Source organism: Molossus molossus, unplaced genomic scaffold (assembly GCF_014108415.1).
Source record: "Molossus molossus isolate mMolMol1 unplaced genomic scaffold, mMolMol1.p scaffold_m16_p_22, whole genome shotgun sequence".
Classification (NCBI taxonomy): Eukaryota; Metazoa; Chordata; class Mammalia; order Chiroptera; family Molossidae; genus Molossus; species Molossus molossus.
In genome coordinates this window covers 26,535,888-26,596,835 of record NW_023425358.1, presented here as the reverse complement: position 1 = coordinate 26,596,835, position 60,948 = coordinate 26,535,888, and the positions used below count along the sequence as shown (strand labels likewise).

At 49.8% G+C, this 60,948-nt stretch overlaps 2 protein-coding genes across 2 annotated transcripts; one reads left to right on the top strand and one right to left on the bottom strand.

The window, feature by feature from the left end:
- Window positions 1-200: 200 nt before the first annotated feature.
- On the bottom strand, window positions 201-16,262 carry LOC118640196 (trichoplein keratin filament binding). The gene is made up of 13 exons (XM_036277083.1): window positions 16,208-16,262; window positions 14,742-14,935; window positions 13,299-13,509; window positions 12,171-12,227; window positions 10,473-10,541; window positions 9,739-9,912; window positions 8,168-8,280; window positions 7,933-7,999; window positions 6,911-7,083; window positions 5,643-5,724; window positions 3,026-3,211; window positions 2,364-2,507; window positions 201-1,477 (listed from the first exon to the last, which is right to left on the bottom strand). Exons 2-13 carry the CDS (start codon window positions 14,933-14,935, stop codon window positions 1,445-1,447), a joined length of 1,503 nt encoding a protein of 500 aa, XP_036132976.1. The 5' UTR covers window positions 16,208-16,262; the 3' UTR covers window positions 201-1,444.
- Window positions 16,263-30,035: 13,773 nt separating this feature from the next.
- LOC118639996 (glycolipid transfer protein) lies at window positions 30,036-51,925 on the top strand. Its single transcript, XM_036276737.1, has 5 exons — window positions 30,036-30,183; window positions 46,248-46,306; window positions 47,299-47,432; window positions 48,937-49,087; window positions 50,579-51,925. The coding sequence occupies exons 1-5, from the start codon at window positions 30,081-30,083 to the stop codon at window positions 50,759-50,761; spliced, it is 630 nt and encodes a 209-aa protein (XP_036132630.1). The 5' UTR covers window positions 30,036-30,080; the 3' UTR covers window positions 50,762-51,925.
- Window positions 51,926-60,948: the final 9,023 nt, after the last annotated feature.

Below are 60,948 nucleotides of genomic sequence, written 5' to 3'. Positions count from 1 at the left end.
TCCAGTGGAAACGAGGGGAGACAACACGCCTTCTACAAGAAAAACGAATATAATCTAGGAAGTAACCAGTCCTACAGAACGTCCAAACCGACAGATGTGGGTTAAATACGTAAAAACCTATCCTTCTACACAACCCACTTTGCAGCAATTAGTAAAAGCAACAGTAACAAAGCCTGGAAGTGAGGCAGTCAAACCAGAACTTTATTTCACAATTACTGAGCGTCTGAAACGGAAATAAACATGAGCATGCACAATGAAAGTGGTGCTCAGGGAATCTTATGCAAAGAAATTCAAAACAAGGAAATGGAAAGCAGATTAAGGGTGCAGTCTGCAGCTTCGTCTGGTTCCCAGCACGGTGGGGGTGGAAGGCGATGCAGCCCCGAGACCCAGCATCTAGACCAACTCTGGTCTTTAATAAGCTGGAACTGTAACGAGCTGTCACTCACTGAGATATGTAGTCTTGAACACAGTATCATGAAAACTGAAACTTTACAGAAAGAATATGAAAACAAAATGTAAGTCATAAAAATATTGCTGCTGCAAGGAACTTCTTGTGGTTATTTGTAGAGATTAATCTAGAACTATGGCACATGGGTGTAACAGTGGGAAGAGAAATTTATGGCTGGTCTGCGGCTGAGTCTGATCTAGTTTCTTCAGGGTCACTGTCCCTTTTCCTGGGCACACAAATCCCAGAAGACTGCATATAGCTGAGACCTTCCCAAGACGCTGGATGTCCAAAGTGTCATACCAAAAGGTGAGCGTCCAAGAGACTTCTTGAGGCTCAGTAACATAGATGTTGGGATCACTACCCACCCCCAATGCTCTGGAAATTCTACCAAAATGCTTCCTAACGGAGGACACTCATTTCTTACCCTTTCCGGGAAGCATCCCTGGACCACGTCAGACTGTCTCAAGGGTTCATAATTGTTTTCTTCAGAAAACAAGATGTGATCCTTTTGGGACCATTAAATTACTAAACCCTGAAATAAACTTACACCAAGACCTACCCATGTTTGTCTTCAACAAAACAGTTACATTTAAATGGCAACTTTAAAACTTAAAACCTTCCCATGTCTCTGGCTGGAGGCTTCACTGGAGGCTGACAGTTCCGGGTGAGACAAGGGATCCTGTCCTGGGACACAGTCTGCAACTCCTAGCATGGATTTCGAGTCGTAACATTATTTATAAATATACTACAAGACTGTGACAGCACTGTCACCGGACTATAACAGCCCCTTTCTTGAATGAGAGAGGCAGGAAGGGGCTCCTACCGGGGGCTGCACACCCACAACACCTTCAGTGGCCAGACCCTCGAGCCATCTGCTCATGGGCTGAACGGGCTTCCGGTGACCCCAACACTAGAACAGAGCACTGCAGAACTGTCTGGCGGCTTCACACCCACGGCCTCAGCACCCTTGTTCTCTGGCTCGCAGTACCAAGGAGGTCAGTTCCAAGCAATTTTGGGATGTCCGTAAGGCTGAGGAGAGAAAGCAAACACGAGACTGATCAGATCAGCATTCTCAGGAGCACTGGGAAGTAATCCATTTTAAGTACGAGCTAAAAGCACAGTATAACTGGCTGTTTTCATTTGCTGCTGAAAAAGCTTTGACCCTAAGCCACAAATGAGGCACTTGATGATTTTTTTTTAAGTACTGGCCCTAAGGGTCATTTCCACATGAGCTCTGTGACACCCTAATCCTGAGACGCTCACTGATCCATGGTCGAGTAAGTTTAAAATGCTGTCCCCTGCACCTCGAGACCCAGCCAGTTACATTAACACTGCAGCAGGCGTAGGACCTGCTCTCCCCGAGCTGGCTACCTGCAGGGGCGCCACGGTCGACGCCTGTGTGGCCCTGCTGGAGGAGGAGCCGAGAGGACACGCCTGCTGGGCTCAGCCAGCCCCATCACGTCCCCCAGCACTGAAGTACTCTGAGGGGCAGGGCGAGACGGAAGGGGGGACAGGGTCAGACAGTGGGAGGGGCTTTGATGTCTGGACAGTTGGGGCCTGGAACCACGACCTGCACCTCTCGGCAGCTGTGGCCAACGCTCTTCTTGGATTGCTGTTTGTCCCCAGACACGGTCAACAGGCACACAGCCTAGCAGTCAGGACCTCAGCCCTTGGGTTGCAGCAACAGGAACCAAAGTGAAATCACCTCAAGGGCTGTATGAGGCCCCGCCAAACACCGAAACAGACCCTGGGTCAAGGCTCCCTACTAACAGAGAAAAGGACAAATACAAGAGAAGAGCAAGGAGTCCGAGCTGGCTGGGAAGCAGAGCTGGGGACAGGGTTGCACGCCGTCCCGGGAGGGCAGGGCCAGGCGGAGTGGCTGGCAGCAGTGGCCTGTCAACTGCAAGGTCCCTACCTTGGGCCGGTACCCCTGCCTGGCCATCATCTTGGCCTCCTGCTGCAGCAGGGCGCTGCTGAGCTGCTCCGCCCGCCTCGCCGCCTCCTCCTCCTCCGCCTCTTGCCGGTCCGCTTCCCAGGCCTGCAGCTGGTGCTCTGCAACCTGGGCACACAGAGGAAGTCACCTGAGACCAGCCACGGGGCAGAGCCCTGCCTCTGACCAGGAGGGCAGCCTGAGGGAAACCTAGTGGGAGAGTCGGGGGAAAGGACCAGTGACGGGAAGAGCCGCTAAGTGAGAAGGCATCTGGTACTGGCGAGGGTGTGGGTGGTAACGTGCACCTTACAAAGAGCTCTGGACGTGGCCACGGGTTTGGAGGGTTATTTTCCGTTACTATTAGGTACTGAATTGAATCAACAGAGTGTGGCCCAGTCAACGAAAGGTTTTCCCAAACAGACGGGAAGAGATGGTGAGCAGTGACGAGAGCCTGGCTCCCACGAGACCTGGAGCGGAGCCTGAACTACGATCAGGGTCAGGGTCTCGGGCGGAACGGAAGGGGGTGCACTGAGCTCTCGTGGGCTTCAGACAAGGTAAGTGGCGCCGGCCGAGGAAGTGAGCCCAGGCCCCACGGCTGCAGCTCCAGCCCCGTACTGAGCTGCCTCCTGCCAAGGACTTGGCCCCACCTGGGCTTCCAGCTCCTGTTTCCTGGCTGATTTCAGTTCTTCACTCTCCTCTTTCTTACGACGAGCCGACTCTCTCGCCTCCTCGAGGTTCTGAATAAGTTGCTCCCTGTGCCTTAGGGATTCCTCTTGCGCCCGCCGGTTTTGTTCAATCTTTTCTTGTATCTGCTGTTGTCTCCCTGTCAGGACCTAGCTCAGCAGAAAGGAAAGGGGAAGGTTTTAGTTGGACCCTACAGACACTTGTTCTGCCAGCTGCGGACCGGCTGCAGCTGCACCTCTACGGAGACCCAGCCTCATCCTCAGCCCGAGGCCTACATGCGCCAGACCAAGGCAGCCGACTGCAGAAGCGGTCCCAACAACGGCCCACGGCCTAGCCACGCCCTAACACACAAAACACCCACAGACTGTGTTTCTGAGACACAGTTGCACACCAAGGAGCTCAAGAGGCAGGATGGAACACCCTCCACAGGGCACAGAAACACAGCGACCAAGTGAATCTCACTCCCTACCAGAGGGTTCTAGGAAAAAGAAATAATGCCCAGCCAGCGTGGCTCAGTGGATTGAGCATCATCCCATGGACCAAGGGGTCCTGGTTTGATTCCCAGTCAGGGCTCTATCCCCAGTGGGGGACGTGCAGGAGGCAGCCCATGTTTCTCTCTCACATCAATGTTTCTATCTCTCTCTCCCTTCCTTTCTCTCTAAAAATCAATTAAAAACATATTGAAAAAAAACAAAAGAAGCCACAAGCCACACAAATGACCAGAGGTGGAGTCTGGGCCATCCCTCCCAAGCTTTTGGATTTAGATTTACTGCTCAAGAAACAGAAGCCTGCTGTGTTTGAGACCTGGCTACAGAGCAGGGTAACAGCCTACTGCCAGCCCAGACCATGGTCAGGAGTCAGGAACCAGAAAAGTCTAGAAGCCACTTGCCATACACAACAGTTAGGTCTCTGGAGGGGACACATAAAGTGGCTACAACGAGGAGGAACATTTTATTATTACTTTTAATCCTCACTCAAGGATATTTTTCCATTGATTTTCAGATAGAGTGGGAGGGAGGGAGGGGGAGCAGAAGACAGAAAACAGACAACATCAATTGGTTTCCTCCTGCACCACCCGACCAGGGCCAGGGATCAAACTGCAACCGAGGTGCGTGCCCTTGACTGGAATCGAACCTGCGACTCTCTGGTTCGCAGGCCGACGCTCTGACCGCTGAGCAAACTGGCCAGGGCATATAAGGAACGTTTTATTTTATTTTTTTACCTTTTTAAAAATATATAGAGATATTTTTTATTTATTTTTGTTACAAATGTGTTCTCCTTTTTCCCCCATTGACACCCTCCTCCTGACCCCCCCAACATTGTTGTCTTTGTCCATTGGTTACGCATACATGCATATAAGTTCTTTGGTTTATCTCTTCCCTCCCCCTTGCCCCCCTCTTCTGAGGTTTGTCCGTCTATACTCTACTTCTTTTTTCATTTTCTTTATTGATGTTAGAGAGAGAAAGCGTGAGGGAGAGAAAGACAGAAACATCGATGCCCGAGAACATCAGTTGTCCGCCTCCTGCGTGCCCTCCACTAGGGATCAGGCCCACAACCTGGGCATGTGCCCTGACTGGGAATTGAACCAGTGACCTCTTAGTGCGTGGGTCGAGGCTCAATCACTAAGCCACACCGGCCGGGCCTGTACCCTACTTCTATGTCTCTTGGTCTATTTTGTTCATCAGATTATTTTGTTCATTATATTCCACAAATAAGTGAGATCATGTGATATTTGTCTTTCTCTGGCTTATTTCACTTACCATAATATTCTCCAGGTCCCTCCATGTCATCTCAAGGGATAAGAGATCTTTCTTTCTTACAGCTGCATAGTGTTCCAAAGAGGAACATTTTAAATGAGGAAAATCAAAAGATGCTGGAGACTATCTGGTATTCACAGAAGTGAAATGGCACCAACTGGGATCCGATTTCCCATGGATTCCAAAATGCAGTGTACTGATGTGCACAGAGTATAATTTCCCTTTTAAACCACTTTAAGATAACTTTCAATACATAGAAATGAAGACATTTTTCCCAAAATATTTCCTCTTAGTTGGTGTATGTCTTATACACGTTACTTAATCACTGGCAAATAAAACACATTCTTTAGTCCACTTCTGGTTATGCCCCCCAAGAAAAAAACCCTAAGTATGGAAAAGCTTCATACTCCACGATGTTTACTGCAGTTTCCTATATTAGCTCAAAACTAAAAAAAGAATGGAATACTTGCCCAGGCCAGTTTGGCTCAGCGGTTAGAGCATCGGTCTGCAGTCCAGAGAGACCTGGGTTCGGTTCCTGCTAGGGGCGTGTGCCTTAGTTGCAGTTTGTCCCCTGCCCCAGTTGGGGTCGTGTGGGTGGCAGCCACTCAATGTGTCTCTCACATCCATGTTTCTCTCTCTCCCTCCCTCCCACTTTATCTGAACAAAAAATGGAAATAAAAAATGGGTGAGGATAAAAAAATAAAATAAAATAACCGGAGAAGACTCTGTTCCCAGAACATGTGGCAGGGTCAGTACAGGGTCACTAATTCCCAGACGCCCGCCCGGGGACCAGCCCGGCCTCGTCCATCACAGCGGGGATTACCTCGGTCATCAGTCTGTCTCGTGCACTCCTCTCTCGGGCCCACTCCGCCTCTCTCTTCTCCCACACCTCCTTGGCTTCCTCCCTAGGGAAACACAGACAGTGGCAGCAGGCTCACCACCACCAATGGCAGCCAGAAACTACAGGACCAACAGGGCTCCAAAGCACCAGGCGGCACACAAGCTTGTAACAGACGAAGGACAGTCCACAGCAAGTGTTTCTGCAGTGAGTACTTTCAGTGACCTTTAAGCACTCCACCTCCTCATGAAAAGCTCTCTGATGTCTCGCACCCGGGCCGTTAAACACGGAGGTGGACGAGCCGTCAGACTGGGGAGGAGCAGCACTGTCCGGGCCGAGCTGCCGCGCTCCTGGCTCCCTGCCAGCTCGCCCCTGCCTGGGTCAACCAGGACTTCCTCGCGTCTCCATGACCCGAGTACCTGCCACTTGGCTGGAGGATCTGGCATACAGAAAGTGCTTACTAAATATTACCTGTTTTTTATTTCAATCTACTAGGTTAATTTTTAGGATCCGGACCCATTTATATAGACCTAACAAGCATGCAACATCTCCACAACTTATACTACTTTCCTTTCAAATGTCTAAGGTTTTAGATGAACAGATCCTTACTCTAAACCCTAATGATTTCCTTCCTTCCATCCATTTATTTATTTATTTATTTTTATAGAGAGAGGTAGGGAAAGAGAGAACCATCAATGTGAGAGAGAAATACCGATGGGCTTCCTCTTGCACGCTCCCTATTGGGGATCGAGCCTGCAACCGGGGCATGTGCCCTGACCAGGAATCGAACTGGGCCCTTTTAGCTCATGGGATGACGCTCAATCCACGGAGCACCCAGCGGGCTGTGTCTTCATAATTCTCAACTTAAGGGAATTATTTCTCCACATTCTGCTGGAGACAGCTCTTGGGTCATCGGGAATGACAAGAGGAACAGTGAAGTCAAAGGGCTCAGCAGCATCACATCGGCTGCGCCCACAGGCCATTAGTAGTCACTTCGGATCCCATCCTCATCACCAAAAAGGTCCCACGGCTCCTTAGTCTGGTAAACCATGGCTGAGTTACTGATTTCCATCTTAACCTGAAGGAAACACCTCCACAAGTCAGGTCCTAACAGAGGTGTGCTCCTCATGAATGACAGATACGTAACCAGGGACAAGTGTTTCAGTGACAGACCCCCCCACAGAGACCTGTGGGGCCCCAGGTACCAGAGCAGAAGCCAGGAGTGTCCAGCTCACACAGTTGCCGCCTCTCACCTCAACAGCATCTGCAGCTCCGCCTCCCGCTCCCTCTCCAGCTGCAGCTGCTCCTCGAGGACCTGCTTCATCCACGCCACGTCGGCCAGGGCCTGCTCCCGGCGGGCCAAGTGCACGCGCTGGTTCTCCTCCTCTTTCTCCAGGAGCGCCTGCAGGATGCGCTTGTCTGCCTCCTAGAGGAAGGAAGAGGAAGCACAGTGGGCACAGGGCGGAGCGTTCGGCAGCCACGCCTCCACTCCTGCCAGCCCCTCTCCTCAGGCCCTGCACTGACAGCAGACACTGGTGATACTGCCAGATGTTCTGCACACAGAGATGGGAAGACGTGGGATGGCTTAAAATGACACCGCAGAGGCCCAGGAGCTGTTCTCTGCCTGAAGGGAGACGCCTCTGCCACCACATGCCTGCCCCTGCCTCAGACACATCTGGTAGCGCAGCTTTTTAGAACACAATTTGAAAGCAATTCCACTTCTAAGAACATAGACTACCGAGACATATGCACAAAATGCTCACTGCAGCTGTCATGTAAGAGGAAAACCCGGAACAACCCAAACACCCAATGGTAGGAAAGAGCTATTATGTACATCTAGCAGCAGAACACCGTAGAAGGAGGGAACTCTGCAGCCTTGAGATGGGAAAGATGTCCCCAGGGGAAAAGCCACGTGGCGCTGCCGCCCCAGGTCTAAACACTTGACATGAACACTAAGCAGCTAGTGAAGAACAAGCTCAGTCTAAGCAGACTGACCACAAAGTGTAAGATTTACTGTTTGGATATATGCTGAGGAGTACAACTTCAAGCACATTTTTTGAAAGCACCGCTTCCCTATGAGTGCACGTGTAAATATAGCTAGAAGGCTTCATGCCAAACGGACCCCTCTGGGGAGGGGCGGAGACTGCAGGGGCTGAGCCAGGGGAAATCTCACTTGGCGTTTTACTTCTTACCAGACGCAGTTGTTAATGAGCAACGGAAAACATGTTTTTCAGAAGAGGGTGAAAGAGATGCCAGGCTGTCTCTTCAGACTCACCAGTTCCTCTTGGATCTGCTGTGTGCGTCTATTGAGCTGCACGTTATACTGATGTCTCAAAAAGCGTCTAAAAATGAACAGAATATAGCTCGCCTTCAGTGTCTTGTAAAGAATTCAAGGGAGGCTAGACAGCTCCTTGCTACAGGGTGTACCCTGTCTGGCTCCGGAACACCAAGGCAAGCGTGAGAATGGGAGGCTTTGGGAGGGCGGGGCGGGGCAGCCCTTGTCCACGCACCCCAGTTCCGCCTTCTGCCGGAGGGCGGCCATCCGCTTCCTCTCTTCCTCCAGCCTCTCCAGTTCCCACCGCTGCTTCAACAGATTCTCCTGTTCCTTCTTCAGTTTGGTGGCCTGTGGTTAGAGTGACAGTAACCCCCACTCAGATCACGAGAATCAGAGCTTCCTGCATTCCCCATCCCCAGTTTCTGCAGACCTATGCAATAAGGGCTGGCCTGGCCACTTGGTCATCACATCTCCTCCCACCTCTGGGCTCTGAACCCCTTGCGCCAGCTTAACTCACTCATTCATCCCAACTCAGATGAGCCGTTTCTTAAATATGTATGGGGTTTTTTTTTGTCTTTTTTTTTTTTAATCCTCACCCGAGGACATTTCTGCATTTATCTTCAGATAAAGCAGGAGGGAGAGAGAGGGGAGGAGGGAGAGAGAGGGGAAGAGAGAGAGAGAAACATTGACATGAGAGAGACACATCGACAGGCTGCTACCCACACAACCCCAACAGGGGCCGGGGACAAACTGCAACCGAGGTACGTGGCCCTTAGCGGGAACCGAACCTGGGACTCTCTGGTCTGCAGGCTGACACTCCAACCACTGAGCCAAACCGGCCAGGGCTGTTTGGGTTTTTTTTAATTGATTTTTTTTTTTTTTTTTTTTTTGAGAGACGGAGGAAGGGGGAGAGAGAGAGAAATATCGATGTGAGCAACATCGATGGGCCGCCTCCTGCATGCCCCCCACTGGGGATCGAGTCTGCACCCCAGGCATGTGCCCTGACCGGAACTGAACCGAGACCTCTCAGTCCACAGGATGATGCTCAATCCACTGAGCCACACCGGCTGGGCCAGATGAGCCATTCTTGCAAGAGCCTTTCCCAATACTGTGGACAAGGACGGGCCCCAGGCTCCTTGCTCCCATAGGACCCTGCACTGTCCACGCCTTACTGTGACTCACCATCTGCCTCCGCTACCTGGGTCACACAGGATTCTGACACTGCTTTCGCCGCGAGGGCCAGGTCTGTGGGCCTTGCTCACGGCTGCATCTCTCGCACCCAGCCCAGAGCTTAGCACCTAGCTAAGTAGTGGGCACTAAGATCTAGTTTTTGAATCTTTCACGCCTGGGGAAGGGGGTAGTTCCCTCCTCTGAATGGGAAGATCCCACCCCCTCAGGGAACTGCACCATATTCTCAAGATAGCCTGTTGGACCAAAGACCCTCACGGTTTGTGCCTTGAGACCCAAAACCTGCTAGCCAGGGACAGCTGTGTGCTAGAACATCAGACTCAGTCAAGACTACTCAGTGCTGAAAATTCCAAGTTCTAAGGAGGCTCTCAGACAGCAGGTCCCAAATCACATCTGAGAGAACAGGCATTATCTCCTTATGGCTACCATTCTAGAATGTGGGCACACAATACAACCTGGGAGCATGGGAAAACCACAGATGGCTACAAATGTCAGAAGGGAGAACCCAGCATCACTGCATTTCTTACTCACCTCCCCAGTATCTCTTTAGAGCAGCGTCTGAAATGCCCATTTTGTACCAAGCAGCAGAGAGGCCATGTGGCCGTGGTGTGCCCTCACCTCCATCTCCTTCACCTTCAGCTCCTCCATCTGCTGGAGCAGCGCCTCAGCCTGGAGTTTATCCTCCAGCTGCCTCCTCTCCTCTTCTGCTTTCATCCGCTCTAGCGCTTCCCTTCGGGCTGTTTCATACTCATTTTCATACCGTTTCTTCTCTTTCTCCTCCGTGGCTTCTTGCTACAGGGGCCGAATGAATCGAGATCAGTGTCTGTAACACGCAGCCAGCAAAGCCCCGGCTGGTGCGGCGCTCAGCTGGCCGCAGGCCTGGTCCCCACCCGACTTGTCTACACGCGAGCAGGCCTCCTCTCAACCGTGTGACCCAGGGCTCAGTGCTCTGTGGGAGCGCCCCATGCGTCCAAGACGAAGCTGGGGAAGCACGCAGCACAGTGCATGGCCCTGAGGAGGGGCTCAATGAAATACTTGCTAAAATGAACCCAGACGCAAAGCAATGGGTTCGTGGAGGTGTGGACTTTTATCCCCAGAGGCGCAGCTGTAAGCAAGGTCATGCTGCACGTTCTATCCAGAGAGACTACCAGCAACAAAACGCCCTTCAGGATGCCCAGTCCCCACCACTGGCCAGCCCTGGTCACCTGGGAAGGGTCACACAGGATTCTAGCACGTTAGAGTCTATCCCTAGACTGGAGTCATGAACACCGAAAACAAGGAACAAACTCAAAGACACGGAGCCAGCCTCCCACTGCAGCACACAGGACTACTTCCAGGGCCAGACGCCACACCTGCTTTTTCTCTTCCTTCTGCGTTTCCCAGGCGTTTATCACATGCTTCTTGTGGAGGTCCGATTCAACCTGAGGATGAGAAGGAGCTCGTCCACTTCCGACCGGGTTCATCTACAGACCCGCTGGGAGCACAGTGCCATGCCCGAACCGTGCCGACTTCCCTCTAGGAGGACTCCGGGGGCGTGGCCCGGGGGCTGGTAAGGAAGCGCACCAAGACCCCAGTGCAAGCCAATTAGAAAACCAAAGGACCGGGATTCTGAACTAATCTCAGGAGTTGAAACAAAGTAACAGAAACTTTTCTCCCAGTCCCCGGACTTCAGCAGAAACAGGACACTTTCTGCATGCCAGGACGCAGGGCAGCAGGAGCTGGTGCGGGACAGACCCCACCCTCTGCTCGCTCCCTCCCCTTCCTCCGCAAAGCAGCGGCTGTGAAACATGTGGCATGCTCCAGCACAGGCAACACGTCTGGGTGGTTAATAAGAGATTTGGGTTTAAAGAATCTTTTGGATCAGAAAATGAATTATAGTGCTCTGTCCAAAAGTTTTATTTGGGAAATTATTTATAAAATTTTAAATTTTCTTTCTCAACTTACAAATACGGACATTTGCAACTAACTTAGTGTTCTGAATAAGCCTTTCTGAGTACATGAGTTTGGAGGACCCACTAAGTTGACAGCAGCCAGGGAGCAATGTCTTCCCACAGTTGGTGCTAACTGCGCATACTCCAAAGCCCCGAGATGCTCCATTGCTCTGTGACTGGCAATTTCTATATGTAATTATGAATACAGAAATTACCCCCCCAAAAAAAATTAACACCACCAAATGTACACACAAAATGCTGGTTGAGATAAGGTGAGATTAGTAATGAGACTATTTCCCTCTAGTCCGAACTCTGCTGAACAGATGCTCCCCTCTCCCTCCCCCAGAGCCTAGGTTGTCCTTTCTTGTCCCACGCCAGCTTAGGCCTTCGCCATCACTCACCTGGGCTGCTGGAGCAGCCCCCCAGTTGGCATCACCTCTTCCCACCCACCTCGACATTGCTGCCAGAGTTGCTACTCCCCAAAATGCAGCTGGGATCCCACTGCACCCCTGCTTATCACCCAGGCGGCCCCCACGCCTCCAGGAAAAGCACACAAGGCTGCCGAGGTCTGGCCCATCTGCCTTATCAGCCTCCGCTCTTGGGGCTCCCCCTCCCTGACAGCCCAGCCCCCCAGCCCCTTGTAGCTCCCTGGACTCGAGCTGTCTGACTCACGCCTCATCCTCAGACAGTTGCCTCAGTCTGCACGTCCTTTCTTCACCTCTCCACCATCCAGTCAACACTCTGTCATTCTGAACTCCTCCACCCTAGCAACTCCCCTGGGACGCCCGCCTGATCTCCACGGAGCGGGGGCACGGCCCTGAGGCCCACCTTCCAGTTCCTCCCAGCACCCGGCATCCTGCACTGTAACAAGCTGTACCCTGTTTCCCCAACTAGACTGGGAACTCCCTAGGAATGGGGGACCACCTCTAGTCTGCACGCCTGTACAGGTGGACATTACAACAGGTGTTCAGTACACAGTGGTTAAACAACCAAATGAACCAGACGGCTGGAGTGTGTCCTCCTGTCTCAACCCAGCACAACATGCAAGTCAAAAACAAGTCAGGAAACTTGATTTCATCTACTTAGACAAATCAACAGAAGGATCGCCTTGATTTTCACCTCTCGAAGTTTGGGGTCATTCTTTTTCCAGTGTTCATACAGAAGTTGTTCAGCAATCTGTCAAGAAAACACAAAGAGGGAAGCCTGATGTCGCGTTCCAAATCCACTCACGTTTCGGACAGCCACACCGGAAGCCAGCTGAGACCAGAGCGCCTCCACTGGCACGCTGTCACTGCACCGCCCTTCAAACCTCCTTGCCTTGCACCCAGGGCTCCGGGAGCCAGACACCTGAGTGGACCCAGAATCTGATGTTACATATGCTACCCATCTGCTTCAATATATACAGCAGGCTTGCCCTGGCTGGTTTGGCTCAGTGATTAGAGCACCGGCCTGTGGTCCGGAGAGACCTGGGTTCGGTTCCCGCTAAGGGCACGTACCTCGGTTGCAGTTTGTCCCCGGCCCTGGTTGGTCGTGCGGGTGGCAGCCACTCGATGTGTCCCTTTCACGTAGATGTTTCTCTCTCTCTCTCTCTCCCTCCCACTCTATCTAAACAAAAAAATGGAAAAATGTCCTCGGGTGAGGATAAAAAAAAAAACCACACACACACACACACAGAGCAGGCTTAAAAACACAAATTGGGCCTGGCCAGTATGGCTCAGCGGTTGGAGCATCAGCCTAAGGACCAAAGAGTCGTGGGTTCAGTTCCAGTCAAGGGCAAGTACCTTGGTTGCAGTTTAATCCCTAGCCCTGATTGGGGTTGTGCGGGAGGCAACTAATCAATGTGTGTCTCTCACATTGATGTTTCTCTCTCTCTCTGCCTCCCTCCCTCCCACTCTATCTGAAAATCAATAGAAAAATATCCTGCAGTGAGGATTAAAAAAAACAAAACACACAGATTGGGCTCCCCACTCCACACAACTACTTTGGAAGATAAAATACACCAGTCCCAGGCCTTCTGGGGCCACAGAACTGGACTTAAAAAAAGGGACTCAGATGTAATGATTTAAAGGACCAAGGAGAACAAAGATGACTCATGCAAAACACACAAGCAAGGAACAACTTAGAGTAAGCACTCTCCTGGCTGTCTCTGGAGTTACCTTCCACCCCATCAGACCACAGCGCCCAGGGGTGACCCACGTTAGCACCACTGACAGGCTGGGGATGCTCCTAAGGGCGGTGAGAATTTACCAGTTTCCTTTGCTCTTCCCGGGCTGACTTGAGATTCCCATGCTGCTCCCGGATTCTTTTTTCCCGCAAGTTCATGCTCAGCCTCAGCTCCTCCAGTTCCCTAGCCAGCAGGTCCTGCTCCTCTAGCAGAAGCTGCTGGAGTCTCTCCCGTCTGGCCTCCAGATGCCTCCTCTTCTCCTCCTTCATCTTCTCACGCTGGTAGGCATGCATGCTGGGTGAGGAGGAGCCCAACATAAATCAGTCGTGCTACAGCCACATGGGGCACTCTGCTATGGGTAAAGAGGCTGAAGTACGTATAACATGGTGACATGGGAAGGGGTCTTCCGGCCCAAGTTAACAGAGCAGGTCACAGAACACTATGCATAACAGAATCTTGTTTTTGCAATAAGAAAACATAATACGCTTATATATGCACATGATAATATTAATAGCAAATATTATTTGAGCAATTACCATGTACCAGGTAAAACCATGGATGGTTCATCTCGTAAATCCTACAGAGCAGGTCCTGTTTCAGCACTACATCAATGATGAAGAAACTGAGTCTCATTCAAGCAGTAAGCGACATAGTAAGGATTTCTATCTAGGTCTGTCTGACTCCAAAGTCTCTGATTTTAACCTCCATAATTTTACATGTATTTTTATAAAAATGGGTGGATGTGTGTGTATATATTCATACACAAAACACAAATAGGAAAACGTATAGGAGGATATGCAATCAGGCTGGGGACGCGAGTTTACAAGGAAATTTCCAGATTCTACATACATTTCTTATCATTTTTTTTTCTTTTTAAAAAATATGTTTTGCCCTGGCCGGTTTGGCTCAGCGGTTGGAGCGTCGGCCTGCGGTACAGAGAGACCCGGGTTCGGTTCCCGCTAAGGGCATGTACCTCGGTTGCAGTTTGTCCCCGGCCCTAGTTGGTCGTGCGGGTGGCAGCCACTCGATGTGTCCCTTTCACATCGATGTTTTTCTCTCCCTCTCTTCCTCTCTCTCCCTCCCGCTCTATCTGAACAAAAAAAATGGAAAAATGTCCTCGGGTGAGGATAAAAAAAATATGTATGTTTTTATTTATATTTTTAGAAAGAGAGGAATGGAGAGGAAGAGAGAGAACTATCGATTGGCTTCCACCTACACGCCCGGCACTGGGCACCTGACCAGGAATCGAACCAGCGACCTCTTGGTCCATGGGACAATGCTCAACCAACAGAGCCACACTGGCCAGAGCACATTTTGGATTTTTTTTTTTTCTAGTGCAAATGTATTACTTTGCTGATCTTTTTTTCAATTTTCAGTTGGAAAAACATCACCAGGCAATCAATGCTGTCCAGCAACTCCCTCAAGAAAACATGCTGTCAGGCCATAGTCTCCCAGGTCCTTAAAGGTACATCCCCTGACCAGCAAGTGGCCGCCCACCTCCATCCACTGTCCGTCACCGCAGTTACCTCCGCTGGTAGGAGGTCTTGGAACTCCACTCTGCCTGTTTGGAGCTGCAGATGTTAGACATCCTGAAGTAGCGGCTGTTCTCATCCCACTGCTGCCGAAGCCGGGCCTCCTGTTCTCGGTGTCGCTGTTGTGCTACCCGCTGATCCAGGAGCCTCCGGCTACACCAGTAGGAGGGCAGCGTGGGGAGTGCCATCTAAGGACAGCAGTGGTAGAAAAATGAGCTTGCTGCCGCCCTAGGAACCCTCTCAAGCTCGGCCTCATCCCTTTAGTGAGTGAGCCTCACCCCTTGGCTGCACACTGGAATCACACGATGGAGCCTAGGCCCCACTCCAGACCAATTAAACCCCAAAAGTGTGGGCTCCCAGCATCAGCATTTTTTAATGACTTGCCATCGGGGCTGCAAATTGTAGATTTACATAAGCCTGAACTGCACTCAGCCGTGGCAGACATCATCAAGAACACTGTAGTCAGAGACAGGGAAGCACAGTCCTAGCAATGCCCTGCATAAAGTGACGAATAATTTAAGGAACGTGTCTATGCTCTTGATATATGTGACCTTTTTCATTACTATCCCCCCATTATTTAGGAGGGGAAGAAACTTAAGTTCACAGAGGGAAAGCGACTTGCCCACGATCACAAAGCAAGGAAGAGGAAATAAAAGACTTGGGATCCTAATTTCTGTCCGTCTGAGACCAGGGCAAGAGGCTGCCTGCTGGGACCAACATACCCTGGCTTTGTCAGCCCCCAGGGAGGGGCCTGGCCCAGGTGTCACATGTGGAAGTGTTCTGGGGGACAGATCCCATCATCCTACAGATGGAGACACTGCGACCCAGAGACAGGGTCACAGAGCAGTCTGGGGACTCAAATGGAGACTTGAAAGCAGAGAGCAGTCTCACTCGGATACCTTTTCCCTTACCCAACAGCTGTCCCCATGTGCGCGTCTCAAGGTGCTTGGCTACCATAATACTTAAGGAAAGTCTGCTGAGCAAGCAAAAAGGCCTGAGTCCGCGCCAAGTCTCAAATGCAGACTCCTCTATACCCGAGGGGAATAATCTGCACCTAGGGGCCAAGTCTCGCCTGCGGCTGCCCATGTACAGCCTCCGTCTTGAGACTGGGCTGGACAGGTTTTCTCTCTGCCCTGGTATGCGGCCGATGGATAAATCTTGGCGCCAGGCAGGAAAGTTCCGGTTCCGGACCAGCCACCACCAAGCTGGGCTGCTTCCCTGAACCAGTCGCATCCCTCTCTCGGCCTCAACAGACACAGATGACGAAAGGGTCACAGAAGAAAGTGCTGGGGCCAATGCGCGGAGGGAGCAGAATGAGCGCGGGGAGCCGACCCCCGGGCGCCCTGCGCTCGCGTCCCGGACGCCGCCGTGGTGCCCGCCAGCGCGAGGCCACCGCAGCCGGACTCTGCGGGTCCAGACCCCCCACGCCGGCTCCCGGCCGAGCCCAAGCTCCGACTCACGTCTCTCTGCGCCCCGGAGTTTCCGAAGAGTCCCCAGGCCCGCGCTCCCGCCTGCCCCAACTAAACCCGCTAATCCCCAAGCCGGCCGTTTCCCCGCTCGTTGCCCGGGCGACGGACCGGCGACGGAGCGCCCCGAGGGCCAAGCGGCCTCCAGCACTGCAGACAGAGGAGGCTGTGTTTTTTCTCTGGCGCCGCCTCGTGGTGGGCGGGAGAGCAATCGCAAACGTCGCTAGTCCTGGAAACGAGGAAGGGTAAAAGAATCCTGAATTCACTGCCCCAAATTCAGGGTAGTTTCCTAGGGGGATAAAAGTGAGGGTTGGGGAAATCGGGAGGATACAATAGGGGAAGAGGACATAAGCCTGACTACACATGAAAATCACCTGGGGAGGTCTTAAAAATGCAGATGCCTTAAAAAACAAAAAACAAAAAAAACCCTAAAATAAACAACAACCCTGGGGCTGGTGTGGCTTAGTGGATTGAGGTAGTCCCATGGACTGAGAGGTCCGGTTCCATTCCAGGTCAGGGCACATGCCTGGGCTGCTGCGGCTCCATTCCCAGTAGGGGGCGTGCAGGAGGCAGTCAACGGATGTTTCTCTCGCTCCCTTCCCCTCTCTCTAAAAAAAATCAATAAAAACATTAAAAAATAAAATAAAATCCAGATGCCCAGACCAAGCTCCAGGCACGTCCCATCAGGTTCTTGGAGGGGATCAGTGGTTACCTAAGCTCCCAGGTGCATTAAATGTGCAACCAGCTGGGGGAACCACTGGTGTGAGTAGAGACAAGTTACTGGTAACTTTCTATTGTTTTAGATTGGTTCTAGGTTCAAAGGTGTTCATTCTACTAGTGTATTTTATAACTCACATGTGCTATAAGTATTATTTTATGTACCAACTATTTCATTTAAAAGATAATGAACCCTGGCTGGTGTGGTTCAGTGGTTAAAGTGTTGGCCCTCCCACTGAAGGGTCGCTGGTTCGATTCCCAGTCAAGGGCACGTACCTGGGTTGCAGGTTCAATCCCCAGCACAGTTGGGCATGTATGTATCTCTCTCACATCAATGTTTCTCTCTCTCTCTCTTCCTGTCTTTCCTTCCACTCTCTCTTAAAAAATCAATGGAAAAAGTATCCTTGGGTGAGGGATACCAAAAAAAAAAAGAAAGAGTTCAGCAATATTAAATATATTAGTGACAGGCTGATGACTGTTGCCCACAGGAAGCTGACGGAGAAACCCTGGCAGGAAACCGTCCAGGTGATGCTGCACACCCTGGGCCCTGGGCCAGTTATGAGGAGCTTGGCCTTGTGTCCTGCGGTGTCCTAGCATGGGAGAGAAAACAGGAATGGGGAGATGACACAGAAGCAGCTCCCCATTGGCTGAAATGTGACAGCGCTGGAGGCCGTGCCATGTCCTCACTTAATTAGCAGGTGGCATTGCCAAGGCACAGGTATGTATGCTGCGTTTTCAAGCATTTCAACATCAGCCGCTCCAACTCCTCACCTGGGCGGGGCTCGCCCACCCTTGAAGATAAAGGATGCAGAAGTAGACAGATGAGCTCAAAGACCCTGGGGCTATAGGGCTGCCTCTCAGAGCCCCAGTTTTGTGTTTTAATAATAACAACAACCGGAATAGTAATACTTTTAGGTATTCCATGAGAAAGAAAAAAGTGTGAAAGGGCAGTCACAAAAAAAACCGTGGGTTTCACTGGGGGATAGGATTAGGGGTGATTTTCATTTTTATTTCTCTTTGGGTTTTTTACAATGGTCACTGTTTTTTTTACACTGTTACCTGTGTAATTGAAAAACAACAACAACAACACAATGCCTTGGTTGATTAATCATAACAACCTGCATTTCCCTCATGCTTTATATTTTATGAGGTGCTTTCAATGCATGGGTGGCTCTCAACCCTGGCTTCAGGTCTGAATCACCTAGAGAATTTTGAAATCTTGATGCTTGATCCCTAAGACAGAACTTCTGATTTAAATAAATGGTTAGGGATGGGGCCTGGGCATCTGTATTTTTTTAAAAACTTTTAATTTCAGAATAGCCTGTAGTTGTACAGAAAATATTGCAAAGGTAGTACAGAGCGTTCCCTTATACTTTGTATCCAGTTTCCCATGTTTTAAAATACAGTGTACATTACATACTTCCCTAGGACAGAAGTCTCACTGGGGTCTCACCGGGTTGAGGTCAAGGTGTCAGCCGGGCTGCATTCCTTTCTAGAGGCCCTCAGGGAGAATAGGTTTCTTTGCCTTTTGGGCTTCTCAAGTCTGCCACATTCCTTGACTCCTTCCTCCATCTTCCAAGCCAGAAGCCCAGCATTCTCCTCCCGCTCTTCCCCAGTCCCATCTTCTTGGACCACCCCTGGGAAAGCTTCTTCACTTTTTTTTTTTTTTTTATCCTCACCCGAGGACATTTTTCCATTTTTTACTCAGATAGAGCGGGAAGGAGAGAGAGGAAGAGACAGAAACATCGATGTGAAAGGGACACATCGAGTGGCCGCCACCCACACGACCCAACCAGGGCCGGGGACAAACTGCAGCCAAGGTACATGCCCTTAGCGGGAACCGAACCCCGGTCTCTGTGGACCGCAGGCTGACGCTCTAACCGCTGAGCCAAACCGGCCAGGGCAAGCTTCTTCACTTTTAAGGAAGGATTCAGTACCCACCTGGATGATTCAGGATAGCCTCCCCATCTCAAGCTTTTTAACCTTAATCACATCTGCAAAATCCCTTTTGGCATGTAGGGTAACCAACATATTCACGGGGTCCTGTATTAGGACTTGGACCTGTTTGGAGGTCATTTTTCCACCTACCACAGGAGGAAAGGGGGACACGCCCTTCATCATCATTAACTTTGTTATTGTCATTCAATTTTATTTGTTGTTGTTTTTTTCACCTGGAGGCTGGGGCATCCTTCCAGGCACTCCTGGCCTGTGACATGCGCCTCATCCCTCCCAGCGTGGAGGTCACTGCCCTGAGTGACCTGTACAGGTAAGCCTGCCTTCTTCAGGTGTGTGTCCGGGACCTCCCACTACACCTCCATTGGTGCCTCTTCTGTAAACCAGGTGAGCTAACCCCAGACCTATTCCAACAGGCCTGCTCCTATGTGCAGAGGAAGCTGGAAAATGGAATTCTGTTCTAGAAACTTCCATTCAGAGCCCTCAGCTCATCCTACTTCCATCTGCTGGAATACATTTATTTGATGGAATGGCACTAATGCTTTTGGGAGTTCATGTTAGTTTTCACGGCCAGCCTGCTAGGAAGGAAGGAGCCTCCGTCTGGCTCCAAAATATTCACCTCTCGGAGCTTTTATTCTCTCATCTGTAAAATGGGGATCACAGTGCCCGTTTGTTTTTAACAGTTGCCTTAACCCAGCGCCGGGCGCATCATCCGGACCTGATCAGTGGTTAGTGCTGGTGTCATAATTGCCCTGAAACGCACGGTTTTCTGCATAGCACCCGCCTCAGTGAGGCTGCGCGCAGTCCCTGCCTCCTAAGGAAGGGGCTGGGAAATTCGGGCTGATTTGCACACTGCCCGCTGCTAAACTCATAGCCATTCCTCCCAACTCCTGTGCTCGGCCCCACCCTGACTGGAAGGGTATTGACCCTTTACGCGGCTCGGGGTTAAATCCGATTTGTCTACGCCTGCTGTGATGGACCCACACCCTTGACCGGGCTGGGAGTGTGCTCGAGGCCCAGTTTTGCCCAGTGCACTGCTGGGGAGATGGTTTTGAGGGTGTTGTCACATTTGCGGGAGACCCATGGTTCTGCAGCTGTCATCTCACCAGGAGAAAGCCACCTGGCGCCGCTTTCCGAGACCGTCACGGGCCAGGAGGAGAGAAGAGTTTGGTACATGGCGGTGATGACAATATGAGATCAACCCACCCTGTAGGCCCCCACCCCATAGCTTGGACTTCCTTTTTTCTCCTTTTGCCTTTTAAGATTAAAAAACAATTTTTTTCACCCCACACCACCACACACACAAAAAAATCTTCTAATGGAAAAAATTACATAACTTGAGGTCTACCCTTAACAAAATTTTAAGTGTCTGGTACAGAATTGTGAATAGATAAAGAAAACATGGTATATACATATGGTGGGATTCCATTTTAGAAGATAAAATAAAGGGTCTTATTGCTGAAGTAGTTTTCCAGTCACCAGGACACGTTCCCATTGATAAACTTTTCAGAGAGGGAAACAGGCTTAGCGGGGTCGGGCAGAGGACTCTTATGGCCTGGTAGTGAGTCAGGGCCCTATCCTACTGGGCTGTCAGATGTGGGTGTGGTCCACGAGACGGGCACGGAGCCAGCCCTGTGTTCCCCATGCCCTTCCTGGACGTGACACCCCTGGCTGTCCCTGGATGACAGAGCGCCTCCCCTTTCTAAATTCCCAAGTTCAAGGTGACTGACTGGTGGATTATGTCAAAGCAGGTCTCTTCTCTGCTTAACCTTGAGCCTCCTCAGCTCCCCATGTCCCTCTGCATGAAGCCCACTCCATGAACAAGCCTCTGGACCCCTGGTTGACCTCACCCACCACACTGGCTGGCCTTTTCATCATACTGTTTCCACTTCCCCCCTTCTAACTCCTATCCTTCAGGTCTTGGTGTAAATGCCTCTTCCTCTGAGAAGCCCTCCATGATGCCCTCTGAATAGGTTTGGTCTCCTGGCCTCAGGACACACTGTGTTTCTTCCATAGTATGCATTGATGTGTTAAAGGAATGGCTTTTAAAAATGAGAATCCTTGCCCTGGCCAGTTTGGCTCAGTGGTTGGAGTATCAGCCTGCGGTCCAGAGAGACCTGGGTTCGATTCCCGCTAAGGGCATGTACCTCGGTTGCAGTTTGTCCCTGGCCCTGGTTGGGTCATGCGGGTGGCAACCACTCTATGTATCACTTTCACGACTCTGTTTCTCTCTCTCTTTCTCTCTTTCTCTCTCTCTCTTCCTCTCTCTCCCTCCCACTCTATCTGAAAAAAAAAAAAGACAGAATCCTTGAGCATCCACCCACGCACCAAGAGGTTGCCAGTTCGATTCCCGGTCATGGCACATGCCCGGGTTGTGGGCCCAATCCCCAGTGTGGAGGCAGCCAATCAGTGTTCTCTCTCATCAATGTTTCTGTCTCTCTATCCCTCTCCTTTCCTCTCTCTAAAAAAAATCAATAAAGAAAAAAAAAAGTTTTTAAATAAACAATAGAAAGGAGCATCCTGCCCGGCCGTCCCTGCTGTGTGTCCAGCCTCTGTTGTACTGACTGGTATACAGCAGGTGCTTGATAAATGCATAGCATATGAGTGAGTGAAACTCTGGCTGGGGAGCATGAGTCTGAGCGCCTGCACAGTCGGTGGTGTGGGGACACGAGCTGGAGGACTGTGCCTCTGTGGGAGAGATTTGTCACACAACCTGGACAGTGTGCCAGGACCGGTTCCTGAAAATTAAATACGATCCTTGTTGAGCAAGCACCTTGAATGTTCCCAGACTCCTCTGTTGAATTTTAAGAGCATTTGTGGCTGAGAAAAGCTTCACCGCTCACCATGTCCCTGTAGGGATGTCTCCCATGTCTCCAACCCTCTCTCATCAGGACAGTGCTTATGTCGCTGGATGGGTCCTGGAGAAAGGCCAGAGGCTGGGGTGGCAGGAGTGAGGGACACACCCCAAAGCCACTCTTGGAATTAGAAGGTAGAATGGGTCCCTGAAATCATCATGCCAGACCCACTCACTTAACACACAGGGAAACTGAGGCTCAAAAAAGAAAATTGAGTTGTGAGACTAGTCACCGACAGTAAGGAGCAGGTCCTGGGTACCGTGGCGTGCGGGTGGAGAGCTGGGAGGCCATGACCGTAATCCCCACCTTCAGCATCCTCACGTGACTTACATTGAGTGTCACCCTGTGGCCCAGGTGGATCCTTATTCTCCTCAACACTTTGAAGAAGGGGCTACTAGGACCCCCATTTTACAGATGAGGAGACTGAGGCACAAAGAGAGGGTGTCTTTTGCAGTTTATTCCCGGCCCTGGTTGGGTCATGCAGGTGGCAGCCACTCAATGTGTCCCTTTCACGTCGATGTTTCTCTCTCTCTCTCTCTCTCTCTCTCCCTCCCTCCCACTCTATCTGTACAAAAAAATGGAAAAATATCCTCGGGTGAGGATAAAAAAATAAAATAAAATAAAATAAAATAAAAAAAAAGAAAACCATCTCTCGATTTTTATATTCTCCAATTTAATACAAAAGGTAGTTTGTGGAACATTGTCAGCGACACGGTTGGGGTGCCGAAGAGCGGTTTTCCCTCAAGGCTGCCCCTGTGGGTACAAGGATGAGGTGGCATTTCTCCCTCATCTCTGCTCTGCGCTGTTTAAATGCCCACGATACTATTTTCATCCAGTCACTGACAAAAAAAAAAAAAAGTTCAAATGTTTAGCCGTGGTGTGCTGCTCTGTTCTCCCGGGGTGGCAGCAAGTGGGCCTGCTGGCGGGTGTCGCCTTTGAGCTAATTAGGGAGAAGCAGCAGACGGGCCCTGAAACAGCGAGGCGGGTTGGCATGGTGGCGCTTCACACCCAGAGGAGTTGGCTCAACAAAGCCCATTTGGCACATTTCGTCCTGCTGAGAACCTGGCAGCTGAGAGGAGAGGTGACATCATTGGAATCAATTACCCCCGCAATTGCCAGGACTGGGTCGAAAGAACTCAAGAAATCGATTCACAATAACTGCACTATTCATCGAGAGCGGCCTGCCTGCCAGTGTGCCAACTGCGTGATTTACAGGGACCCACTGAAACCTCACCGCAGCCCCGAGAGCAGATGCCATTATTACTGCCCTCTTTTATTTGTATTTAATTAATTAATTAGTTTGTTTGTTAATCCTCACCGGAGGATATTTTCCCATTGATTCTTAGAGCGAGTGGAAGGGAGGAAGGGAGGGAGATAGCGATGTGAGAGGGACACATCGATTGGTTGCCTCCTGCACGACCCTCACTGGGGCAGGGGATCGAACCAGGTATGTGCCCTTGACTGGGAATTGAACCCTCGACCCTTCAATCTGTGGGCCAAGCTCTAGTGGCTGAGCCAAACCAACCAGGGCATTGCTGTCCTCTTTTTACAAACGAGACGACTGAGACTCCGAGAGGGGCAGTGTGGCAGGCCGAGTCTTGGCCCCCAAAGAGATCAGGTCCTGATCCCTGGAACCGCTCAGTGTAACCTTATTTGGAAAAGGGGTCTTTGCAGGTGTGATTAAGCAAAGGATCTTGAGATGGAGAGATTATCCTGTATTATCCAGGGCAGCCCTAAATACCGTCACAAGTGTCCTTATAACTCTGAGAGACAGTGCCTGGCTGTTGTGGTTCAGTGGTTGAGTGTCAACCCATGTACCAAGAGGTTGCCGGTTCAGTTCCCAGTCAGGGCACATGCCCAGGTTATGGACCTGATCCCCAGTGGGGGCATGCAGAAGGTGGCTGATGGATGTTCTCTCTCATTGGTGTTTCTGTCTCTCTCCCTTCCTCTCTCTAAAAATCAATATAGGTCAAAAAATTTTTTTAAAAGAGAGAAATACACACAGGGAGACGTCACACACAGATGAGAAGGCTGGAGACGGATGCAGAGACTGGAGTGATGCAGCCACAAGCCAGGAGCACCAGCAGCCTCCAGAAGCCAGAGAGCCATGAACAGATTTTCCTCTAAACTCTAGAGTCTAGAGCCTTCCAAAGGCGTGCGGTTCTGAGGACACTTTGATTTCGCGCCAGTGAGACAGATTCGGACTTCTGGCTTCCAGAACTGTGAGACAACGCATTCGAGTTGCTTTAACCCATCAAGCCTGTAGTCATTGTTATGGCAACCCCAGGAAACTCATATAGGAATGACTGGCCCATGGTGGCACAGCTAAAAAGTGGAGGCATTGGGCTTGAAACACAGTCAGTGCTCAATAAATGTTACCTGTTGTTATATTATTACTATGCTGCATCTGGGGAGGCTGAGCTATAGTACGAAATGTCCAAAGGATCATGAACCTGGGGGAGACACAGTCTGAGTAACCAGGATTTGATGATTCAGTTTGGGAAGAAGCTATTAACAGTGGGTGGAGCAGGCCCAGGGAAATGAGGCATCTTTGTGGGGTAAGCACCTCACCCTCACTGAGTCGGTTCCAACTAGAATGAACTCTCCTGGCCAAGCTGGTCCTGCGAATCTGAGAGGGGTTTGCAAGTGATGGAACATGTATGATGGCCCAACAAGTCCAAAAGATGAGATGGCTCCTCTGTGTCTGCCAGTATTCCCCCCACAACACTTCATCTCCAGTCTAATCCTTTGTCCTCTTTGGTCCCAAGGAAACACCCAATAAATATTAGTTAAATGTGTGAATGTCTGCCTCACTACAGTAAGCTGAAGGTAGGAACTGATGGCACATAGCTAAAGCCAGCTTGCCAAAAATGTGTTTCCCCTCCCCTCCCCTTCCCTCTCCTCCCCTCCCCTCTCCTCCCTTTCACTCCCATCCCTTTCTGTCTATTCTTGAACAATTGAAAAATTCAATGAAAAACCCAGTAGGTGGTCCCAGCAATGTAAGCATCAGCAATTTGGGGGAGTATGTGCTGGTCCACGGGGTGGGGGTGGTGGGGGTCACAGTCTAAATGGGGTAAGAAGAGTGTGATGAGGGTGACCTAGGTTGTGACCAGAACTCGTGTGAGTGAGGAAGGCATCCTCGTGGGAAAGCAGCCTGTAAGGGAGGGTCCGAGCCGGAGTGGGGTAAAGGCATTTTTGTCGGGGAGAGGGCAGCATCAGTAAAAGTCGCTACTTACTGGGGATTGGTCAAATAAGTGAACAGATTAAAATCAATGGGAGTACCAGGTTTCTCACGGTTGGAGAAGGGAGTTATTAATATGGGTAGGGAGAAACACTAGAATTAATCCTGTGACTTGGATCGAAATTGGATCTATCAGGGTGAACTCATGGTTTTCAATATAGATAGATGACTATGGAAACGAATACTATATATAGATATAAATGTGCATCTGTGTGTGCACACACGTGTGTAACGGTCCACCGAGAGGATCTAGAGCAGTGACACCCAGTAACAATGAGCACATGTAGATCTTGGTTTCTAGATTGCCTTCTTCACAAAAAGGAACCTGGGCTCTTTGGAGAAGGGGCTGATTTCAGGATGAGGGCAGGAAAAGTGCAAGGTGAGCCTGGGATATCTTGTGCCAGAGAGTAAGGAAGTGCTTTAAGAACGATGGTGACATGTCGAAAGGACACAGAAGCCAGCTTGAAGGGACTGTCACAGGCCAAATCTAGGATTATTTGGGCACCCCCAAAATAATAACAGGAATGGCTTATAACCCATGGAATCAAGAGTCTATAATAGATGGAAATAAATAAATGAAGAATTTGATGAGAGATGGGGTATTTACCTCAAAATAACTCCCTATGAAATATTTCTTTTTTTTTTAATCCATTATATTTTATTTATTTATTTATTTTTAATCCTCATCCGAGGACACTCTTCCATTTATCTTCAGATAGAGCGGGAAGGAAAGAGGGAGGAAGAGAGAGAGAGAAACATCAATATGAAAGAGACACATTAAGTGGCTGCCACCCACACGACCCCAACTGGGGCTGGGGACAAACTGCAACCAAGGTACATGCCCTTAGTGGGAACCGAACCTGGACTCTCTGGTCCGGGGGCTGACGCTCTAACTACTGAGCCAAACCCACCAGGGCTATATTTTATTTTTTAACTCATGTTCATTGTTGAATGTATTACAGATGTCCCCCCCTTTTTTCCCCATTGACCCCCTCCTTCCCATTTCTGCCCCCCTCCTGTCCTCCCCACACTATTGTTGTTGTCATTGGTATGCATATATGCATAGAAGTTCTTTGGTTGTTCTCATCCCTCCCTCCCTCCCCCCTTCCCTTTGAGGTTCATCAGTTTAACAACCAATTTGTACTTTTTAATTTCTTCATCTTTTTCACCCATCCCTCCAGCCCCCGCCCATCTGGCAAGCAACAAAAAGTTCTCTGTATCTATGAGTCTGTTTCCGTTCTGCTTGCTCATTTTGTTTGTAGGTTCAATTGTTGATAGATATGTATTAATTGCCATTTTATTGTTCATATTTTTGTTCTTCTCCTTCAAGAAGACCCTTCAACATTTCATATAATACTGGTTTGGTGGTGATGAACTCCTTTAGCTTTTTCTTGTCTGGGAAACTCTTGATATGTCCATTGATTCTAAATAATAGCTTTGCAGGATAGAGTAATCTTGGTTGTAGGTGGTTGCTTTTCATCACCTTGAATATCTCTTGTCACTCCTTTCTGGCCTGCAAAGTTTCTTTTGAGAAATTAGCTGACAGTCTTATGGGAGCTCCCTTGTAGGTAACTGACTGCTTTTCTCTTGCTGCTTTTAAGATTCTCTCTTTGTCTTTAACCTTCGGCATTTTGATGATGATGTGTCTTGGTGTGCTGGCTCTGGGGTAAGGTCAGCTTCCGCCTGTGTTCTACCCGGGGCCACCCAGCATAAGCTACAAAGTGATCTGCAGATGGTTGCTTCTTGTGTTGGGCTTGGAGGTGCCCAGGAAAAGCCAAGTTGTGAACCAAGGCTGGCTGCTTCTAGTGCCAGGCCTGGGGCCACTTAATGAGAGGTATGGGGCTCACTGAGACCAGGTGCTGCTTGTTTGAGATATTTTAGGAAACTTTGAAGCAGGATCCAAGGCAGGCTAATCCTATGGTAAAGCCATTGGAAACAGCTTGGGTAGGCCTGAAAGCTGGGTGAGGCAGGGCCTCAGGGAATCACCAGGGCAGGGAAAACAGTGTGAGCCAGGTTGCTGGAGTCTCAGATAGTTTGGCTGTGTTCAACCCGGGGCCACCCAGCATAAGCTACAAAATATCATCTGTTATGATGCAGTGAGGACAGAACATCACTTCTGGGATCTCTCACAATGCACAGAATCCACAAGCTTTTCCTAATCTAAGATGCATGACCTGAATGCATGACCTGATCCAGAGCAAACATCCGACAAACCTAAATTGAGGGACAGTCTCCAAAGTGTCTAGGTCATGAGAGTCAAAGAACAAGGAATGTTCCAGACCAAAGGGGACTCAAGCATCCGGACAACTACATGCAACATGAGATCTTGAATGGAACTCTTTTGCTAGAAAGGACACCATTTGGACAAATGGTGAAGCTCGAGGAGGTCTGAGTACTGTATTAGATGGCAACAATGTATCCATGTTAATTTCCTGCATTGGTGGATACATTGTGATTCTGCAGGGGAACAGCCTTGTTTGGAGGAAATACACAAACAAGTATTGGGGCATTGTGTCAGGAACTTATGCTCAAATGGTTCAGGAATAAAAAGTTATTTGAATTGTCCTTGTAATTTCTTTGTAACTTTGAGATTATGTCAAAGAAAGGAAATGTTTTGTGTGGCTTACTTAGTGTTCTTTTTATTTATTTATTTATTTTTCTTTATTTATTTTTAGAGAGAGGAAGGGAGAGGGAGAGAAAGATAGAAACATTGATGAGAGAACATCGATTGGCCGCCTCCTGCATGCCCCTCACTGGGGATTTGGCCCACAACCTGGGCATGTGCCCTGAACGGGAATCGAACTGGCAACCTCTTGGTGCATGGGTCAACGCTCAACCACTGAGCCACACCAGCCGAGCTACCTAGTGTTTTTTTTGAAAATTTGAATTAGTTGCCAACATCTAAAAATCAAGAGATTTTTTACCCTCAAATCTAGGTTTCTTATGTCTTCTGAGAAATCTGAAATGCTCACAACTCTGGACAATGAGTGGCCAGGTGAATAGCCATAGTGCCCTTTAGATGGGGCATGTGATCCCCCAGTATTGCACAGTTCCCACCACTTCTGACTAGATAATATCCAGCTCACAGCATCCATTTATACTACCAGCCTGCCCCCTGGTACCAGTCCAATCCCTACCATAAACTATGAGAAAGCAAGAATGGATGAATTGTAAAGACATTTCATTAACCCAGAGCAATGACCTAGCTCAGCATATCAAACTACATACTATGGCAAGAGAATTCTTCTGGACTTGAATTTCTTGTATCAGCCATGGTCTCTGGTGGTGTGGCTGGGGTGGCGCAAGTTGAGAAATCAGGGTGTCGTCTGATGCTGGAGGTCCCAACGTGGGTTGTGATCTCTTCAGAACTGACAGAGGTGTCTAAAAGGTGGGTGGAGTTCTAGCACTAGTCATGGTGCTGGGCGGGCTTGTGATGCTTCAAGAAGATGGTATCTTAGGATGCCTGAGGTGGTGAGGTTGGGTGTGGTGGGAAGAAACCAGAGTTGATGACTTGGGTGCCTATCAGTGGGAGAGCTGCTTGATGGGGCATGTCAGGGTTTGGGATATGAGCAAAAAGAGGTGATAACTTTGTTTCCCCCAGACCTTCTCACCTCCTGATTGTACTTGGGTCATGCCCTTGGTTTGGAACAACCTCTTCTCTCATCTGCCCCCTGAAAGATTACATTGAAAATATTTAATAAGGTTTGGCCATTACTTTTTCTGGCACTAGTGGTTTCTCATTGCCCTTAGGATAAAATCCAAACTCTATACCACCCCCTACTGAATCCAACACTCCTGCTCAACTCCTACCACTCCACTCCCTCCCCTACACTCCCTGGTTGCTTGCACACACCAAGCTCTTTTAACCTTAAGGTTTTTGCACAGGCTGCAGCCGCTCTGGCTGTCTCCTGCTTACGCAGGTCTCAGCTTAAATGCAGTCACCTCTTCAAAGGTGCTTACTGCCCCTGACCCCCTACATCCTATCTCTCAGTCTTGCCCTCAGTCATCCACTGTCACTTCACTGTTTTATTTTCTTCATTTATACTTATCGATGTCCGAACTTGTCTTATTAATTTGTGTATCGTATTGTGTCCCCAACTAGAATGCTGGCTCCCTGAGAGCAGGGATTCCCCTGCACTGTCATCACTTTATTGCCAGTGCCCAACACAATGCATGGCACCTGGTGGGGCACAATGGATATTTATTCGGGAATGAATACAAAGCTCTCCACGACCCTGACTGGCTGGATTTCTGGAGAAGGTGGGCATTGGGTTTTAGGACACAAGCATCTAGGTGGGTATGGCTGAGGTGAATTGTGCTCCATGTATCCTGGGGGGTGAGATTAGATTTGGGGAAACTTGCGCCCTGTCGGGTGGTGGTTGAGTTGAATTGTGAACTGGGCTGTTGAGGTCAGGCTGGACCCAAGGTTTCAGGAAACAGGAGTCCTAGTTAAGCATGGCTGAGTTGGCCTGTGACTTGAGCAATGAATGATCCTTGATGGAGAAGAATCAAGATTCCCCCCTGAGAACTGTGACCGGGTAAGCGTCCAGCAGGTCACTCGGGACTGTTGGGGGAAACAGGCGTCCTGGGAGGCTCTGGCTGGGTGGGGCTGTAACCTGGGCTGGTGTGTGGGTTGCGAGTTATGACCTGGGCAGCTCCACGCCACCATCAGGCGAGGACCCGGCCCAAGCCAGTCAGCCCGGCAGGAAGCACAGGTGGGTGCGGCTCACCTGGGCGCACCTGGAACCACCAGTTCGCGCGCTTTCGCTCTGGGACTGACCTGTCCCGCCCCCCGCCCAATGGAGGCGCGGAGATCTGCGGCGACGGACGCGGATTGGACAGAAGGACACCACGGCTGGCGAGGATTGGGCGCGGGCGGGCGGGGGCGGGGCGGCGCGGCGGGTTCCAAAGACTCTCGGCCGGCGGGCGGCGCTGAGCGCTCGGCTACGCGGGCGCAACGCGAGCGGAAGTGGCGACGCTGGCGTCCCCAGAGTCTGCTGCCGGCGGCAGTGACGGCCCCAGCGCTGACAGCGGCGGCCGGGGGGGCGGCGTGGACGCCCGCGGCGCCGGCTGGGGCATCACCGCCGGCCTCGACCCCGAAATGGCGCTGCTGGCCGAGCACCTGCTGAAGCCGCTGCCCGCGGACAAGCAGATTGAGACCGGGCCCTTCCTCGAGGCGGTGTCCCACCTGCCGCCCTTCTTCGGTGAGCCGGGGTGAAGGGGGGAGCCAGCCCGCAGCCCTGCCCCAGACGCACCCGAACCCTCCTCTTTCTTTGTATCCCCAAACCATCCCTGCCCTCGACACGCCAAATCCTATTTCCCCAGGCACCCAAGACCCATTTTCTCTCCATGCACCCCAAATTCTTCCTATTTCGAACCGTTCACAAATCCTCTCTCTTCAACATGTCACATATTCCATCTCTTCCCAGATATTCCCAAATCCTCCATCTCCCCCAGATACTCGAGTCTTCATCTCCAGACAACTCCAACCCTCCATATCCCGACACCTCACATTCCACCATACCCATCAGGTGACCCCCAATCCTCTGCTCCCCGGGGCGCCCCAATCGTTCATTTTCCCTAAACACTCCTTCCTCTTCCAAATCCCCAATTCTCCAATTCTCCATCTCTTGGAAAGCATCCCACTACTTCTGCCTCAAATTCCTTTCTCTCTCACCCCCCAATCATTCCCTCCCTTTTAGAATGGCTCTCAACTCCCTCCCCTTAAAATGAATCCTCCCATTTCATGAACCCTCTCTTTTTCTTAAATTCTTTCTGCCTCTCCCACATGGGACCTGTGAACCCTTCTTCCCTCAGAATGCCCCCATTCCAAACCAAAAACACGGACACATACACTCCAAGGGCAGGAAGCCTGGCAGGGTGACAAAGGGAGTTTTGAAAGTGAGTCATAAAACTTTAGGGCCCCTTTCTAGAGGGAACCACCTAAAGTTTTTTCTCCATTTAGAACAGAGGTCAGGACTGGGGATGGGGCTGCTCTGTGGGGTGACGTCAGACACAGAGTGCTTGGCATGGGCTGTAGAAGAAGACCCCTCCCTCATATGTCATATCCAGGAATGTCTTAGGAGCACTGGGAAAAGCAGTCCCTGTGCTAGTTCAGACCTTCCTTCTGCCCCTCCCTCAGCCCTGCCCAGGATGGAAAATGGGAAATAGAAGACAGTACCATGTGCCCCTGCCCTTTGCGTTTCGGGTCCTGGGTAAAGGATGCAACCTGAGCCTCTGCTTTCTTCTCTTCCATGTGGACTTGTCCTGTGCCCTGACCTGTGAGTTCACTTAGTGGCCTGGTACGAAGATACCAGTCCCCAGGCCAGAGTCCAACTGAAACCTACAAACGACAGAACCTTAACACTGACTGAGACTGAAGAGATTTAGCTCCCAGGGCGGTTACTCACTTTATCCCTAGTAGGTGATCAGGGCTTATTATGGGCAGTGGTTCCTACAGTGTCGTGGGGGGGAGGGGGGTTATGGTTACCTGGAGTCATATCCTCCACTTCTTGGGCCTCAGTGTCCCCATCTGTGAAATGGGGATGTTGATCTCCAGGACTAGCTAGGAGGAGTCAATGAAGTGGTGTATGTAAAGGCATGTGGCCTTTAGTGCCAAATAAATCTCATCTGGGTAGGTGGGGAGGTGTTATTATTTAAGTTCCTGGATCCAGTTTTGATTCCTTCATATAGTAGGTGATCAATCAATGTTAGAATGAGTGCAACTGCCTGGTTTGGATGATTCTCAGGCTTGCGTAAGCAACCTGAGAGTAGGATCTTGGTCGTTGTGTTCTATTGCTGTGTCCCCAGTACCAGAACAGTGCCTGGCACATAGTAGGTGCTCACTTGGTACTTGCTAAATGTACAAAACATTCTTATTGTCAGTATCACAGTGTTGCCATAACACTGAATCTCTAGGCAGGGCTTTGGGGGTGAACTAGTTTTAGCATTAAGTTAGTTTTTGTGATAGTTTTTCCCCATTCTTTGATTCTGTGAACATTTGTAGGACAGCCAACTTGCCCTAGACAAGGATTCAGAATCTAAGTTGGTGGTTCTCAACTGAGGGCAGGGGGTAAGGGTACAACAAGATGCTACTGGCATCTCGTGTGTAGAGGCCAGGGATGGAGCAAAACATCCTAGAGTGTGCCGGACAGCCCCCACCACAAAGAATTGATCCAGCCCCAAATGTTAGCAGTGCCAAGGTGGAGAAACCTTGAGTTAAGCTCTGTGGCCTTTTCCTCCCTTATCTCTGCAAGGTGGCCCATCAGTTCTGCATTTGGGAGTGCCTTCATTTAATGCAATTACCTGGCTCGTTTTGGAGGAAAAGGATGGTGGCAGCTGGAGCCAGCAGTGATCTGGTGTCATGGTTGAAGAGCATTCCCTCCTCCTTTCCCTGATCTCAAAGGACCCTTGTCTTTCCTTCGAGTCACATGCTGTGGCCCGTCACATCTGTTGACAGAAGCGCCATTTATACAGAAGCCTCAGTGGGTTTGCCCACAGAGGATAATTCTTAGCACTCAAGAAAAAAAAAAAAAAAGAGGTAATCCATTCTGAACCATTATGCTCTTCTGAGGGGAGAGTTTCTCCTGAGGGTTTAAGAGGATGCTTCTACCAATGGCTTTTCTCTGGGATTCAGGAGTCCAGGGAGATCTGCTGTCAGCTCTAACACAGGGGCTTTGTCTAGATCTTGGGAGTGTCTGGTCACCTGGATGATCTAGGTGGTGAGTCTCTTGAATGGAGGAGGTCTGGGATAATGGATGCAAGAAGTCTGAAAGCCATGGAAGTGACGGTTCCCTTCCACTCGGGGTTTCTGTACTGTGGCATTGCTGACATTTGGAGCTGGATCATTCTTTGTGATGGGGGCTGTCCGGTGCTTTGTGAGATGTTTAGCAGCATCCCTGGTCTCTGTCTACTTGATGCCAGTAGCACCTCTTCTGCCCAAGTTATGACAACCAAAAATTATCTGTAAGGAATCAAAATCACCCATGGGTGAGAACCACTGTTCTCAATATAAATATGGCAATGGGCCCTGGCCAGTTTGGCTCAGTGGTTTGAGTGTCAACCTGCAGACCGAAGGGTTGCGGGTTTGGTTCCCGGCCAAGGGCACATACCTAGGTTGCAGGTTTGATCCCCAGAGCTGGTCAGGTTCATGTGGGAGGCAGCCAGTAGATGTGTCTCACATCGATGTTTCTCTCTTTCTCCCTCCCTTCCACTGTATCTAAAAATCAGTGGAAAAATATCCTCAGGTGAGGATTAACTAACTAACTAAATAAATATGGCAATGGGCTGAAAGCTGTGTTTTTAAAAAATATTTAATTTTTCAAGGAAGATCTGTTTCTTGAAGGAAAATTGAGCAAAGAGAAATGATAAATAGAAATCTCTCTATCATTTATTGAGCACTTACTATATGCTAAGTATTTTAGGTGGAGTAGTTCACTTAATCTTCTCAGCCCTTTTGCGTTAAGGTTTTGTAAAGAGAAAATTTCTGCTGACATTTCAAAGTGTTTTCTTTCCAGACTCATTTTTATCACTCTCAGGGGAGAATGTATAAGCTGCTTTTTCCACCTAACGATACAGCATGACTGTCTTTCTACGTCAGTCATCTTTTTTCATAGCTGCTTAGAATTCCATTCTTTGTGGCCATAATTCATTGAACCAGCCCCCTGCTGTTCGACATTTCACATTACTCCTCATTTTTTGTGCTCTAGTAAACAACTGAACATCCTTGTATTTATTTATTTTTCCTACTTCTTTTGTTATTTCTAATATTTAGAAGTGACATCCCTAGAGCAGCCATATTTCTTAAAACTTCATCAGGTACAGTTTGTGATAGTGTTGGTTGGGCTGGATGAATGCTGGTTCTTTGGACGCAGGTCAGATGTGACTTAGAGCACCCACATCTTGGGCTAGCCCTTCCTCTATCGCTCCAGCCTGAATTGCTCGAGTTGTGCAGGTTTTTCTGTGTCCACTTAGAGGCCAGCCCTTTGTTCATCTCTCTCCACCTTGACCCCGTAATCGGATCTCTTCTCTGACTGATCAGCTTGCAGCTGACTTCTGTGAGGCTTGCTCTCTCATCTTTTAGGTCAGTTTTCCAGCTGTTCTAGAGCATTAACAATCAGAGGGCAGAGGGAGGGGGGAAGAGAGAGGGAGGGAGAGAGATCACTTAGTTTTGTCACTCCCTGCCTAGAAGCCTCAGTGGCTCCCTATTACCCCAACTTAAAATTGGTGTTGCAGCCTTTCTGAAGCCCCACAAATGGTACCAGGCCATCACTTGCCTCTGGAGCCTTACCCGTGTCAATCTGGTGCACCACGTGTCTCCAGCCCACTACCTTTCTTTAGCCTGGCTGGGTCCCCTTATCCTTAAGGAACCAGCGTAGCAATCACCTCATCCAGAAAGTCTTCCCGGACTCTCAGAGACTCCCTTAGAACCCGTCACGTTCTGAGACTTGGAGTTATTTCAGTGCCCGTTTTGCCAAGTGAATGCTTTTGGTTCCGTTCCCATTTTTTCTGGGTTCTTTCAAAAAGTGTTTTTGCTTTTCTCTTTCTTTCTAAATTATAATACATGATCAAATTACAATACATAATTCACATCCTGTACCCGTGGCAGACATAATTAATCAATCATGATACTGTTTCCCCTTTCAAGTCTAGATACAGCCTCAGTGTCTTTCTTAACATGACCACTCTGGGTCAGTTAGAGTTGATGCATGAGATGATACCTGTTAGCTCTCACTGTTTAGGGAGAAATCAAAGATGCAGGAGCTGAAGGTAATATTTTTCACCTCTCAGTTTTTTTTTTTTTTCCATTTAATTTTTAAATTTATTTTGGAGAAGATGGAGGAGAGAGAGAGAGAAAGAGACAGAGAGAAACATCAACCTGCTGTTCCACTTATTTATGCATTCATTGGTTGACTCTCATATGTGACTTGACTGGGGATTGAACCACAACCTTGATGTATTGGGATAATACTCTAATCAGCTGAGCTATCCAGCCAGGGCACCTCTCAGTTCTTGATTTTTCTTCTTTTAGGCTTCTTAGCTTAATTAAGTGGATGTCCATTGAATTGGGCCTTACAGGTATCTGGCACTCAATTAGTCCTAGAATAACCCCCAAAAGAGTGGTATTATGTCACTTTGGTTCAGAGCTTGCTCTTTTTTGGGGGACCAATAGCAGCCCAGAAGCACAGAATCACCTTCTGTTTTACAGCCAAGAAACAGAGGCTAGAGAAGTTAGGTGACTTTCCCAGGGTCACACAGCCAGTGAGTGAACATACAGCCAGACTAGACCTCAGACCTCTGGACTCCTTCTGAGGGCTTTCGCCCATGTGCCTGCCTGCTGCCCTGGCTTCATGTCTGGTAGAGGAGGAGACCCCTAGTGGAGCTGGCCCACTTGGCAACTGGACTTGTGCTGAGAGCACAGACCAGATATGCAGGTTTCCTCTGAGGTGTGTGCTTCATAATTGGCCTGCCAAGCCGGGCCTGTAACTCCTGCTTATTTGAATGCAATTGTGAATAACTGGGGTGTGGAAGTCATCCGTGGGCAGGCCCCAGACAGGTCAGCTTTTCCTTTAATTGGGACATTGCATTAGCCTCCTGGGAACCAGCCCCAGCAACACCCTTGGTCTGTGAGTAAGAGGTTCCCTTTGCTCAAGAGAAGTTGTTTTCCCCATTTCAACATGCGCCATCCGGGACGCGGGACCACCAGTTACATCTGTGCAATGTTTTTGTTTTTAAGTTTATACAAATACATGTTTATTTTTATTTTGTATAGGGTATCCTAAGAAAGAGAAACAAGAAACTGTATTAACCCTCTCTCTATAGTAGGTCAGTTATTGTTTTGGTTGGGTGTTTGTTGAGAGCTGGAGTCCGTAGACCCGGAGGGACACTTCTAGGAAGAAACAGTGTCCTGAGGGGCAAAGAAGCCCAATATACACTTTCTGCAATTGAAACCTCCTGCAGACTCCCGTCATCAGTTGGAGGTGCATTTGCAAGTAGTAAGTGAGGCATCATTAGCCTGTAGGAGCACCTGCTGTGTGCCTGGTGCCACGTGGTGCTTCATGTTCATGATCTCATGGGGCCTGTGCAAGATCTGAGTAACAGCTGATGAGAGGGCTGCTACCGGTCCCACTGTGTTAGCCTGTTCGTCTGCGTAACAGCCCACGAGTGGAATGTTTCGAGGTCTCAGTGGGGAGAAGTCACTTTGAACCTGGGTCTGTTGCCCGCTGCAGTCCATGCTTGGAACACTTAGTGTAGACAGACGAAAAAAGACATGGGTGTTGGAATAAAGCGGAGAGAGCCTGAGCTGGAGTCCTGGGTCTGTGGTGCTAAAGCTGTGTGTCCACACGCAAGTTCTGTCCTTCTCTGCGCCTTCTGCAAAACAGAGCCTCCCAGGAGAGCTGAGGGAGGTGATCTCCCAAAATGATTGTGGTGCTCAATGCCCAGAGTCACTCCATTTTTGCACAGGTAGGACAGATGGCCTCAGGCCTGTAGAAACTGCCCCTCTTGCCACACAGCCCTTGGGAAAGAAGGGTCTTCCAAGAAGTTGCCTCCTGGTCTTAGTGACCCACTGCCAGCTGAGCTCCCTGGCTGCTGAAGTCTGAGACCTGCCCCAGCACCCTTATTTATAATATCCATAGGCCAGTGCAAGAGTACAGACCGATGGCACCTGCCTCTTCAGACCCCCAAAGATGGTGATGAGATAGATCCCCTTGATCCTCCCTGTTGAGAAAAGTCTTGTCCTGAGGTCTGGCTTCTGCTTCTGGAGAGAATAGATGGAGAAGCAGGAGGGAAAAGACCCCAGCACCCGTTCTGTCACTTGCTGGCTCATCTAGCCTCTTGCCTCTATTCCTTTCCTGTGTGGTGTCCACTGCACATAGCTGCTCAGAGCAACAGTGCCCCATGTGAATCCCTTTGAGGCAGAAGTCGAGCCCTTTCAGGGCATAGCGGTGAGCCTGACAGGTGCCCAACCAGTGTCAAACTGAAAGAGAATGGAAAGAATGTATACCGAAGGGCTTTGTAAAATATAATGCGTGACCCCTATTGGAGCTTGCGTAATCCCTGGTTTGAGTGGTTCCCATGTATCAAGCATTGAACCAGCAGATATCAACTTTCTAATCGTTATAATGACCTTATGAATGAGAAGGAATTAGCACCATTCTATAGATGAAGAAACTGAGGTTCAGAGTGGTGAAGGGATTTGATCAGGTCATGCAGCTAGAAAGTGGCCCGTGGGCTTTGAAGCAGGCTGGCTCTGCAACCAGGGAGGCCAGCACACTCAAAGATGTTGGAATTCTTCTTCCCAGACAGAAAAGGCCTTTCCACGCTGTTTATGGGGGAGGAAAAAGGATGGGAAATTCCCATCTGTCACAGTGTGCTTATTTAAGTGGCTTATTAGAATGGAAATGTTAAGTTCTATCTAGTTTTGGGTTTCATTGTTTCACTTTTTTGTTGTTGTTAATCCTTCCCAAGGATATTTTTTCCACAGATTTTTAGAGAGAGTAGAAGGAGGGAGGGAGAAAGAGAAACATTGATGTGAGAGAGACACATCGGTTGGTTGCCCCCTACATGAGCCCAACCAGGGCCAAGGATTGAACCTGCAAACCAGGTACTTGCCTTTGACCAGAATTGAACCCACAACCCTTTGGTCCACAGGCCGACCCTCTAACCACTGAGCAAAACCAGCCAAGGTTGTTTCACTTTTAAAATAGCCTGAGTGGATGTTAACTTATTTTGTTACATTCTTCCAGTGTTACTTGTATCCAGGCCTCTTTTTTTTTTTTTTAAGTTGTTATAGTGTTAACAGTATCCGAGCTTTTAAAAGCCATTGATTGGAGTGGATCAGCCCTCTCCAGGGTCCTATAAAAACCTGCTTTCGACCTCTGCAGTTAGGCAGCCAACTCTTGCTTCCCCGTATCGAGAAATGATTCATTTTCTGCATTGCTGTTTCCCCAAGTTCCTTGTTTCACTCCTTCCTGAGATCTCTTTCCTGGTGCCTAGAATACACTTGAAGTCATCATCTTGTGACTGGAGAATTCCTGCTAATTTTATTCGTACCAATCAACCTATAGCTACCACTTCCTCTCCCTTCCACTCTTTTTTCCTTGATTTCTTGATCAGTGGGATCATTCTTTTCTAGATTCCCTCTCTAAAGAAAAGCTTTATCTGTTGAGAAAGATGAAAATGATGATATAGCCCTGGCCAGTTGGGCTCTCTCCCCTCCCCCCTCCCCCCTCTCCCTCCCTCCCTCCCTTCCATTCTATCTACAAATCAATGGAAAAATACCCTCGGGTGAGGATTAACAACAACAAAAACATGATGATGTAATTTATAATAATAGTAATAAGCATAAAGAATACCTTTTTTTTTTTTAATTGAGCACTTACTAGGTGCCAGAAACTGCTTAGCCCTTTATTTATAGAATCTCACTTAAGCCTCACAGCAACATTGTGAGGTGGGGTCCATGTTTAGCCTCTTTTTACATATGAGGACTGTGGGGCTCAGAGAGGTTAATTTCTCCCAGGCCACAACAAGAGAAATCATTTTCCCACTGCGTTCCCAATTCAAGGCTGGTCTTTGCCGAAGGGGGCAACTGTGGACAGAGAGAGTTTGCGTGTCACTGGGCGATTTAAAGCAACACTTTGGATTGTTTTGTGAACATTATTTTCTCTTTAGATAGTAGCATTTAGAGGACGAATTTATTTTAGGAAGGTGGGCATTCTCAGGGCTCTTACCCTTCAAAATAGGCCTTATTGCAAACTCAGCCATGATGTGTGCATGTGCGCGCGCGCACACACACACACACACACACAGCACTTCCATATACGCGCAGATAATAAATGATTCATCTCCATGAACTGTAATTTGAGTGCCTCCCATTATGATCCCTGTAACTCAGGACTTAAAGATAATCTGCCCCCATGTGTCTAACAATGTAACCTTATTATCCAGCTATATGAAAAAGAAAAATTGAATTTGAAATGGAACCTCCCCAAACCAAGCTCCTGGCACTGTGACACAGGCATCCTGTGGTTTTCCACTTTGGAATGAGAATGTATGGGTCGGGTTAGGTGTTCCCATCCTGAATCACACAGGCTGAAAGTGGAGCCGTGCATGTTAAAAACAATGCTTTTTGTTCCAGAATGAAAACTGTTCCCTGCAATGAAATGAGAGGGTCGGTGATGAAGTCACCTAATTAGTTGCCCAGTGTCAGGAGCGTCACCTGTTGTAGGAGACAGTTGTCTGAGGAGGCAGGTGTTGGGGGGCAGCTCAGACGGAATTTCCAGATAATGAGTTGTGGTCTAGCTCAGAGCATGACGGCCAGTGCTTTCCAACTATGCCGAAGCCAGAAAAAGGGGAAATGAACGCTTCTGTGTGGCATGCGGTGACTGCTGGCTCGCAGGGAATTCTGCTTTCCGGGCGGTCTTGCCAATCTAAACTGTGGCAGGAAGTGCTAGGTGTCCCTTGTCCAGCCAGAACGGTCACAGAGGTCATGCACAAAATGCTTGCTTGGTGTCTGTCTCCTTTTGTTTTGCGGTGATGCTGACACAGTCGGCTAGTTGTTTTCCAAGCATCTAGCAGAATTCAAGCAGGAGGAGTTTTTATTTTATTTATTTACTCTTATTAAATTTACTGAGGTGACACTGGTTAATAGGGTCATAGACGTTTCAAGAGCACAATTCTAAGGAGTTTTTATTTTTTTTATTAAAAAAAAATTTTTTTTCTTTATTGATTTTAGAGAGAGGAAGGGAGAGGGAGAGATAGAAACATCGATGTGAGAGAACATTGATCGACCACCTCCTGCACGCCCCCCACCAGGTATTTGGCCCACGACTTGGGCATGTGCCCTGACCTGGAATCGAACTGGCGACCTCTTGGTGCATAGACTGACACCCAACCACTAAGACACACCAGCCGGGCTAAGGAGGAGTTTTTTTAAAAATTACGTAAAGCTTTACTAAAAACCTGAAGACATGCCGTGTAAAGCCATTTAGTGAAGGGTTGAGGGGGCTTGTGACATCGCCGGGTCATTATCATTCATAGTTTTGATGACAGCCCTAAATGGTTTGCTGTACTAAACAGGGACATTTTTGTTCCAGTCTGATGAGTTTCATCCAGAAAGGTTGTACTAGGGAAGGTTGGTGCATTCATAAACTTTGGTAGATAGGAAACATTTCCAAAGTTTTAATTTTCTTTTTAGTATTGAGATCAAGTGTCTTCATTCCTTCTGCACATTGCCTATTTTTTTGTATAGGGTTGTTTTTATCTTACTGATTTTAGAGCTCTTTACAGTATTAGGGGTGGTGGATTTTAGTCTGTGATATTTGTTACACAGATCAGCCCCACCCCCCATCAGTGAGTGGTTTGGCTTTGACTGGTGCTGGGACTTCCCCATATAGGTTTCTGGGTTTTGTAATGAGATTTATTGATCTTTTTCTCATGTCTTCTGGGTGGAGTAGCATGGCTTAGAAAAACCTTCTATACTAAACAGAAGGGGCCATTTAAACATAAACTAGGCGTGGCCATATTGAGGTTCTGTGCCTCTGAGAGTTGGTGCTATGAAGATGGTAGGATTGTATCTGCTTTTTCTTTTGTTTTTGGTTTTTACTTTGTCTGTTTTTGACACATCTTCCTTTCTTCCTGGAGGAAAGATGAACTAGAAAACCCCCCAGCCCCACCCCCGTCCCTTTGTCCTGGCAGGTTCTGGGTGGCATTTTAAAGAGTCTGTTTTGCTGACAATAAAAAAACAAGTTTGGGGAAACTATGAAACTGGTAAAACAAGAAGGTAGTGTTGGGGCAGAGCTGCATTCTGTGGGAAAGGGAAGGCCGGTCAGCCTGCTGGGAACTGTCCTGCTCTGTCCACGGCCGAGGCCAGCTCGAGTTCTAGAGAGACCGCCGTGTGCTCGGGGGGTTAAAGGCCCCCGTCTTTACCGTCAGAGTCCCCCTGTTTTTGTTGAACTCACACAAACGGATGGAAACATTCCGGAAAGAAAGGCAGGGGAGCCGTGGAACCAGCCTTGGCTCTCACTGTGTGACCCTGGGCAGGTCACTTGGCTTTTCCGAGCCCGGTGGCTTTGGACTGCACCAAAGACAAACAGGACCAGAACCTCTGGTAGGTCACGTTGAAACAGGCTTCAGCCCAGCTGCACCCAGAGCACTTCCTGTTTGCACAACACCTCTGGGCTGCGGAGAGGGAGGGACCAGAGCCCGGTGCAGTTAAGTCACTTGTCCAAAGTCACATCAGAGTTGAGATTCGAATCCAGGAGTGGCCGACTATAGAGCACTGCGCTGCTTCTCCCTGATCGCAAGTGGCGTGCATAGCTGCTCCCGGACTGACCTCAGCGTGCACGTTTATGTGTACGGACAGGTGCCTTTCCTGCCGGCGTCTGGGTCCAGCGTAGAGGTGAATTCTGCCCCCCCCCCCGCCACCCCTCCCTGCTTCTGCTCCACTCCCAGTTCCAAAGTTCCCACAATCCCTCCCCACAGTTGAGCAGAAGCTCTGTCCCTCTATGGTGGCCACACACATAATAACAGCTGCTGTCAGGCCAGCTCCTGCTGACCACGGTGGCCTCGTGACCCAAGCAGCACAGTCAGGAAAACAAAAGGCCTTTCTCCCTGCCACCGGTGCAGGGCCACTCAGAACTGCAGAGAGCTGTTTTCAGAACCAAGAAAGCCAAGTAACATTTTTCTGCATCTCAAAAATGCATGTTGAGTGACCTGAATTTTGGGGGAAAGCTAAGAAACCAGCCGTGCGTGGTGAATGGTGAGCTGTTCCCAAGCCCTGGTTCCATGTCTTCTCTGTTGGAGGGCTTTACTTGAAAATCAGCTCAGCCCTAGCCAGTGTTGCCCAGTGGTTAGAGCATCAGCCTGCGCATCAAAGGGTCGTGGGTTTAATTCTTTTTTTTTTTAATCTTTATTGTTGAATTTATTACAGATGTTCCTCATTTTCCCCCCATTGACTCCCCTCCTCCCCACTCTCGCCCCCCTCCCACCTTTTCCCACACTGTTGTCTGTGTTCATTGGTTATGCATATAAGTTCTTTGCTTTATTTCTTCCCAACCCCCAACCCCTTTCCCTTTGAGGTTTGTCAGTCTAGCAATGAATTTGTTCTTCTTAATCTCTTCACCTTTTTCCCCCATTTCCCAACCCCCCTCCCATCCGGCAACCAACAAAATGTTCTCTGTGTCTATGAGAATGCTTCTGTTCTGCCTGTTCATTTTGTTTGTAGATTCAATTGTCGATAGATATGTATTTATTGCCATTTTGTTTGTTCATATATTTAATCTTTTTCTTCAAAAAGACCCTTCATCATTTCATATAATAACGGTTTGGTGGTGATGAACTCCTTTAACTTTTTCTTGTCTGGGAAACTCTTTATATGGCCATCAATTCTAAATGACAGCTTTGCAGGATAGAGTAATCTTGGGTGTAGGTTCTCAATTCTTGGTCAAGGGCACATACTTGGGTTGCAGATTCGACGTACAGCCCATGTATGTGGGAGGCAACCCATCTATATGTCTCTCACATCGATGCTTCTCCCTCCTTCCCTCCCTCCCTTCCACTCTCTCTAAAAATCAATGGGAAAAACATCCTTGGGTGAAGATTAACAAAAAAAGAAAGCAAACCAGCCCGTAGCAGTAAGGATCAAGGCCAGAGCTCTGCGCCCTCACGCTGCACATAGGATGGCCCCCCCTCACAGCAGCTCCTGGGGAGTCTGGTCTTCTAGTGTTTCATTTTCAGACAGGGAAACCGAGGCCCAGGCCCCTTCCCATAGCCTCTGCCATCTTGACTGTGTGGGTCCGTCTGAACGGTGAGAGGGAGACAAACTGCCTGGCCGGAGAGACGCCTCTCGGTTCACGTTTTTCACAATCTCCTCACTCATTCGTGCCGCAGATCTGTAAGCACCCCCTGGGGTCCAGCTCTGTGTCAGCAGCTGGGAACACAGCGGGGGACTGGGGGGACTGGTCCCTGGTCTCTCACAGCTGAAGTCCATGGGCCACTTGGAGGAAAGACAAAGAGCTACACCTGTAACTACGGTCGCTGTAAAACCGAAGTGGACGGGGAGGAAAAGTAGAAGAAAGAAGTAGGACTTTCATGAGCAGAAAAAAAATCCTTATATTTTTTTCTGACATTTCATATGAAAATTTTCAACATGCAACAAAGTTGAAAGAATTGTACAATGAATATTCATACGCCTGCCACCTAAATTCTACCATTAATATCTTATTGTACCTGAACATTCCTATAGCCACCCATCCATCCACCTTATACCTAAGGACACTGTACATTTTTCTGTTAATCCTCACCTGAGAATATTTTTTCATTGATTTTTACACAGAGTGGTGGGGTGGGGTGGCAGGAGGAGAGAGGAGAAACATGGAGGTGAGAGAGACACATCAGCTGGTTGTCTCCCACACAGCCCTGACCGGCGCTGGGGATCGAATCTGCAACCCAGGTACATGCCCTTGACCAGGAATCAAACCTGAGACCCTTTGGTCCGCAGGCTGAGGCTCTAACCACTGAGAAAACTGGCCAAAGCCATTGGACATTTTTGAAAGGTGAGGATGTAGCCCTGGCCAGTTTGGCTCAGCAATTAGAGCATTGGCCTGTGGACCGAAGAGTGGCAGGTTCAATTCCAGGTGAAGGGCACGTGTCTGGGTTTTAGGTTCCATCCCTGGTCTCGGTCTGGGTCGTGCAGGAGGCAACCAGTCAATGTGTCTCTCTCACATCGATGTTTCTTTCTCTCTCTCTTTCTCCCTTCACTCTGTCTAAAAATCAATGGGAAAATATTCTCAGGTGGGGAATAACCAAAAACTAAAAAGAAAAAGAAAGGTGAGGTGTAAAGTCATTGGCTGGGGCCATCCCTTTGGAAGGGTTTTTCCAGTCCCCAGGTAGCCTGTCATGACACCTGCCTGGCCCCCGGGAGGGTTGGGATGGGTGACCCTGGGCTGCACGGTCAAGAGGGGGAGAGTCACTGGGGGAGGACACCTTGGCTCCCTTACATGATTATTGAAGTCTAGAATGCATTTCTTTGGGGGAGCCAGCAGTAAGTGTCCAGGAGAGAGCACATTCCAGGGCCAGCAGAGTGCGCGACCTCCCGGGGTTGGCCTCTGCAGGATGAGTCAGTGGCACATCAGGCAAGGTCCTGGGGGGGAGTAGCTGCCTTATGACTGCGCTTGGCGGGCCCATCGAGGAGGCCAGAGCGCCCAGGATGAGGTGGCTCAGGCCAACTGTAGCCCGGCCCCGCATCTCGGGGCAGCTCCTCGCGGCCATCCTAGGGGAGGCTCCAGTGTGGCCTTGTGGAGGGAAATTTGATCCCACAGGCCTGAGAGAGACCCAGTCCCCGAGGGGAGAGGGCTGACTGCTCAGCCCGAGGGTTCTGTACTGGGAGCCCTGGTCCCGACGAGGGGCCTCAACCAGGAGGAGAGTTAGAGGTGTCAGGGGGCAGGTGTATTCCCACTCAATGGAAACTCTGGGGGACCTGGAAGCTTCCACACACAGCTTGCTGATGCCTGTGTGACATTTGCTGGACCATGGAAACTGACTCTAGTTATAATATGAAGTCACGAAAGTGATCAAAGTCCCTTCATTGAGTGTGCACGCCCTGGGCACTCGTTGAACACATTCAATGTATGATTTTCAATCCCAACGACAAGCCTGTGCAGTAAGTACTATTGCTGCTGCATTTGCCATGTGAGGAAACTGAGGCACGCAGGCAAGGAGACTTGCTCAGCTGGGGAGTGGTCGGGCCAGGAGTCAAGCTTAGTGTGTCTGGATCCCTAATCCATTTGTTTATGGGGTATTTCATTTATAGTGTCTAATACCATTTCTCCAATATACCTCTTTTAATAGGCGTGCACACCAAGGCCCCTGCCAGGCCTGCGGGCAAGGGGAAGTGGACACTAGCATTTTCCTCCTGTGGGTTTGGTACCCACTGTGGCCTGCTCAGGCATCTTTGTCCCCTGGGCTCTGGACTCAGCAGGGAACAGGTGTTGTCTGTGTTCAGGCTCTGAGGGCGAAGTCCACACTGAGCCTGCCCAGGAGAGAACCAGCCATTCCCAGTACAGTTCCTCTGTGCCAAGCCCTTAGCAAGGAGCTCTGACCCTGGGATGTCTCTGGTCCCCGTGACAGCCTGCCAAATGGGTCACGAAGGAAGGACAGGAGCAGAGGCAGGCCACGGCTGCTCACATTTCACGCGGAGTCCGGAGTTCCAGGCCCAGCCAGTTTCCAGGCCTACATCTCATTAACTCAACCATGTCACCTATTTTAAGATGCCCTGTTGTTTTATGAGCTGCCAAGAAATGGAAAATGCCTCTAATTAAGAATATTCTGATTCCGAAGATGAACAAAATGTATGTCTCGGAAGTGGATTATTTGAAGTCATCCTTGTAGCACCTCTGTGGTCGGTTCTGTTGCCCCGTTTGCTAGATGGGAAAGTTGAGGCTCAGAGTGAAGGGATCCACACCCACATCCACGTGACCAGGGCATGCAGAGTGGAGTGTCAAAGCCAAGTTCATGCTCTGTTAGGTGACTGATGCCATTGCTGGTGTGTTCTCCCGGACTTGTATGCAGAGTCTCAGGACCATGGGTCCTCAGGGTCCTCAGCTCATTTCTTCCTTCTAAGCGGGTGAATGAGATGGTCATCTTTAATAAATCTGGTCCCTCTTCTCTCACCTCGGAAGAGTCCTCAGTCTGTCTCCTGGCCAGCTGGCTAATTAGCAGTCTCCCTCCGCCTTGTTGGCCAAGATGGGTTTCTTAGACCATTCGTTCTGCAAGATGCTACACAGCTATGCTATCTAATATGGTAGCGACTGGCCACATGTGGCTATTTAAATTTAAATGAATGAATTAAATAAAGTTACAAATTCAGTTTCTCCATCTCACCACATGTCAAGTGCTCAGTGGCCACATGTGGCCTGCATTGCAGACAGAATGTTTCCATCATTGCAGAAAGTCCCGTGGGATAATGCTGTTCTCGTGTGGAGGGGTGCTGTGGACAAAAGGGTTTGCCCCTCCCCCAAGTATTCCAGTTGTATTTTAAAGGCTCTGACAAGTCCTGCAATAAAAAACAGATCTCACCTGGAGCCTAGGACACCAAATTTCTTGCCTAGGAACATTTTTAACACCTATAAGCAGCTCTGTCTTTCCCTAACCACATCAAGTGACACCCCCTTCTGGCCACAGACCTTCATGGCCCTTGTTGGGAATCTAAATCTCTCTGTGCTTCATGGCCCTTGTTGGGAATCTAAATCTCTCTGTGTTTTTTCCCCAGACTGCCTTGGGTCCCCAGTGTTTACACCCATCAAGGCGGACATAAGTGGCAACATCACGGTACGTACTTGGCTTGGCAGCTGCAACCCTGGAACCACCTCGGGAATCTAAACCTGTCCTGGTCACGAGAACCTTCTCCCTGCCACAGACTTCCCAGACCGAGGGATGGGAAGCAGGCTCGGCCCCTGGCTCATCTGAATTGGGACTGGAGCAGTCATGCCATCTAGTCATAGCCTGCATGGGATCCCAGTCTGAGGGTTGACCTGAGGGGGAACCCATTGATTCTTGTATCCACTCCACCAAATAACTACACTCTGAAGTCTATGGTGCATTGGCCCAGCCCTGCCCTTCCTCAGGCCTGGGAGTTCCTGGCGCTGTCCCCTAGCTGCTGATCCTCTTTCCTTGTGAGGATCTTCTTAGGCCCGGCCTGGAGCTTGGCCACACCGCATCACTTCCTTTCTTCATCCCAGCAGCCTCAGAGGCTGGTTCTGTTGTCATCCCCATTTTACAGATGAGGAGGCTCAGAGAGGTTGAAGGACTCACCCGAGGTCACACAGCAAGGGCGTGGCAGAGGTGGGATTCAGACCCAGATTGCCTGGCTCCACTCAGGAGCCTTGTTTCTGGATGTCTTTGAACCCTAAACTTCAGACACGTGGTGTCTGAGGTGCTCTCAGTAGTGGGTGGAGAACGTGGCCTCCGGAGCCAGCCTGTGCGTGGTCCTGCTCCAATGCCAGCGGCAGGCCGGTACCAGCTGTGTCACCTCGGGCACATCACTGCCCCTCTTTGAGTCTCAGTTCCCTCCTCTGCAAATTGGGATAATGACAGAGCAACATCAGGGTCGCTGTGAGCAGCAAAAAAGACAGCGCCCGGAAGCACTTTGCACGTCCCCATGCACGGGAGGTGCTCGGTAAATGTGAACAGTCCTGTAGTTTCTGTTACGACAAGCCCTGTTGCCGTTCTTGGCACTGTTCGGGGGGGCATGGTGGCATGCCAGCCACTTGTCTGTGGGGACAGGCTTCCCAATGAGAAAACCCCCGTGTGCTCCATTTCAGAAAATCAAAGCCGTGTATGACACCGACCCGGCCAAGTTCCGGACCCTACAGAACATCCTGGAGGCAGAGAAGGAGATGCACGGAGCAGAGTGGCCCAAAGTGGGGGCCACGCTGGCGCTGATGTGGCTGAAGAGGTGATGAGCTTGGGCGGCAGGATGTGTGTGGCTGTCTGTCCTGGTCGCATTCCAAGTGCTGTGAGTTAGGTGTGGTGTGATCCCATCTCACAGAGGAGGCCACCGGGCTTCTGGAGGCCAAAGCCTGTGCCCAGGTGCCAGGGCCCGGGACCGAGTGGCTGTGCGCCGCAGAGATATCCTCCCTGGGGCTGGTCACGTCCCGCACGTGGTAGATTTGTGTATTATGACAGCTTTTTGACCGAGATACAGAATCTTGAGGAGAAGGAATTCCTAACTTGCACAGATTCGTCCTATGGTCTGGGAACAGGATACCCTGATGAGGGATTTGAATCCAGGTCTTACCCAAGAGTTGACAATGCTTGCAGCCACTACACATATTGTCCTCATAGCAAATACCTGAATCCACATGTAGTTGTTCCCATCTTACAGAGGAGGCCACCGAGGTTCAGCTTTCTTGCTTAGCTCCCGCGGCTCCGCACCAGCCACACTTTCCTTTGGCTGTGCAAACACCATAGCCCCTGGCAGCCGCTCTGCAGCGGGGACCATCCCCTGCCCCACGGCTGCACCTCCCTGCCTCTGCCCCCAACCCCACCGCTAACCCACCCCCCGAACGTGCACTTCTTCAGTGAAAAGGAACAGGGAGAGTGCTCCCAAGGTGTGGCAGTGTGGGCACTGGGGTGGGGGGCCTGTAGTTAACACCCTTACATCACGTCTTAGGAAGGAATTGCTCCACCAAGCTAATCACCTTGCTGTCACGATCCTGGAATGAGAATGCCCTCGGGTCCATTTATCGCAGGATCTGAGGGCGTCTCAGGAGGAGAGAAGCAGGCGATGGTGTTTAGATCAGTTAGAGTGGTGTGTCCACACCAGCTGTGGGCAGTCGGGCTGCTGGGAGGTCAGTTGCAGGTGGATGCCAACTAGTTGAGCGCATAGCATGCGGCTGCTGTGTGCTGTTCAGGGTACAGGGTGAGTAGGAGGCCACATTAAATGAGGCACAGACCCTCTTAGGGTGTCATAGTCTGGGCAGGGTGTCAGGCTGATAGCAGGTTATCAGAGCCTGGAGCTGAGAGGTCACGGAGGGCTTCCTGGAGGAGGAGGTTGGCCAAGCAGAGTCTCCAAGGCTGAGCAGGAGAGTTTCAGGGAGAGTAGGCCAGGCCTGCAGCAGCGGGAGGGCAGGAGAGGCGCAGCATGTCTGCAGAGGAAATGGACAAGGCAGGCCCAGCCCTTGCATCCCAGGAGGGGCCGTGTTCAGGGGCCATCGCCAGGCCTAGTGTAGACAAGGTGCTCGGGAGATGCTGTGTTGAGCCAGTGGTCACACTGCATGGGAGCCAAGGGTAACGATAACACTTGGGGAATAAGTAACCACGCCCTTTTGTGTATACAAATCCCTGCTCACAGTCAGTGATTCGGAGTGGTCAGGATCTGCCAGGTGCGGGGCGCTGGCTGGCCCGCCGGCGGGAGCGGGCGGTGTCCTAAAGAGCTTCTGTCTCTCTCTGGGCCGCAGAGGCCTCCGCTTCATCCAGGTCTTCCTGCAGAGCATCTGCGACGGGGAGCGGGACGAGAACCACCCCAACCACATCCGTGTCAATGCCACCAAGGCCTACGAGATGGCCCTGAAGAAGTACCACGGCTGGATCGTGCAGAAGATCTTCCAGGTGAGCCGGCAGCCATCCGGCCCCGGCCCGGGGCTCGCCATGGTGGGGTCCATTCCCCATTCTGCCACTCCTTAGCTGCAGCCCCTCAGAGCCTGCGTTTGGCTCCCCTGTCTAGGTGGGGGGCTGGTGCGCTGAGGGGCCCTCTACACCCACCTGTGGCCATGGAGGGTGTCATGCTAGATTCTCTGTGGTGTTCTGTTGAGGTGCCTTGTCCTAGGAGGCCTGACTGGGGGGCCATTGGAGAATCCCTGGCCGAGACTCTGGGGACCTCAAGGCGATGATGGGCGGGCCTGATCGGCCCCTCAGGTTCAGCCTAGGTCCTCACCCTGGGCAGGCAGGAAGGACCCGTGTCCTTGGGGCATCGGCTGAAAGGAAGCTGGTCCACGGGGCTCTTGGTTGCTTGTGTTGGGGTGATGGTGGCCATTGTTCCTGGAAACAGACTCCAGCACCAGGCTTGTCACCTGAGGGCCCCAGAGTCACCTGGCCAAGAGGCCCACTTGGGAGATGTTTCGAGGCCCTCAGGGTGCTCTACACGCTGTCACTGGCCACCTAGCCTGACGGCCTCTTATCCCACCCGACCTGTCGTGGTCACCCCTTCTCTGCATCTCCTGCCACCTGCCCAACCTCATTCACATGGGAGCTAGGGTTTCACGTGGGCCGGTCTCTTTCCCACACGGCCCGGGCCCTGGGCAGGAATTCACCGGGTGGGAAATAAGGACACCTGGGCCATCTGCCCTGACGAAGCTGGGGACAGGGCCCATCCCAGTGGGCGCCTCCCCCTTCTCCCCAAGGCCCTCACAACCACCACTCAGTAATGGCAGCATGTCCTGTGTGGCTGGCCCAGGGCACGCTTCCCATGGTTTGTAATCTCTGCCAGCGTACCACGAGGTGGGAGCCGTCCTTACCCCATTGCACAGATGAAGAAACTGACGCTTAGAGAAGTTAACTATCTTGCTCAAGGTCACACAGGAAGAAGATGGGGGCTGGGATTCTACGACACTGAGCCTCAGTATCCTCATCTTTCAAATGGGTGTACAGGAGGCCCTGCCTCAAAGGGTCACTGTGAAAGGGAAACAGTCTGTCTCAAGCGCTTGGCACATGGTTTGCACTCAGTGTATCGAAACTGCCACCGTTTCCTTTCATGATGACACTGTTATTATTTGTAAATCCCTCACCCCATCAAACTCACCCAATTAGACGGGTGCCATGATCATCCCCATTTTACAGATGAGGAAACTGAGGCTCAGAGAGGCTAAGTAACTTGCTCAAGGCTCACAGCTAGTCGGTGGCCCAAGCTGGAATTTGAGCCCAGGTCTGCCTGTCCCCGGGGCTGGAGCCCTTCCTGATGTCCCTCATGGGGGTGTTGCCTGTCAGTGTCACCAGTAGCACAGACCCCTGCCCCACACAGGCCTCGGGGAAGCCCCCTCCCAGAACCCCATGGTGCCGGCGGTGGGTCGGCCCTCACACGGCCCTCCTCTCGCCCGTCTCAAGGCAGCGCTGTACGCCGCACCCTACAAGTCCGACTTCCTGAAAGCGCTCTCCAAGGGCCAGAACGTGACCGAGGAGGAGTGCCTTGAGAAGGTCCGCCTCTTCCTGGTCAACTTCACGGCCACCATCGACGTCATCTACGAGATGTACACCAAGATGAACGCCGAGCTCAACTACAAGGTGTAGGCGCGCCGGGCGGGCGCGGCCCCGCCGCCCTCGGCAGAACGGACGAGCCAGAATCACTGTGAACCACGCGGCAGGCCGCCCTTGGCCTGCGCCCCCAGCGCCGCGGCTCTGCCGGCCTGCAGGGGCCCGCCCTGGTTTTTTAAAAGTCCTTTTTGGGGGTCTACCCCAACGGAGCAATAAATAACGGCCCTACTCTGAATCACCTTTGAATTTCACAACGGTACAGACTGACTATACCTTCATTTCAGTGTGGTAAAAATGGATCAATGTTGCTAATAAGTCAAGTCTTAAGGTTTTTTGTCCCCCCCACCCCCCATGGTACGTGACTCTGGGGGAGCCCTGTCATGCACCTCAATTTAAAAATGAGGATGTGGCAGTGATGTTTTGGGTAAGTTTAAGGACCACAGGACCACGAGGAGTTTGATTTGCAATTATACAGGACCCCTGCTCTGTGTTAAAAAAAAATTTTTTTTTCTTTATTGATTTTAGAGAGAGAGGAAGGGAAAGAGAGATAGAAACATCAATTGGCCTACTCCTGTAGGCCCCCCACTAAGGGCCAGGCCCACAACCCGGGGAACTAAGGACCAGTTCCTGACGGGGAACTGAACCGGTGACCTCTTGGTGCATGGGTCGACGCTCAACCTCTGAGCCACACCGGCTGGGCTGTGTGTTTTTGTTAAAGCAAATGGTCCCCGTGGTCACACAGCCCAGCCTCGGCACTGTCGCCATCGACCCTGCTCTTTCTCACTGTCTTCTTCCAGACAGTTTTTAGTCGTTGAAAACAACCAGCAAGCCTTTGATGACCATGACCAAGGGGACTTTATTTTAAAGCTATCAGGTACAAATAATTGACCAGAGATGACTGAATTTGCATTCTTCTGCATAATTAATCTTCTTCAGGGACAGCCTTTGCAACCTAAGAAACTACTAACCATGTGTATTCTCTCAGCGGGGAGACAGTGAGCCCTCCAGATGCTGGGACCCAAGGAAACACCTCGCTGCCTTAACTGTCCTTCCTGGCGCTAACAAGAGCTGTATTTTTCTTTGAAAGCATTGGGGTGAATAGAGGAACCCCCAAAGAATTGATGTGTGTTAAAAACCCAATGAGGAGCAATTGGTGATTTTTATGCAGAAACTAAATAATTCTTAATAAATAAATCTCTATTTTGGAATCACATCTGTGTGCTGTTTTAGTTCTTGAGTTTTTTTCTTCCGAGATTAGAGGTTAGAACTGGGGACCAGCCAAGGACCTATCTTCTAGCATTTGTGGTTTAGAAAATAGAAGTGGTTTCCACACTGAGGAACTGGGGAAATTTCACATGAAAGTTTTTATTTCTAGCTTCTTTTGAAAGATCAGACTGCCTGGCAGGACCTGAGAGGTGACTGCCACCCTGGTTGGACAGGATAAGTGGACGGATGTATTTTCCACTTTGTCTCAGTCCCTACCAATTCCTGTTGCACCCCCAACCCTGTGATCCATTGTTACTTGCACTTTATTATGGGCTGATGCCTTTTCTGATATTAGGGTTAAATGTAGAAAGCATATTCATTTTATTTCATTCCTGCTCCTACAGAGCTAATAGTCTAGTGGGCAAGACGGACCAGACAATCAACAGTGACAGTATAGAGTAGTCAGTGCCCAAAGGGACCCTGAGGACGCCACTGAGAGGCCACATCCTGGGATGCATCTTAGGGCCTTGATGAAAGGGGGCTGGGGGCCCAGCAGAGGAGAAGGGGCAGGGGACACTTCAAGGCAAAGACAAAGACCTGGCGGCTTGACCTAGAGCAGGCTGTGTGTGTGTGAGATGCTACCAAGGGATTTGAACTTGACCTTGAAAATTATGGATCATCCCCAAAGGTCCTGTGCACAATCCAATCAAATACCCAGTTTTGAAGGCTTCCTCTGTTAGGACCAGGGGATGGACATTTGAACTGTTTTACTGTCTCTGATGTAAATGATATTTTCTAAGATTTCTATATTTTCTAAGTAGGAATACTGATCTTTCTAAGTCCCAACAGCTATTTAGGCTTTCTTCCCTGTTGGTTTCCTAGAAGTATAAAATTCTGTCAACAAATTAAAAGATTTCTTCATTTTCCTTTAAAAAAGAACGTTTCTTATTCTGGCCAGTGTGGCTCAGTTTGCTGCGCACTGCCCAGTACACCAGAAGATTTCCAGTCAAGGCACATGCCCAGATTGTGGGCTAGATTCCTGGTTGGACTGCATGTGGGAGGCAGCCGATCCGTGTTTCTCTCTCACATCGATGCTTCTTTCTCTCTCCCTCTCCTCTCTCTAAAATCATTAACAACATATTATTAAAAAAAAAAAAGAACTTTGTGTCTGCAACATGAATGACCTGGGAAGGCAATTTCTTTGTGGAAGGCTGGACTTTTCCCAGGACAGCATCCTTCGCTCCTGGTACCTCCTAGGCCCCTGGGAGCACTTTGGGTCCCCAGAGACAAAGTCAGCAGACATCTTTGCCTTCCTATTTTACTCTTGTCAAAGTGGGACTGAGTCCTGCCTGGGGCAGGCAGGAAGAACACACATTGAGCCCGGGTTGTATGCCAGGCCCTGCACAAACTCATTTCATTTCACAACCACCTCGAGGTGTGGGCATCAGGAGCCCCATGTATCAGGAAAGGGAACTGAAACCCCTCAGGGGTGGGGCAAGAGGATTTGGCCAGGGTGACCCAGCCAGGACTGAGGGGCACCAGGGTTTCCCATCTGTCTCCATGTCTTCCTTGTTCACTTCTGTGCCAGAGGACAGACAGCCCGCCTTCCAGCACACCTTCCTGCCAGGACCGTGACCCAGGTTCATCTGATAGTGCACAGAAACCGAAGGAGCCCTAAACTTGACAAGGGTTGACTCATTTATGAACTTGTTGATTCATTCCATTAAACCTCGCTGAGCAATAGTTCAAAAATGTTATAATCACCTCTGTTATAGGCAAAGGACTGAAGCTCACTTCACTGTGAAAACGGCTTGATGTGTTTTTTGTTTTTGTTTTTTTAATGACATGGGCGTCTTGCTAATACCCACCTCACACATTGTTAGGCTTAAATGTTACTATTTGTAAAGCAGTTAGAAATGCCTGAAGCACGGGACATTATCTTAGTGTTAAATGAAACTGCACGGATATGTGTGTGTGATATGGGGTGTATGGTGATGTGATTGAGGATTGGAGGCTCTGCTACTTAGTAGCTGAGTGGCCTTGGACAAATCACTTCACCTCTGACCCTGTTTCCTCCTCTGTGCAATGGGGACCCTGATCGGTCCTGGCTCATTGAGAGTCAGTGAAGCTGCCTGGGCAGGCGCTGGGCTGCGTGATTAGCTCATTGTTGACCCAATAATCATCATTTTCAGAAGCTAGTGGGACAGAAGAATGGAAGAGGAACATATCCTTGCGTTTGTGGGTTGGTTGATGAGTTCTCCTGGTTCCCTCCACCCCTCTTCGGACTGCGACCGCCACCGAGCCACCGATCCCCCGCCCGCACGCGCACCACCTGCAGCTCCTGAAGGGCCTGGTAGGTGGCGCTGTCGTCACTGCGCCGCGGCGACAGCCTCGCTGGTCCGGCTCCCAGCACCTCCAGCCGCTGGCCCGCGCCCAGATGTGTGTGTGCTGGGGGCGTTACCCACTCTAACGGGGTTCGCAGTGGTTTTCCAAGGAATAATGAGGGAGGAGCGTGCCATCTGAGCACTGTTGGAAAAATCTGAAGCCTCTCAAATGGGTGGCCTGGAATTCTGGCATTCTCTGTGTGGAGATTAAAGGTGTGCCGTTTTACTATTACTATACTACGACGACTACTATTATTAATGAATTACTATTACTATTACTACCACTAGCACTAGCACTGCCGCCATCACCACCACCACCTAACAATTTAAAAATATATATATTTATAATTGATTTTTTAGAGAGAGAGGAAGGGAGAGGGAGAGAGTTAGAAACATCAATGAGAGAGACTCATCGATTGGCTGCTTCCTGCATGCCCCCCACTGGGGATGAACCCGGGCATGTGCCCTGACCGGGAATGGAACTGGTGACCTCTTGGTGCATGGGTTGATGCACAACCAGTGAGCCACACCGGCTGGGCACCACCTAACAATTTTTACGTTCAAGTGCCGGTTCTGTAACTTTGTAGCTGTGTGATCCAGGGAAGGTCAATTCACCACTCTGAGCCTCAGTTTCCGCACCTGTAAAATGGGACAGGAACACCTGTACTTTGCAGGATTACATAAAATAATGTGTATGAAAATGCCTGACTCATAGAAGATGTTCAATAAATAGCTTTTATTACTATTTGTATTAATTTGTTTTTATTATCATGCTACGGCCTGCCAGGGGCTTCTGAAGGGGCAACCCAGTCCAAATGTGGTTCAACCATAGCATGCTCATTCCTGTTCCTAAAGATACGGTGGAGCCCATGTCAACGCATAAACAGGAACACCCCAGGAAAAGTCATGCAATCTGGCTGCTATTCCTCCCCCTGCCCTTATCTGCTGTGTGACTCTGGGCGAGTCCCTTCTCCCCTCCTGGCTTAAGTTTTCTCATGTATAAAATCAGGGGATTGGACTGTTTAAAGCTCCCTCCCAGCTCTGACATTCTACAATAGACACTGCTTATCACTGTAACCAGCCCCTGGTTTGTATTAAAAATTCCACTGAAATCCACACTCCTTTCACAAGCAGGGACATTGGTCTGTCTCTGAGACACCTAATGGGGCCACATGTGCAAAGCGCTTAGTACAGGGACTGGCATCTAGAAAGTGCTTGATGAAGGGCAGCTATGAAGATGATTAACCCTGATAACCTCTGGATCTAGCCTAGAGAAGATTGTCTGGAAGGAGAGTCACCTCCCTATTTCCTTTTTTATTTTTAAACTTTTTTTGGTTACAGAGGTTTCTCCTTTTCCCCCCATTGACACCCTCCTCCTGACCCCCCCCCCCCATAATCTGCCCCACATTCCTGTTTTCTGAGTGCCCACTATATGCGAGGCCCTAGGCTGAGCCCAGTGTTCCTGCAGGGCCAAGACAGGTGAGGCCCCATCTTCCAAGGGGCTCTCAATCCACTGGAAGATATTTGGATGGGAGAGGGCAGGCCAGAGGGGCTCTCTGAGGAGGTAACATTTGAGCTGAGACCTGAAGGAGGAGAAAGAGCAGGCAAGGAAAGCGGCGAGCTACAGCTAGTGCAAAGACCCTGGGGCAGGAGAGAAAGCAGCATGTTCTAGGGACAGAGGCCAAAATGAATGGAGCCTGGAGATCAAGGGGGGAGGGATGAAACCTAGAGATGCTGAGGCCAGTGTGAGTTAGGTTTTTGTTCTAAGAGCAGAGGAAGTCATTGGAGGGGGACAAAGCCAATACATAGTTTTGTTTTGTTTTTTTAAATCCTTACCCCAGGATATTTTACTATTTATCTTTAGATAGAGTGGAAGAGAGGGAGAGGAAGAGAGAGAGAAACATCGACTTGAGAGGGACACATTGACTGGTTGCCTCCCACATGACCCGGACCAGCGCCTGAGATAAACTGCAACTGAGGTACAAGCCCTTGATCGGAATCGAACCCAAGACTCATTAGTCCACCGGCTGACACTCTAACCACTGAGCCAAACCAGCCAGGGCCAAATTCACAGTTTGAAAAGCTGTGGGCTAGGATCCTGGACTCACAAAGGGGGCTGCCTCCATCCTGACCCTCTTACATTTTCATTCATCATTCTAGGGGCTTCCGTGGACACCCAGTCGCCCACCCAGGAAGCTCTGAATTACTGGAACCCGGCTGGCACCAAGGCCTAGATGCCCCCTCCCTCTCGCAGCCACAACTTCAGATGGAGGCTATCTTTGAAATGCCCATGGCCAGCTGTGGCCCAGCCACACCCGCCCGCCACCAGGCCTGCTGCCCAGAAGCCTGGAATCACGGCCAGTGGCTGAGCAGCTGAGAGTGGTTGTGTCCATGGCAACAGTCATCAAGAGAAGGGCTTCCTCTCCACCTGGCCTCGGGTTTCTGCCCCAGGGAGAATTCCAGCAGAGCCTCATTGAAGGTCCCTGGCGGGGGTGGGGCCTCCAGTCTCCCGGCCAAGGTCAGCTATTTGCAGGACTTAGGTAGACAAACCAGCCGATTGTCTCCAGCTTCTTTGTATCCTGTCTCCATGGCTTCTTGGTAAATGCGGTAGATGTGACTTCAGGGGGGCTGCTGTCCATTGGGGCCAGTTACTAGCCCATTTTATAGACCAAGAAGTGAGGTTCAGAGAAGCACAGTCACCTGCCCAAGGTCACACAGCTTAGACATGTGATGGAGCCACACCCACATCCTTCTGATTCTAGAGACGTTTTTTTTAATCTTTTTAAAAATGTTCTAAATATTTCCATTATATTTGTTTGAATTTACAGAAATAAAAATTCAGGCAATTTTGTTTTAAAAAAGAATTTTAAAAATCTTTTGTAATAGCTTTATTGAAATATAATTCACATACCATACAATTCACCCATTTAAAGTATACCATTCAGCCCTGACCTGTTTGGCTCCGTGGTTAGAGCATCGGCCTGTGGCCCAAAGGGTCTTGGGTTCGATTCCAGTCACGGGCACATACCTGGGTTGCAGGTTCGATCCCAGGCCCCAAACAGGGTCATGAGGGAGGCAACCAATTGATGTGCCTCTCTTGCATTGATGTTTCTTTCTTTTTTTTTATCCTTACCCAAGAACATTTTTCAATTTTTTGTTCAGATAGAGTGGGGGAGAGAGAGAGAGAGAGAGAAACATCGACGTGAAAGGGACACATCGAGTGGCTGCCACCCGCATGACCAACCAGGGACAAACTGCAACCGAGGTACGTGCCCTTAGCGGGAACCGAACCCAGGTCTCTCTGGACCATAGGCCGACACTCTAACCGCTGAGCCAAACCGGCCAAGGCTGATGTTTCTTTCTTCCTCTCTCTCTCTCTCTCTCTCCTCTTTCCACTCTCTCTTAAAAAAAAAAAATCAATGGAAAAATATTCTCAGGTGAGGATCAACAACAACAAAAGTGCACCACTTAATGATTTTTCAAACTCTCACAGATACGTGCAGCCATCACCACAGTCAGTGTTCATCACCCTGAAAGGAAACCCCAACCCTGTAACTACCACCCTCCTAAGTCCTCCCATCCCCAGCTCATGGCAACCACTAATCTACTTTCTGTGTCTATAGATTTGCTTTTCCAGGACATTTCATATCAATGGGATCACACAAGATGTGATCTTTGATGTCTAGCTTCCTTCACTCAACATTTGTTTGCAAAGCTCATGCATGTTGTAGCAAGAATCAGTCCTTCGTTCTTTTGATGGCTGAGTACTACTCCATTGTATGGATAGACCACATTTATGGATCCATTCACCATTTGAGTTGTTTCTTTTTTTGGCTATTATGAATAATGCTGCTATGAATATTTCTGTCCGAGTTGTTGTGTGGTCATATGTTTCCATCTCTCTTGGCTAGGTCCCTGGGAGCGGAGTTGCTGGGTCATTTGGTGACTATATTTAACATCTGGAGGAATTGCCAGATTGTTTTCCCAAGAGGCTGCCCACTTGACGTTCCCACCAGCACTGGGAGAGGGCTCTGCTTTCTCCACATCCCTGCTAACACTTGCTATTGTCTGTCTTTTTGAGACCATATTCTTACCAACGGTGTTACATTATAGTCTGCTGGGCTTGGGTTCAAATCCTACCCATTGTGGGATCTCCGGCAAGTGGCTTCTCTGTGTCCTTTTCTAGAAAATAGCACAAGAATCCTTGGCTTCAGGAGATGAAATGGGTTGGTGGCATTGTTGGAGCTGTGCCCAGTGCAAAGTAGGGTACCTATGTCTTGTTTAAGTAATTGGGTGACTGGGAAGTGGGGGCAGGTGCACCAGGTGTAAAGCCCCTGACAGGCTGATTCATCTGGCTCACGGTCTCTCCCCAGTGCCTGGCATTATGTCTGGCATACAGTAGGCGCTTGCTAAGTGCGGGCTCTAGGTGTGGCCCAGGAACCCCTTTAGTGGCAATAGCTGAGCCCCCTGCGGCACTCTGGGACCTGTGTGGGCCCAAGGCCCGGGCCGCCTGCAGCCTCCACATGACTCCCAGCCCGTGTTGAATTTTTTTCCTTCCCTAAGAGGAAACGTTTTCCGTCAACAGTCTCTTGCCCTTCTAGGACAAAGGCTGGAGAGTTTCACCAGTGACCAAAACAGTAAAGTAATCACAGCCACATCCAGCAGTGGCCCTTGTTCACATTTAGGAAAAGCAGTGAGTGTTTGCTGGGTGGCCTGAGCACCTCGCCTTCTCTTCCGACTCACCTCTTCTGTGCTTTTTTAAAAAATTTTTTTATCCTCACCGGAGGACATTTTTTGATATTTTGTTCAGATAAGGTGGGAGGGAGAGAGAGAGAGAAACATTGATGTGAAAGGGACACATCAAGTGGCTGCCACCTTCACGACCCAACCAGGGCCGGGAACAAACTGCAACCGAGGTATGTGCTACGTGCCCTTAGCGGGAACCGAACCCAGGTCTCTCTGGACCTCTGGCCGACACTCTAACCGCTGAGTCAGGGCCTCTTCCGTGCTTTTAATCAACCACCATTTCCCCCATTTTTTGTTGTTGTGGTAAAATACACATATCAAAATTTGCCATCTTAAACCATTTTTAAGTGTAGAGTTCAGAGGCATTAAGTACATTCATGTTGTGTAAACACCACCACAATCCATTCCCATAACTCCTTTCATTTTGCAAAACTGAAACTCTGTACCCATCAAATGATACCTTCTATTTCCTTCTCCTTCCAGCTCAGTTAACCAGTATTTTTGTTTTTTTAATCCTCACCGGAGGACACTTTTGCACTTATCTTCAGATAGAATGGGAGGGAGAGAGGGTGTAAGAGAGAGAGAGAAACATGGATGTGAGACACACTGAGTGGTTGCCATCCACACAACCCCAACGGGCTGGGGACAAACTGCAACCAATGTACGTGCCCTTAGCGGGAACCGAACCTGGGACTCTCCGGTCTTTGGGCTGACACTCTAACCGCTGAGCCAAACCTGCCAGGGCAACCAGTATTTTTTTTTTTTTTTTTTAAACACCTACTAAGTGCCAGGAGCTGGTCCTGCAGCTGCAAACAAAACGGTTATGGTCCTTACTTCTTGGAAACTGATACCCATTTTTCAGATGAGGAGACTGAAGTGCTGAGAGGGAGAGGCAGGGCAGAGTTTGAACCCAGGCATCTGGAACAGAGGCCAAGATCCAGCCACCTGGCCCAAGATGAGTCACTTCCTCCAGCGGGGTCCTCAGTTGCCCAGTCTGTGACATGGGGGTCAGGAAGGAGTTGGGTTAACTATGGAGATGCTGAGGGCTCCACCTCATCGCCCTGACCTTGGGGAAGAGTAAGCACCACCCCCAGCCCCATCTCCGCAGGTCCCTTCCATTAACTTCTTGTTAGCCTGGGTCATCCTTGTCATTTTCTTTTCATTTGAGAAGGGCCTTTCTGCAGAAATGGGCCCCAGACTAGTTCTGCCCCTTACTCCTCTGCTTCCCAGCCTGGAAGGCCACCAGCAGATGGGCTTTTCTTCAGAGGTCAGGAAGGCAGAGGCAGGAGGGACCTTCTGTTTACATTCCTCACCAGCCAGATGGCTGCTGGTTTGCTGTGTTTATGGGCCTGTAATCCCTGAGGGAAAAGCTTCAAGATCTTCCCCATCCCTTCGTGGAGGGAGCAGCTTTTAGAGAGGCCACATCCTCTCCAAGCCTCAGTTTTCCATCTGTAAAGTGGACACAGCAATCCCTACCTCGCAGCTTGGTTGGGAGGAAGCTTTACTTGACCCCCCCACTTTGCCCCCCCCACCCACCCATGCTCAGTGGGTTCATTATTAAGGTTTATTTTTTGTAAATGTCTCACACTGGTGGTTTGAATGCACCACTTTTGTTCCAGTTATCTCTTTCTCTCCAGTTCTAAAACTACACTGTGTTGCCCTGGCTGGTATGGCTCAGTTGGTTGGGCATAATCCTGGGCTCCGAAAGGTTTCAGGTTTGATTTTCCGTCAGGGCACATGCCCAGGTTTCAGGCTTAATCCCTGGTTGGGGGCCTGCAGGAGGCAGCCAGTCGATGTTCTGCTCTCACATCGATGTTTCTTTCTCTCTCCTTCCCTCTCTTTCTAAACATCAATTTTAAAATATATATTTTTTAAAAATATGTTTTT

Bases quoted from the DNA above. Each gene is read 5' to 3' on its own strand.
- LOC118639996 (XM_036276737.1), top strand. From the start codon at position 30,081: ATGGCGCTGCTGGCCGAGCACCTGCTGAAGCCGCTGCCCGCGGACAAG. The intron at 30,184-46,247 runs GTGAGCCGGGGT...TTTTTTCCCCAG, and splicing joins CCACCTGCCGCCCTTCTTCG to ACTGCCTTGGGTCCCCAGTG. The intron at 49,088-50,578 runs GTGAGCCGGCAG...GCCCGTCTCAAG, and splicing joins TCGTGCAGAAGATCTTCCAG to GCAGCGCTGTACGCCGCACC.
- LOC118640196 (XM_036277083.1), bottom strand. From the start codon at position 14,935: ATGGCACTCCCCACGCTGCCCTCCTACTGGTGTAGCCGGAGGCTCCTG. The intron at 12,228-13,298 runs GTAAATTCTCAC...TTTTCTTGACAG, and splicing joins GGGAAGAGCAAAGGAAACTG to ATTGCTGAACAACTTCTGTA. The intron at 1,478-2,363 runs GTAGGGACCTTG...TTCTCTCCTCAG, and splicing joins GGCAGGGGTACCGGCCCAAG to CCTTACGGACATCCCAAAAT.